Below are 72,089 nucleotides of genomic sequence, written 5' to 3' on the forward strand. Positions count from 1 at the left end.
GAATGCTTAATTTATATAAGGGTTTGATTTTCTTTAAACTAACTAAAAAGAGTTCTTTTCCAAATTAATTTTGGCAATACCATTCAGAAGTAGAAAATATCACACATCTACAATCTACAACACACACACATATACTATACATATATATGTATATGTATATATGTATATGTACATATGTGTATATATGTATACGTACATACGTATATATATGTATGTATATATTAAACTGAGAGACAGACAAGAGAACTTACAGCTTCCATACACGCATTTCCCATTAGCCCAAATTCCAAATTACTTTTTTTTTCTTTTTTTGATAAGAATTACATCCATGCAGTTTGTATTTTAATATTTATATCTCAAAGTCTCAAGACTTTTAAGAGAAATAGAAGAAGTTTGGGGATTGGTAAGAAAGAATAGGTACATTTTGAACTTCCTCTAGAGTCGCATTTCTAGTTTTTGTAAAGATTTGTAAGATAACGACAGTTGCTCTCAATTCCTCAGGAAATGGGCTTGCAACTTAAATGGCCTGATAGGTTGATCCACCCATAAATCTTTTCACAGGGGCTTTAGAAAGTTTTTCTTTTCCTCTGAGTATATCGTTTTATTTTAACTTGGGGAGAAGGCCTAACAAAAAATTTTTTTTCTATCAGACTCTATAATTTGACCAATTTTTTGACCACAGAGCTACTTTGTAGTTTTTAGCTGGAACAAACAATAAATATTTCTGGCAGTATTGAACAACCTCTTGCACTGAGGAGGCGTTCTCAAAGATGGTGCAAAAGATATTTTATTTTCCTCTTTCTGCTAGCTACTACAGCAGAGATCCAGGAGAGCTGACTCTGATAAGGATTCTTAGTCTTAACTGGCTTCTGCCAGTTTTCCTAGGATCTCATCTGTAGCTCCAGTATATTTACCAGAATTTGGCAAGGTTTTTCATTATTTTTAGTTTTAGTTTTCCCTTGGCTATTTGAGAGAATAACAGCAATTTATCAGAAAATTCCTCCAAGTCAGGTAAACTTCGGGAGGGACCCATTTAGGGTCCCAGCTTTAAGGGTAGATTTGAAGGCATAAATTGTTGAAAATTTTGCACAGGCCTTTTGAGCACAATCTTTTTTCCAGAGTCCTCACTGATAACAACTGAGACATTAATCCCTGGGCCAGTATTTTAACGATGGACCCCAGGAGATTGTGATATGGAGGTGGAAGGAAAAGTGTTATTTTATTTTAGGTGTCTGGCCTTGGAGCTGTCATAGCTGTAAAGCTAATGGTTTGGTAAACTTTTGTTTATGTTCTTGTGTCTTTAAATTTTCATTAGTCTTGGGGTGCCTGGGTGGCTTAGTCGGTTAAGCATCCGACTTCGGCTCAGGTCACGATTTTGCGGTCCGTGAGTTCGAGCCCCGCGTCGGGCTCTGGGCTGATGGCTCGGAGCCTGCTTCCGATTCTGTGTCTCCCTCTCTCTCTGCCCCTCCCCCGTTCATGCTCTGTCTCTCTCTGTCTCAAAAATAAATAAACGTTTAAAAAAAAAATTAAAAAAAAATAAATTTTCATTAGTCCTTTACAACTAATTTTTTAATTAAGCTATTTTGGAATCTTGAAGCCTTTGGAAGCTTCCATATACCAATTAAAATAGGTATCCCAGGCGCATCTCGGTGGCTTAGTAGTGAGGGCCAACTCTTGATTTTGGTTCAGGTCACAGTCTCTCATTTCGTGGGTCTGAGCCCTGCATCAGTCTCTGTGCTGGCAGCACAGAACCTGCTTGAGAGTCTCTGTCTCCCCCTCTCTCTGCTTCTCCCCTGCTTGCTCTCTACTTCTCTTTCAAAATAAATAATAACTAAACATTTAAAAAAGTAAGTATCCCATTCTGTTTGTTTGATATGGGGACCCTTACTTTTAAGTATACTTAAGTAAACAATCTTGTCTAATAGGAATGTTCCGCATAATGAACATTATAATTCTAGGTTGTCTTTAGTAAAATTTTGTCATTTTGGTGGATATTTAAAGCTTCCAGGAACACAGTTCTCAGACCTAAAATGAACAGATATGCTAAGAAGATGGTGTGCTTGTTGAACTGTGAGATTACTATATAATTACTGTTATTGTTATTATTTTAGCTAAGCCTTTGGGTCACTCAAGCCAAACTAATACTTACGAGGGATGTGCCATAGGGTTGGGGTTGTGTGGTGTTTCACAGTGCACCTCATTCCACACAAATTATCTTGAGGTTGGTGGGTGACCTAGGGTCAATCTAATCCATTGTGTGACCAACTAATCCTCACATAAGAGTCTTTGAAATAGGTGGCAAGTGCTCTAAAACAGCCTCTAAGTTCTCAACTTGTGCCTGCCATTTTTTGTGGCCTTTTTCCTCTCAAGATTCCCATCAGCAATTAGCCTCTATCTACACAAACCCAGGCAAACAGACACATAAGCCTTAATAGATTAGCAATAACCAAGAGAATGTTACTGCTTCCTGGCCAAGAGAACAGCTTGTGTATACCACCAGCAAATCCCAGCATGGATTAAGCCAGCAGAGTTCAGTAAATGGGGATTGTGGACTAAAACTGGGGAAAGAGATTCCAAACAACTGGGGAGTTTTGGACTGAACCAAGGGCTAGGGACTCAGGTTCCAGTGGAACCATTTGACAAAGCTGATCTGCTAAGCCCTGAAAAGCCAATTAGATCAGGATCTCAATGTAAAGACAGTGGAGCTCAGAACCAATTGGACTTACCCATGGCTCTCATAAAGAGCAAGAAAGACGGTGAATTCAAAGAAGTTCACAGAGCACCATGCCTATGTTTTTCATTGTCCCTGAATGCCATCAGAAGTTTGCTTCAGATCCAGCTGCCACCACCAAATCCATTAAACAATAAAAATTCAATGCAGTAAATTTGAAGGTCTAAACAGCTTTATTCAATGATTCATGAATCATGTAATGTCCCATCTAGCAAGCAGAAAACAGCTCTGAAGACCTGTACGAGATGGAAAGCTGTTATACACAGAAGGGGAAGGGATTAATTCATCTTCCTTTGGGGAATGAAAAAGGGTTTATGTGGCAGATTACCTCATTAGTGCTGACCAGAAAATTCTGGACTGACTGCTTAAGACTACATTCCTGGAGAAGGTTGAAAGTAGAATCAGTTTAGGTATTAAGCCTTGGTTTGATGACATGGGCTGAGCAAAAGTGACTCCATTTTGAGCCTATTATTTATTTTTACACCTTGACGCATAGATAAACTGAATTGCAGGCAGCACTGCTCACAGCAATGTGTCCTTGGGCAAGAGGTTATTTGAGGTTAAGTAGAGGTTCTGAAGCAATATTAGTCCAGGTTGTTTTGAGCTATGTTGGTGGGATAAAGAGACAACATTTAAAAGTGTCAAAAGTGCAATATTAATGAATGCTAAGTCTGATGAGATGGGACTACAAGAAAATTACATAGAATTTACCAGAAGAGTAAAGAGTTAAAGATAGATTTACAGTATGGTTTGTGTTAAGCAGTTCAATGTGTTACAGACACCACCCCTTTTTTTGAAAACTTCTTTAAGGCTTTATTTCTTATTTCTATTTTTAATTGTACGGATATATATTTGGATTTTTAATTTTCTTGGAATAATTTCAAAATCATAGAATAGTTATAAGAATAGTACAAAGAGACGTGTCTGGATGGTTCAGTCGGTTGAGCACCCAACTCTTGATTTCAGCTCAGGTCATGATCTCATGGTCATGGGATCAAGCCCTACACAGGGCTCTGTGTTGAGCATGGAGCCTTCTTGAGACTCTCTCCCTCTGCCTCTGCCCCTCTCTCCTGCTCATGCTTGCTCTCTATCTCTCTCTAAAATTAAATAAAGAAATAAATAAAGAAGAAGAATAAAAAAAAAATAGTATTAAGAACTCCCACTGACTCATTACCCAGCTTACCTAAAATTAACATTACTGTAATGGCACAATATTCTGATGTAATTTGCTGCCAGAAACACAGCATTGTTTTTGTGATATCCTTGCAAAATAAATATATCATATGAATCAAATAATGAGAAAACATCAGATGAACCCTATTTAAGAAACATTCTTCAAAATAATTGCCTTGTTCTCCAAAGAAACAATTGATTGTTACGTACAATTGATAATTTTATTGTGTTTATACGTGAAATGTCCTTTTTAGAAGAAACACGCACTGAAATATTTGAGGGTAGAGAGGCATCATTTCTGTCACTGACTTCCAAGTGGGGCATAATGTTGTACACACAGGCACAAACAGATGCAGACGTATGTATACACACACATGGGGTGACAATGAGAATATGTAGTAAAATGTTAACATTCTGAGACCCTTTTTCACCTAAAGCCCTAAGCTTGCTGTGGAAGCTGCCTTGCCAGGAAAGGCACAATCACTCACTCCTGCACCATAACCACAGGAGTGCAGGGTTTGGAGTGTGCTTGAGGAAGCCTAAGGCCGTAGCTATGCCCCCTCTTGCCCATAATCTAGCCAGGGACTGAAGCTGAGTGTCAGGACAGAGAAGCAAGGCGATATGGAAAAGTAAGGCATAATAAAAAATGAAGAAAAACGAGATTAAGAAAGTGCAAGAGCAAGAAAGTGATGAGAACAAGGACACTAGTTCTCTGGTATGGGTCAGGAACTCAGTCGTTCACTTTGCAGCAATTTGCATCTTTCTTTGCATTACCTTCAGCTCTCAGCAAAGCATGCTTTTCTGGGGGATTTTGAGGGGTGTTTGGCTTTGGTCATAAAGGAGTACAATGTAGTGGGGAACTCTTCTAGGTTTGGAAGGGCAGATGGCTGGGAAAGTCTGGGGGCTAGGACTAGGTAACTGGTATTTTGAACACAATGGACTCGAGCAGTGTAATCCAAAAAATGAACTTTATTTCTTCCACTGTCCCATTAAATCTGCCCAGGGGGACAATCCTTCTATTTGTGTGAAAACTCAGTCTCTCTGACTTTTCTGGTCACTCTGCAAAAAGAGAAAGTCCTATGATCTTTTAACATGGCAAACATAAAAATAACAATGTGTCTCACATAATAATCAAAATTCTAAATTTTATTTCAACATAAAATCTTCACACTTCTCTCCAACTGAAGACTTCTTTGAGCTGGTTGCTGACTGTGGGAAGCAGGACATGGTTTTCCTTTTGTCTTTTATCCTGTCCTAATATTTCTCCTCCTTTCGAAGGTTGTTATCATGCTAGATTTTTTTGGTCCTTCCTGTGTTGATGAGAAATGGCAGAGAGAAAAGAGGGAAGGTGGATTGAGAGAGGGGGTGAGAATCACAATAATCCATCAACTTTATCCTTCAACAGTTTTTTTTTTAATGTTTATTTACATTTGAGAGAGAGAGAGAGAGAGAGAGCGCTTGAGTGAGGAGAGGGGCAGAGAGATGGAGACAGAATCTGAAGCAGGCTCCAGGCTCTGAACTGTCAGCACAGAGCCCGAAGTGGGGTTCAAACCCACGAGCTGCAAGATCATGACCTGAGCTGAAGTAGGATGCTTAACCGAATAAGCCACTCAGGCACACCTCAACTTCTCTTTCAAAACCTCTTCATAAAATCCTTTGTCCGTCCTACTTTTTTATATTTTCATTGTGAATAAGGGAAATTTAAGGTTTTCATGAATGAGCATTGGCTGTTTCCTTTGAAATTCTGCCTTCAAGGAAGTCTAGCACTTCCTCAAAGGTAGCACGACTTGTATTCTGGTGCTTTGTTCAAAAGTTCCAATTTAATATCCTGTTAGAACCATATCATGGAATATTGGTGTCTTAGTCAATTTAGGCTGCTAAAATGAAGTATTGTGGACTTGTTAGCAACAGAAACTTATTTCTCACAGTTCTGGAGGCTTGAAGTATGAGATCAAGGTGCCAGTTTGCTTGGGTTCTGATGATAGTTCCCTTCCTGATTGCAGAATGCTGACTGCTTGTTTTAATCTCACATTGCTAGAAGATCAAGGAAGTTCTCTCAGGTCTTTAATCCCACTCATGAAGGCAGAGCCCTCATGACCTAATCATCTCCAAAGGCTTCACATCCTAATACCATCACATTGGGGATTAAGTTTCAACATATGAATTCTGGGGGCATAGAAACAATTAGTCTATAGCAGCAGGTATATATGAATTCTATCTTCAGGGAAAGAGGTAATCCTATAATCATGCTTAAAAAATTTGTTTCCCTGGAGACATTCTTCAAGGACCTAATTTATATGGTCCATCTGGTTATCCTCATAGCAAAGGGCAATGGGAATGCATACTTGTCTTGAGAGAGCTTTCAACCCTGAAAGCCTGACATCAACTGGCATTCTGAGTGAGATGCATTAGGGTTTGGAGGACTTTAACAGCCATAAAAACAGGGTCAGAAGATGATCTAATGCAATCAACAGATGATCATTTTTAAGGGTCAACAATAATGTATGTGGAGTCCTCAGGGCAGTCTAAGATAAAGTCTATAGCTCCAGCTCTCAAGACCACTCAAGTATCAGAAGATCACATCCAGTATATTTTGACATATTTGAGAACAGTATGTTGAATGTAGAAATAAAAAACAATGTCTAGCCCAAGAGAAGGAAAACCAGCCCAACTTTCCCTGTCTCCTTGCTTTGCTTAAAATAGTCTCTGACAACACTGTCTTCATTCCCATCACCTATTGGGTGGTTGCTTTGCAATTTTGTTTTCATGTCATATTTAGGAGTTTTCTTTTATCTTAAGGAAATGGTGAATTACGGAAAGATTTTAAGTCAGAAAAATTATATGATCATATTTGCATTTCAGACATCTCATTCTGGCAAGAGTGTAGAGCATGGGTTAGAGACAGGTGAGACTAACTACTACATCAACAGTTAAGAGAGAATGGAGGAAAAGCCAAAAGTAAAACCAAGAAAATGAAAATAAAGCAGAAAGGGGGAAAATAGAAGAATGGTACCATAGATGCCACAGGTAGGTGGAGGGAGTGATAAACAGCTTATAATCGTTATGTGACAAATGTTACAAAATCTTATTTCCATTTAACATGCTCCTAACCATACATGTGTCTATTCATGTCTTTTTTTTAATCTAAATTTTTTAAAATATTTTTTTTCAGAGGGAGAGAGAGAGAGAGAGAGAGAATGGGGGAGGGGCAGAGAGAGAGACCAAGATAAAGAATCTGAAGCAGACTCCAGGCCCTGAGCTGTCAGCACAGAACCTGACATGGGGCTCGAATTCATGAGTTGTGAGATCATGAAGTGAGCTGAAGTTGGACGCTTAACCAACTGAGCCACTCAGGCACCCCTATTTATGTCTTTTTAAACATTGAAATAAACAGATCAATCACTGTTATATTCTATAAAAATTCCTGAATTCAAAAAATCTGAGAACTAAAAGCAGACTATATGAAATCACAATTCTATAAAAGGTCTTAAATTTCAAGTTGTTCTTTTTTTTTTTTTCTTTTCTAAATCTTTTCTTCAAATGAAATCTTACTTGAAACCCAACACTTGTAATCCATCTGGAATGCCAATCTCCGCATTATTGGCTCCTGATGCACTCTGAGGTCTATCAAGGTCTGTTCTTGTGACCATTCATCATTTAAAACTGAAATTTATACTGTGAGTTCCATGAGCTCTAGGGCCATTTCTGTTGTATTTACCACTTTATTCCCAATACCTAGCACAGCATGTGACACAAAGTGGTGTCTGATGAATATTTATTGAATGAATGAGTGACGAAAGATCAGAGAAAATGACATGACTTGAATTAAGTCACACAGCAAATTGATGAGGCTCAGACTTAGTATATAGCGACTGGGTAGGTACCGGTGGCATTACCAGAATAGGAAATAAAGGAGGAGAAATAGAGTGAAAAAGGATGCTGAGGTCAGTTTTGGATATTAGAGTTTGAAGTGCTTTGGGGGCATCCAGGTAGAGGCATCAACAGACAACAAACTGTTAAGTCTATTTAGTTTAGACTCAGTGGTCTACCTCTTCAACTCCTCTTGCAAATGGCTTTTATTTGTTTCACTTTTAAGCACTGTGTTTGTCCAGGCATGTTTCCCACCGTCACATAGCCACCAGAGCAGAGTTGCCTCAACTTTATTGTACATGCAAATCAACATGAGGAATCTTCTTAAAAAACAGATTCTGACTCAGAAGGTAGAGCCTGAGCTTTGGCAGTCTTAACAGGCAGTCTTAGTAAGTTTCCGTGTGATGCCGAGGCTGCTCATCTACATTTTGAGAAGCAAGACCCTGCAAATCAGTGAAAAATGGCACGAAGAGTTGGTTGGCAGTTTGTTTTTTTCGTTCTGTAAAATTTCACAATCTTTATAATAAATAGAGATGGGGAACTTGCAAAGTTTTATTTGCTTTTCAAATGAATTTCTTCTCATAAACTTTTCTTTTGCACTTCAAACAATATGTTTAGGTGTTTTACATGTTTGCTTTATAATATAATGTGACTGTTAATTCATAAATTAATTCAAGACAAATTTTCTTAATTTAGTTTTATTTTTTTGTTATTTTATGTATGTATGTATGTATTTACTTATTTATATTTTATTCTTAGGAGAGAGTATGAGCAGGGAAGGGGCAGAGAGAGAGAGAGAGAGAGAGAGAGAGAGAATCTCAAGCAGGCTCCACACTACCAGCTCAGAGCCCAACGCGGGGCTCGATCCCACCAACTGTGAGATCATGACCTGAGCTGAAATCAAGAGTCCAATGCCCAAACCAACTGAGCCACCCAGATGCCCCAATTTTTATTTATTTTGAGAGAAAGATAGAGAGCAAGGGGGGGGGGGGGGAGGGCAGAGAGAGAGGAAGACAGAATCCCAGGCAGGCTCTGCACCATCAGCCCAGAGTCCGATGCAGGGCTTGAACATACCAAAGCGAGATCGTGACCTGAAGTCAAGAGTGAGAGGCTTAACTGACTGAGCCACCCAGGCGCCCCAGAATTTTCTTAATTTTAATAGTGATCCCATAAACTGCTTATTCTTTCTAGGAGTTTTTTTTAGCTGTTAGCCTCAGGCTAAAGATTTCAGGCTAAGTTTAGCAGCTGTTGGAAGTAAAGCTGTTACAGAGGCAGGCTCTGGAAGTAGGTAAATTCAAGACATTTTGAAACATTCAAGTACTTATAAAAAGTACCAATTGCAAAATAGTAACATAGTTTAAATCTATGCAGAGGTCTAGTTATTCTTATCCTGAAACATGGAGACCATCCCAACTGGAAAACAAAAAGATTTTTATGAGAAACCAGTAGCCTTTCTTAGATATCATTACATTCATCTAAATTGAATGAATGACTTAGGCATCATCTGTACTTTTATCTGTAAGTCATTTTTCTTTTAACGTGATTGCTATACAAAACTTCATTGTTTTCTTTTTCATTCTTCCATTCAAAAAATCTTTTTATGATTCGTTATGTTTCTGGGCACTGAGAGACAGCTGTTGAGTCAGATAAAGATCTTGAGTTCACAGAATTAGTTTTGTAGGAAAAGAGACAATAAGTAAATAAATGTGATCGTTTCATGTGAAAATATGTACTACTAGAAAAATAAAAAAAAGAACAACCAACTAGAGTGGTTCAAGGGTGGTATTCTTAGATTGGGTGGTCTGGAAAGCCTTATCTAGGGTGTAATATATGAGTAGAGAAATGAGTAAAATGAAGACATGAACCATATTTTTTTATTTTTTTAACTTTTTTTTTGACGTTTATTTATTTTTGAGACAGAGAGAGACAGAGCATAAGAACAGGGGAGGGTCAGAGAAAGAGGGAGACACAGAATCAGAAGCAGGCTCCAGGCTCTACGCTGTCAGCACAGAGCCCGATGGCGGGGCTTGAACCCACAAACTGTGAGATCGTGACCTGAGCTGAAGTTGGACGCTCAACTGACTGGGCCACCCAGGCGCCCCAAGACATGAGCCATATTAATAAGAAAAGATAAGAGCAGAGTGGAACTGCCATATACCAAGAGTAAGCTTGGTGTGTGGAAGGGAGATTAAGACCAGTGAGATGACGGGCACAAGGGAGGAAAAAGCAAAAGAAGAATGGAAATGAGAGAGATAAGCAGCAGCCAGATCAAGCAGAGCAGGGAGTATGGATTTTATTCTAAGAGTGACTGCAAATATTTAGAGTTTTTAACAGAAAATTACATGTAATTTCTCTCTTCAGCATTTCCATCTGTACATTCCACTACTATAGTACATGCTTCTATAATACATTTCTTCACTAATGTTATTTATCACTTATTTCCAACATGTCTTTTCTACTAAACTGTTAGCTCCTTAAGAGCAGGGACTGTAATGATTTATCCACCTTCTTGTATGCCCAGTTCATAGTGCAGTGCATAATATATGGAAGGGCTAAGTAAATGATTACTGAATGAACAAATGGGTATTTTATTTGTTCATAAATCTCTACTCCTGGTTGTAACCTTTCTATTGAATTCTGGTCTCATACTTGCAAATGCTACTGGCATTTTCAATTAACTGTCCAATTTTTTTTTTCCTCAAGTTCAACTACAAACTCATTATTTCATTCCAACTTCTCCATATTTATTGGTTAATATCAACTTCTTTCTAGTTTCCTCAGTTAGAAATGTTAGAGTACTGGGGCACCTGGGTGGCTCAGTCTGTTTAGGGTCCAACTTCGGCTCAGGTCATGATCTCTCAGCTCATGGGTTCGACCTTGTTTTGGGCTCTGTGCTGACAGCTCAGAGCCTGGAGTCTGCTTCAGATTCTGTGTCTCTGTCTCTCTCTGCCCCTCCCCTGCTCATGCTCTGTCTCCCTCTCTCTCTGAAAAACAAATAAACACTGAAAAAAAATTAGAAATTTTAGAATACTTTGATTCTTCTGATATTGGGAATTTTCTTTACTTCATTGACTCTAGCACTGGTTCATACTTTCATTATTTAACCTGGAACCATCCAACAGACTTTTATCTGGCTAGGACATTCTGACTTAAATTTCTTCTCTTTTCACATTGACACCACATATCTCTGCAAGATCATTGTCGCTGAAGTGTCATTTTATTCATAAGTTTGTTCATTGTTCTATTTATCAACCATTTTTCACACTAATGTGTGTTTGATATGTGGCATTTTCTTGTATAAATCCTTAATTAGTGCTCACATGAACTATATGAGATAGTATTTTTATCTCCATTTTATAGGTAAGGAAAATGAGATTTGTAGCCTGCTTAAGGTTACTTTATTTATTTATTTATTTATTTATTTATTTATTTTGAATGAGAGAGAAGGAGAGAGCACAAGTGTGAAGGGGCAGAAAGAGAGCAAGAGAGAGAGAGAGAATCCCAAGCAGGCCCATGCTGACAGTGATGTGGAGCTCAAACTCACAAACTGTGAGATCATAACCTGAGCCAAAATCAACTGAGCCATCCAGGAGCCTCCAGGTTACTATTACACCAATAAGGAAATGGTAGGGCTGAGATTTGAACACAGGTCTATTTAGCTGGGAGAACTAAACTTTAGTTATTGCATTCATGAGTGGTATCTCAAGCTTAAATTCCTGCTTGTCTTTGGAGGTTACCCATGATACAGCCTACCAGTCTTACTGAACTTCTTATGACTGCTGAATTTGCATCCTGCATTTCACATCTCAAATGTTTTTCTAGTTATCTTCTGGGCATTGACCTTTTTACTTCAATTACATTGTAAGCTCCTTAAGATCAGATACGATGTATTACTCTTCCGTTTCTGTGAAGGTCTGCTAATGTGGCGTGCACAGGATATATTCTCAGTAAAAAACTGACAAATCTTTAGCACAGTCCTTGGCACATATGCATGCTTACTAAATGGTAACAATGATTATTATTTATTATTCCTGAAGAGCTGATACATTAAACTGAAGTTCTAAAAAGATAACTATAGAGAAGCCTGGGTGGCTCAGTCAGTTAAGTGTGATAACTATAGAGAAGCCTGGGTGGCTCAGTCAGTTAAGTGTGCGACTCTTGATTTTGGCTCAGGTCATGATCTCACTGTTTGTGGCTTGGAGCCCCATATCGGGCTCTGAGCAGAGCCTGCTAGAGATTCTCTCTGCCCCTCCTCCACTCACACTCTCAAATAAACATTAAAATTTTTTTTTGAAAAAGATACCATCGAATTCCGATCTCTGCCTCAATCCTAAGAAATTTTTGCTTACCTTCCTTATGATCTAAACAGTTTTCCATGCTAAGTTTGTTCATTTTAGTCCCATCCTACCCTTTCTATTAAGTGGCATCAACTACAATATAGATCTCACCATAACATCAACAAGCAGCAACATTCCGTCAACTATTACTGCTCTTTTTGAGAGTGCTTTGAAGAAAAACAAGGAATAGTTGGAGTAATTTTTTTCAGATGATTGTTAACGCGCTTGCTATCTATCTATCGATTTAACTTTAATGAAGTTTACTAGAAGTGTCTGTTCCAGACTTCTGGCTCAAGTTTCTTACTTACAGTGACTCGTGCAATCAGGTAACTCCCTTGCCCTACAAGCCCTCCTTCGCATCTCAGCTTGAAGTTGAATTGTCCCAGATGCAATAATTGGAACGTCCAGCCCCCTCACCCCACGGTGCCCGGGGACGCTATGAAACGGAGGGTTTAGGGCCCCGCGGGTCCGCCCCGCCCCCGGTGAGCGCAATCGCTTCCGGTCACGTCGTACGCTCCCCCGGAAGTGCCGCTGAGTAAACGGCGGGGGCGTGTCTCCAGGCAGCTAGGCGTGCAGTTAGCCAGAAACGCGGGAAGTCGGGCCTGGCGCGGTTACAGACGGGAGCCCTGTTGTTCTGTCCTTTTCCCGAGGGACCCGCGAGCCTCTCTGAGGGCCCTGAGGGTGAATCCGACTGGGTCTCCGGCGCGACGCCATGGAAGTGGTGGAGGCCGCTGCCGCTCAGTTGGAAACTCTGAAATTTAATGGCACCAGTTTGGGAGATAGCCAGGGTCAGGCGGTGCTGTCTCCGAGCTGTGTACCTGTCCCAGACCCTCGGCCGCCACCACAGTCGAATGAGCGGTCCCCGGACACCGGCCAGGCCGCGGAGGCTCAGCCTGCAGAGGAACAGCCGCCAGAACTCGCGCCGCAATCAAGGCCAGAACCTCCACAGGGAGGAAACTGCGTCACTGGCTCAGGCTCCGCAGAGCAGGCGCGGACCCCAGACTCTCTAGAGACCTCGGACTCGGATTCAGACTCGGACAGGTCCGGTGCCTAGGGGTCCCGGATCTCCGGAGGGTGGGGGGAGGCGCGAGGCCAGGGACTGAGAGGGTTCTCGCGTGGGCCCGGGAGGGAGGGAGGGAGGAGAGGTAGTTAAGCTTACTGAGCACGTGTTGACAAGTAGCTCGGACCGCCCATTCCTCTCTCCTGCAAATCGCGTGGTGAATCCGAGATTAATAATCAGATCCCTCTTTCTTAAATGTGGTAGTCTGAAGGGTCCTATGTATAGATCGTAAAAAAAAACCTGAGGATGATGGATTCGATAACCAGTTTGGCGTGTGTCCCTTTACGTTTACGATTTTGAGTTTTGTCGGATCTTCAAACAAACAAACAGGTTTAGAGTGTGTTTTTTTGAGCCAGATGAGTTAAGGAAGGACCAGTTACAGGATTTCAGACATTTCCCGTTTGGCTCCTGACAATTTTGTTAATTCGTAGAATTCTTGCAGGGAGCACGTGTTCGTGAAATTAGGGAAACGTTGTTATTTAGCATTATTATATGATCTGGATAGATTTTATAAACAGGTTTTTTTTTTTTTTATAAATATGACACATGTGGTGAGAGAGGACTTAAGGTTGTAGGATGTTACTAGACCACACTGAACGTTATCTACACGTATTTGAGTGTCATGTGGGATACTGAATAGGTGAATAAAATAGAGGGACCAAAACTAAAACTAAACACATCAATACATAAATTAGAGGTGGTGAGAATTGAAGTGAAGGGACAAGTGAGACATTGAGAAAGTAATAGGAGAGGCCAACCCTGTAGGACCCTGTAGCCATGTTAAAGTTTTCATTCAAAGTGTTAGAGAAGCTTTTGAGTTTTAAGCAGAGAAATGGCATTCTCAGGTGTATATTCTAATAAGTTTTGCTCTGTAGAGAAGGAATTGAACTGGATTCAAGAGTGAAAGAAGAGGGGTGCCTGGGTGGCTCAATCAGTTAAGTCTCCAACTCTTGGTTTCAGCTCAGGTCATCATCTCAGGGTTTGTGGGTTCAAGCCCCACATCGGGTTATGTGCTGATAGTTTTGAGTGTGCTTGGGATTCTCACTCTCTGCCCTTCCTGCACTCGCTCTCTCGCTTTCTCTCTCTCAAATAAAGAGTGAGAGCAGAGAAGCAAGAGTGGAACAGTGGTTGGTGTGGAAGTAGTTGGAAAGATGTTGCACGAGTCCATGATGTGACCATTGTTGTCTGGGTTAAATATTTTGAAGTTGCCCTAATAGATGAGGCAGTGAGCTAGACAAAGAGACATTGGTGGTGCTGTTTAGTGAAGTGGGGAGTAACCTGTCTGGGATGGGGGCTGGAGACAAACAAGAGTGTTTAATTTGAACAGTTAATTTGAGATTTCTTTGACAGCTAATTGTAGATGTCAGGGAAGCATGGGATAATAAGTTTAGAGTTCGGGGGACAATTCTTGACTGGAGATGTAAAGTTGAACATCAGATTACAAATAGGATTTAGTTTAACTTTTTATTACAGACATTTCAAATTTGTTGAAAGTAGAGAGTAATGTAATGAATGCCCATGTACTCGACACCACACTTAAAACAGTTTCCATTATTTCGCTAATCTTGTTTTATCTTTTTTTTTAACCTGAGAGTTTTAAAGGAAATCTAAAACAGCATGTCACCTTACCTATATGTTCTTTACGTTTCTGACTGATAAAGTACTTGTTAAGCAACCACCATGTCATTATCAGATGTAGTAAAATTAACCCTAATTCCTTAATACCACCTAAATAGCCAGTCTATATTCATATTTTGCTAGTTGTCTTTTAATAGTTGGTTTTTTTGAATTAAAATTCAAACAAGATTCTCAAACAATGCATTTGGATGTTATGTCTGTTTAGTCTCTTTTAAGTGAACGACATTTTTTATTTAATGTTTATTTTTGAGAGAGAGAGAGAGAGAGAGAGAACACGAACAAGTGGGGGAGGGGCAGAGAGAGATGGAGACACAGACTCTGAAGCAGGCTGCAGGCTCTGAGTTTTAGCACAGAGCCCAACACGGGGCTTGAACTCACTGGGATCATGACCTGAGCTGAAGTTGGACGCTTTACTGACTGAGCCACCCAGGTGCCCCAAGTGAAGGTCATATGTAAAGCCGTGAAGACAGAAGAAGCCACATGAGGGTGGAATACCCCCTTAACATAGTGGATGCCAAAATATGGAAGTTTTTTGAGGAAGCCAGTGGGAACCATGTCAAATGTTGCTGAGAAGTTAATTAAGATGACAGAAACACGTCCATTGGACTTGACAACATGGGGAATGTTGGTGATCTTGTCAAGGAGTGGTGGTGATGGAAGCCATTTTGGGGTAAAGACTGAATGGGAAGTAAAGGAGCAGAGACAGCATGCGTTAACAACAACCGTGTCAAGAAACTTTAAGGGGAGAAATGAGGCCATAGCTGGAGGAATTCAACAGAGGTAGTGTAGAGTTTTGATATGCTGATGGGAATGATCAGGGATAGAGGGGAAGATTCCTAATAATAGTAATAGTGGGAAGGAGTTCACTGGTAACAGAAGGAAAGACCATACTTGCCAGAACTAATGTCTTAATTTCAAGCACTTAATAGTCCATTGTTTTTCTTTTTTGTTGTTGTTGTTAAAAATTTTTTTTTTTTTTAACGTTTATTTATTTTTGAGACAGAGAGAGACAGAGCATGAGCAGGGGAGGGGCAGAAAGAGAGGGAGACACAGAATCTGAAACAGGCTCCAGGCTCTGAGCTGTCAGCCCAGAGCCTGACGCGGGGCTCGAACTCAGGGACCGTGAGATCATGACCTGAGCCGAAGTCGGATGCTCAACCGACCGAGCCACCCAGGCACCCCAGTCCATTGTTTTTCAATGAATTATGGAATAGTATGGACTGGCTGTACTAGGCAGTTTGAAAAGAAAACGCTGTGCTAGACAAAGAAAGAAATAAGTGTACCTTTGGTGGGTAGGGGGTGGCTTCAGAGGAGGTAATATTTGAGTTGAGCCTATAAAGAAGAATGGAATTTTTCTGCCCTGGGGCATTCCAGTCAAATAGCACAAATAATGGCATGAGGTGTGAAAATAAGGGAATTTGGGAAGTTTTGTATGCTTCTGGGCTAGAGAAGTGGCAGGAGATGGGATTGTAAAGGTTATCAGGAACCTGATTGCAGAGGGCTCTGAAATACACTAGGAGCATGGCCTGTGTCTTGTACCCAGCATAGATTTATGGAGAAAGTTTTAAAGGTTTTCTCTGTTTAGTGTTTTCTTAATAAAGAAATGGAAAGAATGGTACAAACACACAGCTGTCATCTTGATTTAATACTTATTAACATTTCAGAAGTTAGTTTCAGAGCCATTTTATTTTTTTAAATCTTTATTTATTTTGAGAGAGAGAGAGGAGGAGAGCATCCCGAACAGGCTCTGCACTGTCAGGGCAGAGCCTAACACAGGGCTCCATTTCACCAACCATGAGATCACGACCTGAGCTGAAATCAAGAGATGCTTAACCGACTGAGTCACCCAAGTGCCCCATTAATGAGCCATTTAAAAGTCATTTATAGGTATTATGACACTTTCTCCCTGAATGTTTCAGCATGCATTCTCTAAGGGGACATTTTCTTACATAATTACAATTACCACACGTAACAAAATTAATAATTCCCCAAGATCTAATGTCCAATCATGGATGGTTTTTTTGTTTTTTATTTTAAGCAAGTGTGAACTGATTAGGAGGGAAGGTCATGAAAGGGTGAGGGTTAACAGCAGTAGAAGGAAGGGTTGACTGTAGTGGAAAGAGACTACTAGTGTTAACGCCAGTTATACAGTTATTACAGAAAGATAGGTGAGAAATGAGGACCTCCCCCAAATATGGTCATAGTGACAGTGGAAATGGGAGTGAGAAGTGGAGTAGGAATGAAGTTTGCCATCTGAAGATAGTATTTTATCACTGTGAGATTGCATTAGCTCAAAATGATTCCAACTTTTCTACCTATGGTGACTGGATTGAAGACTAAGCAATGAAATAAAATAGTAGCTCAAGGAGAGAAGCAGGTTTAGTAGGGAGAATTTTTTTTTTTTAAACTTGTTGCTAGTATGAGGTGAGTGTAGGTTATTCATACAGAAGTGGCCAGTGTACAGCCAGAGATAAGGGGTGGAGCCTAGAATTTTCAGTATCATAGCTGATGATTTAGGAGTTATCTATACAGGAGTGATGATTGAAATCATTGGAATGGATGAGGTTATCCATGGGAAGAGGACAAAGAAGAAGAAATGAGGATGGACATTTAAAAACATAAAATGTGCTGAGGGACATAATCAGCAATTTAAGAAGAGGGTTACTGGTCATTGCTGTGGAAATCAAGGGCTAAGGGAGTTTTTAGAGAGTAGAGTGGTCAGCATGATTGGTAATTTTCAGGAGTTTCCCAAGTTGCATGAAACTGTGAACATTTTATTGGCAATTAAGTGATCTTCTGGTCATTGAGTAGTAAGAAAGGTCTCTTGTTCAGAGATTTCTTTTGTGAGTGATTTGTCACATGCATAATTACATTAAGACAAATGTGTGATGTGTGAGACTATTTTAATAAAAAGGTTTTGGGTTATAGCAGAGGTTTTGTAAATGTTACCAATGGATTAAAGTCTACTTTCCAAAAATCATAGTCAATTTTGAGATGCTAGCTTTTGAATTATATCAGCAACAGTAAATACATAGTAAAGTAGATATTTCCTAGTTGAACACTTGTAATTTAGTACTGTTTTACTACTGCTTTACTAAGTTTTCAACTTTTTCTCCCCTACAGTGACACAGATTCAGATAGTTCAAGCTCCTCCTCGTCCTCATCATCTTCCTCATCATCGTCCTCTCGTCTGTCACTTCCTCCACTGCTGTCAGATGGAGAAGATGATTTACAAGTTGAGAAGGAAAATAAGAATTTCCCTCTTAAAACAAAAGATGAGTTACTCCTTAACGTAAGTACTTCTGTTTGTTCTTAAACTTAATTTGCATGCTATAAAAGATGTTACGGTACTAATTCTGGTCTCATTTGGCCTGTATCTGCCTCTGTAAATTTGAAGACTTCTCAACTTGTTATTGGGCAGACTTTTGCTATGCCTTGTTTTTTGTTTTGTTTTTGTTTTTGTTTTTTAACATAAAAGCAAGGATTGATCTGGTTGCTAAGGTTTCTAAGGTTGTTTCTAACTCTAAAGTTTGAAAATTGTTCATACTGGGCATCAACTTTAGTTTGCTACTTTTTAAAAATTTTCTTAGAAAAGATTTCATATGTGGATTTACAACCTTGGTGATGTGTGTGTGTGTGTATGTCCACATGTCAGAAAATTTTGTCCAATAGTAATTGAAATCTTTTTTTTTTTTTTTTTAAGTTTATTTATTTATTCCGAGAGAGAGAGTGAGGGGAGAGGCAGAGAGAGGGAGATGGGAAATCCCAGGCAAGCTCTGCAATGTCAACTTTAAGCTAGCCGGATGTGGGGCTCAAACTCCTGAACCATGCGATCATGACCTGATCTTCAGTCTGAGTTGAAGTCAGGCATTTAACCAACTGAGCCACCCAGGTGCCCCATAATTGAAATCTTTTTATTAATTTATTTATTTTTAAATGTTTATTTACTTTTGAGAGAGCAAGAGTGTGCATGCCCAAGTGAGCAAACACAGGTAGGGGGAGGGGCAGAGAGAGCAGGAGAGAGAATCCCAGACAGGCTCCACACTCAGTGCAGAGCCCAATGTGGGGCTCATTCTCACAAACCATGATATCATAACCTAAGTTGAAATCAAGAATTGGACACTTAACTGACTGAGCCACCAAGGCACCCTTGAAATCTTTTTAATTGATTGCATTTAGAGGACTAGAAAGTGAATTAGATGGGTAGAGTTTCTTAGGACCCCTATTTACTTGAGGTTTGGGAACATTTTATTGTTGCAGATGGAGAAAACTTGTTCATTACAGGATGGTATTTATTGGCACCTGATAGGTTTGGCTTGTAAAGTAGTCTCGTGTGGTTATTTCCTCTTAAACTGTAAACCGTTCCTAGAAGGATGGTGATAGTTTGGTTGAAACCTCATGATCCAATAGAAATATCTCCTCAGAATTTCAGAATATAGGCTATATTGCCCCATGTTTATTCTCTCTATACCCATATGTACTTTACTTATTGTTAATGTTTTTTAAAAATTTAATGATCACTAATTATAGTTATTATGTAATAATTTAAATCAATGAAACATTTTAGTGCAAGGTTTGAAAGCATTTGATTTTTTAATTTTTAATTTTGAAAACATTTTAAAAGCCTGGAGGTAATTGGGCACCTTTTTATGACCTACCAATATTATTTCTTTTTCTCTACTTGTAGTGAGAAATATCCTATCATGCTTTATGTATTCAAAACCGCTTGGATTTTTATGCAGCTTCATCAAACTACAGACATCAATATCCCTTCCTGGCCTTTTTATACACAGGCTCTCCCAACTTATGACTATTTTCTGAAAATATTGGGAGACTTCTTTGGTCTTTCTCTTGTATTTTGGTCACCTTTCTAAGTTTTCTCAGATCAACAAATAAAGGACTGCAGTACTCCTGTATATATATCATTAAAAAAATTTTTTTTTTTATTTACTCATTTTTGAGAGACAGAGACAGAACATGAGTGGGGGAGAGGCAGGCTCACCCTGAAGCAGGCTCCAGGCTCTGAGCTGTCAGCACAGAGCCCAATGTGGGACTCAAACTCACAGACTGCAAGATCATGACCTGAGCTGAAGTTGTACACTTGACCAACTGAGCCACCCAGGTGCCCCGTATATCATTTTTTAAATTTATCTTACTAGACCTGGAATTTTACCTTGTGAATCTCTTGAAATTTAATGCAAAATTTTAGTCTATATGTTTAAGTATTTTTCTTGGTATATTGTGCTCATATTTTCATCAGAAAACCAAAAGGGTCCATGTTTACACAGAGGCCAGGAACTACCTTCTGGAAGGCTGAGTTCATATCTCATCTTTGTAGCTTCCATAGTATCAGGTAGGGTGCTTAATAGATAATGAGTTGTCAGTCAAGAGTAATATATGATTGAGAATAAGAATGAGTAAGGGAACTGGCATTTTACATTCATTCATTCTTAAACTATTCTAGCACACCTGTCATATACTAAGTGCTATAAACAAAACCCTCCAGTTTCTGCTCTCATAGTGCTTGGTGGAGAGAGACAGACAGTAAATAAATCAGAGACAAATATAATTTTGGAAGTGCTATTGAATTGTGAAAGTATGTTTGGTTAGTATCAGAAAATTACATGTTTGCTGGGAAGGTATGTTAGCTTTTGAAACTTGAACAGTGGGCCAGTCTGTTCCCTTTTGTGCCAGTTCTGAGGGATCTTTGGGAAGGATGGAAGAAGCAATTATAGTCTTTACTTTTCAACTTTGGATTCTTGAGTAGCTTTTCACTTTATTTTATATTTACATGATTAGGAAGTCAATTTATTGGAAATTCCTAATCCTTTAGACTACTGCCACTAGAGTTGAGTGGAGGAATGAGTTCCGTGGTCTGCCATAAATCTTTGACTTAGGGCTGTGAAAGAGTATATATTAGGACTCCTTCAGGACTTCAGCTCTCAAGTTCAAGGGAGAAGAATGACTTGGCCCTGATGAGCAAGGATGGTATGGTTACACATACTGCGTATCTTTAGGACTCTGCCTTTTTCTCTGTTGATCAGTAGGTTTTTCTCCATAGACCTGGCAGTTTGGCCACTGATATTCCTATATGCAAGTCTTGTGAAGGACTTAATACTGGTTTACCTGGGGCCTGGTACACAGCCCTGAACACATCATTGAGGCTAATGGAATGTGTCTTCAGATTGCTTGAGCATTAGTCACAGTCACTCCTGTTTATGTGGGAAAGTATGTAGGAGAGTAAGTGCTTTAGAGAAAGTACATGGGCATGTGTGAAGGTGGGAACATGTACGAGCCAGTTTACAGAAAGGGAGTGTGAATGTGTGTGTATTTTGAGGAGGGTGAGGGTTGTGTGGTTAACACCAAGCCATGCAAACCACAAGGAATGGGTTCTCTGTCATAGGAAAGGGAGGCTTCTATCCATTTTGGAAAAGGATGCTATTTAGTCAGTAATAACAGTTATCATATTAGAGAATAAAAGGGAAATACTTGGAAGAGGTTATCACACGTGACTTATGTTGACTCTTGGGGTTGTGAGTAGCAGAGGCTCTCCAATTACCTCGAGAAGGGAGATGTATTGTAAACTTACTTGGGGAGGAAAGCCATTGGGAACTAGGCAGCTATTGAGGATGGCCGTGCTGTTTCTTTTATAGGCCTCTTGGATATTCTCCTAGTTCTCTGAGTGTCATTTTATTCTTTCTTTACTTACTGACTTCTTCTGTTTACCTGTAGATTCATCTTTTTAATTCTAGCTCCCACATAGATTGTGACCCTGGCTCTCTATCTAGTATCTTCTGTCATCTTCCCCTTGACAAACCAGACAGTTAGTACTATATTTCTTTGCTGACTTTGGGACAGTCCTATTATTTAGCTTATTAGATTTGTTTTTTTGTGTGTGTGATTTTGTTTAAGTAAAAACAAAATAAGTAAAAGTAATTAAGTTTATTTATTTATTTTTTTTGAAAATGACAGTCTACTTTTCTGGGAACTGTCCCCTCTTGACAACTAGCTCTAGCCAGTATCAAATGTACCATCTTTTTCAGATCATACTGATATATCCTTTTAGCAGGGATTGTGCATAGAACTGTTTCATCTATGTAGTCTATTTAATTTAATTTCATAATGAAATGCTGAAGAAAATTAATGAGACCTACTATTCATGTTGTCTTTGCTAAAAGGTACACATAAGTTAAAATCGACCAAGCAGTTCTATCCATTAGAGAGTTTCTGCTGGATGTTAGAGATTTCTAGAACATAGACATGCCCAGTTTATCCCAGTTTTCCCTGTCTTACCTCTTTATAACATGTCTCATATTCTAGGCTGTTTCTACTGCCATTGAGGCATGCTGAACATCATTTTTACCTTCAGTTAGTCTGTCAAGCAGGAATGTTGCCTCCCTGGATCTAGCTTTTTAAATCTTTTCTATTGTTGAAAAGTTAGGTCCTGGTGATCTAACTACTAACTATTGCAGGTCTTTATTTGTAAGTATATGGGAGATAGTGAAGCAACCTCAAGATTGTTCTTTTAGAATTAACCTTAGAGTGTTGCAGTAATCCCTTTGGATGACAAGATATGGTTATAACTTGGTTTAAAAAAAGGAGGGGTGAAGAGAAGAGGAAAAAAAGAGGGAATGGTTAGCCATACCATAGAGGCATTGAAAAGGAGGGTAATCTTAGATGGCTCTATTTATAATGTCACAATTATGTAATATATGCTGTTAAATTTAGCCAAGTGGAATTATTCTTTTATCATATACTCCTCTTTAATGCTGAGAAGGTGTATATTTAACCTCCACAGTAAATGTAAAGCAGCATAGATATTACAGCTTTGAAACTACATTAGACCACATTGAGTTTATTCAGTGTTTCAGTGAATTGGAAAATTAGGTCCTTTTTGAAAAACTTTCTCAGCAGTTTATGCCCTGAACTGTTTATTCAAATAAATCAGATGTAATTAAAAATTTAGAGTCGTAACAACGTTTAAGGGATTGTGATATTTCAAAATCTTAATCAGAAATTAATTTTATACATTAATGCCTATTATTTTCTCTTCTGAAAACCTGAAGGGTTTTACTTAACATTCAAAAGTTATGGTTACAGTGCTTATGGGGATAAAAAATAGATAATGCTGTAGTAGGCATAATAGTATGTATTTATACACATAATATAATATGACCAAGAAAAAACTTTAATGCTTTAGGCAATTCTTGGTACCTTCATAATTTAGAGACTGCCTATGTTATATGGTAAAACAAATGCATTTTGTGGTTAGGTTGAGTACACTATATTTTCTTTCTGATTTTGGCAGTGCAGATGCATATCCTAAAACATCCTAACATAAGGGTATGGAAACTATCTGGACCGCCTCAAGTGGTCGGAAGTTACTTACAGCTGATTATTTCATGCCTGTTGATCTCACACCATCTATGAAACTGTATTGCACCTTGGTCTTCACTTAAAAATCATAGAATATGTTGTTTTCGAGGCCTACCTTGCTTTATAAGTTTTGCCTTAAATGAAGGCTTCTTTCAACTTTAGCTTTTTATGACTCTAGGTACATTTGAAATTACTGCATTGTATCATAGAATACTGATGACACTTCTAACATTCTTTTTGGAATGTTTGATATTTAAGAAATGGCTTATGTACTTAAGAGGAGCTATTTTTAAATTAATATGTGGTACTCTTTAAAAATAGTGCTCAGATTTTTTAAAAAAATTAAAATTTCATGCTTCGTTATACAAAATTATTTTAGTAAAGCTTATAGCAAGTAGAAATGATCCCTTAAACTTCAAATAAATAGTGTTTTATCCATTAGAGTAACCATATATGTTCTGTGAATATACCATGTGGTTATTATTACACAGAAACATTCCATTTGTTACATTCTCCAATTCCTCAGTAGATTTTAATAAGTAAGTTCTGAATGCTTTAGAGGATAAAGACAAATGTCTGTTAAAGGGGAATCTAGTTAGAGAGTGACACCAGAAAGTTAATGATTGGATGCCTGATGAATGCTACTAGCCTTAAAAAGCTGTGAGATTTTGTGTAAGAGCAGATAACTTGCACTGCAGGGGTCAAGGAAGTCATCCTGACTTGATCTTAAATTACAAGGTAAGATAGGTATGGAAAGGTGACAGGTGAAGAGAATATGAACTTTCCCACTGAATAGATCCAGGGTGTTGCTTGGCAGTTGTATTCCCAGTGTTGGTTACTAGTAGGGGCTCAGAGAGTGTTTCTTCATTCATTCATTCATTCATTCATCATCCATACAGCTAATGTCGTCAGTTCTAAAATGGGCACTTTTTTCATTTGTTAACATTTTAAAATTTGGGACTAATAATTGATGACATTTAAAAATTTTTTTGGACAGTGCTTTATCTTTGTGATATATAAAGTCAGTGTCTTATTTGATGAAATACGGACTCAGTTAACAAAAGAATGCTTAGAGTTATATTTATTGCTAAAGATTTTTTCGTATTGAGATCTTACTTTAATGTTTATGTGAGTGAACTTTTGGAGATATTAGGAACTTTGTTTCTGACAGTAATTTTAGAGAAAAACAGGATAAGAACATTGTATTTATTTAAAAAGAAAAATATAAAGACACTGCAAAGAAGTGTCGACTCATTTTTTAGGTGAACATATTTAATGGGCTAGTCTCAATCTTAAATTTAGTGTCATATACAATAGAGTAATTCATGATGGCAATTAATGTGTACTGGTGAGAGATAGCTAAAGAAAAAGCTGAGTCCCATGGAACATTGTAAAAGTACTTTTTGTAAAGTTGATGAATTAGACTACTACTAAATGTTATATGTGGTCATAGTTACCACACAGTGTACAGACCTAATCCATTCTTTTTTCCAATATGTTTTACCAGCTATAGGGAAAAAAAAATTCCATTCATGGCTCTCAGTACTCCAGGGATTGGATCCTACTTTCCAACCATATCTGAAAAGTGAAGGCTCACCTAATAGCATCAGGTAATTGGCTGCCACATGCATGTCCTGTATTCTTGAGTAATCTGAGGAAAGTGGCCAGATAATTTTATTCCACTTTCCTCACTTTTAAAAATTCTCCCCAGTCTGCACCAGAAAGGATTAGTTGCATTTGGAATGTTTGATTCCTTTTCTATTACCCTCCGCTGCCCTTTTTGTAGATTCGTGAATGAAAATCCAAATCAGGGTTCTTTAGATAATTTTGCCTCAGAAAATCATAAATTACTGATCTCTCTCTCTTTTTTTTCTTTTACTGATTTTTTTTCTTGCCCCATAAGTCTTAAAGAAATAGAGAATTCAAGATCATTGTAATGCACAAATGTCATCTTCTCAGAGGCCATATTTGACCCATTAGCTCCTTCCAATTTTGCGATGGAAGTCTTTGACACCCATTTTTTGACTAGTGTATCTACAGTTTAATAGGATGGATTTTTAATGTTCTGTGGTACTCATTTGAATATTGTGCTTAATTGAACAACCTTGTAGGCCATTCAGATGTTCAAGAATCAGAATATAATAAGCTTGTAACACGAACAATAATTGTTCTTTCACGGATATTTCAGAAGTGTAGTTAGGGCCATGCATTTCTTTAATGCCATGGTTATGGGTATCTATTATCCAGAATTACAGTAATTGTGTTTGAGGCTGGTATATAATTTCTATCTTACTGTGCTGTCTTTTTGATTACATGCAGTTAAACATTTTTTAAATTGCATTATTAGCCATTTACGTGAAATATTCAGAAGTTTTGCTCACTTTTCTCACTATTTAGAATAAGAAAACCAGGACGCCTGGGTGGCTCAGTTGGTTAAGAGTTTGACTCTTGATTTTGGCTCAGGTCATGATCTCGCAGTTCATGAATTTGAGCCACCATGTCAAGCTCCATACTGACAGCGTGGAGCCTGCCTTAGGGTTCTCTCTTCCTCTCTCAGCCCCTCTCTGTCTCTCTCTCTCTTTCTCTCTCTCTATCTCACAAATAAATAAATACAATAAATAAAACTTAAAAAAAAAAATCATCTTTAGAATTAGAAAACTGGTTCCCAGAAAGTGATTTGCCTGAGGGTAGTATTTAAGTAGGGGGAAGCAGATTCAGAACTAGTAACAGATGTGATTCCAGTCTGCTGTATTTTTAGTGTTTGTGTAGAAATGCATATATAGCAATATTAGAATTTGATCATTTGAACTTTGGTTATTTGGTTTCTGAATAATGTAGCATATTTTGTCTTGGTGATAGATGATTGTATCCTAATGTAATAAGCTTTCTTAAATTGTATTTGCTTGGACCATCATATTGTCTTTTAATAAAGACTTTGACTTGGAACTGTAGATTGTGTAGGAAATAAGTGATTGAATTTCTTAGTATGTTGAATTCCCGTCGTTCATTTGCCAAATGCTGGTATGTGACTAGGGATTTTTATTTCCATGTGGCCTTTTCTTCTGCTGATGATGTGAATGAAGTACTTTTCTTCCTTTTCTTGCCTATTCTTTGTTACTACAAATACAGGTTTTGAATAAGTATGTCCAGAACTATTTTTACTCTTCTTTGATTTTGAGTCAGTAAACCTAACACTCACTGTATTTAAACAGTAGGATAGATATTTATCTCTGGTTGCAGATACTGTACATCCAAGACAGGTTTTAGTTTCTTTTTAATTTTGGGAAGTAAAAGTCATAAAAATAGAGATTGATCACAAATCTTCATTTCCCAGGTAGAGTATTCAGATTATCATTAAGGCTTAATAGTAATATGGTGTATGCTCTTGTAATGTGGCCTTAAAATTGTATCTGTATTGATGGCCGAAAACAGATGGGTACTATTATTACCTGGGTGTATGTTTTGTAGTGGAGGGCTTTTTGGATGTCTGAGAACATAAAGCAGTGCTGTTCAGTAGACCTGTCTGCAATGGTGGAAATGTTCTATATCTGTGCTGTGTTAATACTGTAGCTGTTGAGCATTTGAAATGTGGCTAGTCCAACTAAAGACTGCATTTTAAATTGTATTCAGTTTTAGTTAAATTTAAATAGCCAAATGTAGTTAGTGTCTGGTGTTCTATAAGCAGAATAAAAGAAGCCTTTTTACCTACTTATCCATCTTTCCATGAGGGTTGTAGGTTAATCCAGGCTCATACTTTAATCTTCCTTACCTGCAGTATATAGCCTTTTTGTCTTTTATTTTCAGTACACTTGATTTTTGCTTATGTGATGGAGAAGGTCTTTCTATCTCAGATTTCCCTCATCACCTCTGCCTTCAGCTTTTTAGTTTATCAGTATGACTTTTACTTTTAATTCTTTATATCCTATGTGTACTGTCAAGAGCAGTAGTGTCCTTCAGTATGTGTTCTGGCTATTTTTTCCCCCTTATTGGAGTGTGTCTGTGTTTTTCCTCTTTTTTTGTGACAAGTGTATCCTTTCCCCACTCATGGAAAACAAAATTATTGATTTTTATTTCTTTAAAGGAGATTATGTGACTGAGCAGATTTATTCGTTACCTTACCAGGAACAGCTGCTGAACAGCGACTGTGTTATCGGGCAGCCAGGTGTTAATCTAATAATTGTAATGATGTTTGCTGCTGCAAACCTGAGGTATCTATGCATCAGTCCTGGGCAACGAAGCTCCCTTAGAAGCCTGTGTTTCTTACTTTCATTCCTTGAGGATTCTCTTTTGATTCCTGGGAATTACATTTTCATTATTTGATTTTGCCGATTGAAAAAGACTGTGACCTCTTCTGAGAGTTTTGTTTAACTTAGACTGATGAGGTAAGTCATTTCATTTAAGAAATATGTAGTAAGCACCTACTATGTGCTAGCCACTGTTCGGGGTGCCACAGCAATCAGCAAGGCTGACCAAGTCCTGCTTGTTGTTGTATTTATTGTCTAGTTAAGGGAGTGGACTTCAAGCAAGTAATAAACACATGGGATGTTAGACAGTAAAGTGTTTTACAAAAAAGAAAATTAGCAGGGTGATTTAATAAAGAGTAACTAGGCTTGGTGTGGTGGTACTTCAGATTTCATAGTTAGGGAAGAGAAAGTAAATTTGACATCCAAACATCAAGACAAGATCTCCTACTGCCCAGTCTGACATAGCAATCCAAGGAACTTTCCTCTTGAAACTTCTGAAGTTCTGTCTCTTTGAACCTGACAAAAATCTTTATGGAAAGCATATGTGTTTAAAAAGGACAAATATAATATCTCTTCTTCTCTGATCCAGTCCCCAAGATGTTGTCATTTTCAAAGCAAATATACTGCTTTACTTCACTGGACTTTCAAAGGTAAACGCCAAAACACATAAAGCTTTTAATCTGGAATTGTACTAGGCTGATTTCACTTATTTCTTATAAATTTTATGCACAATATTTAGTTTGTTATATACTTCTTGTGTTCTGCAGAGTATTTGTGAGAGAGATTTCATATATCACTTAAATAGGTCTTTTACTATTAAAAGGCAATTTAATGCCTTCATTGACCTTGTTTAGGAATGCTTAGAAAACATTCCTATGTTACAAGATACTGGGATAACTGAACTAGAACTAGAGGAATGGTGGTGATCGTAGATAACAGTATTTCTGGGTTTTTTTCCCCTGAGTTTGGTTCTGTATGGGACTAGAGATCCTCCTCATTTGTAGGCAGTTTTGTCCTGTTAATACATAGCTCGGAAACAGGATAACAGGAATTAAGGAAGCCTCTCAGACTCTGGTTTTGACCACAGTTGTGAGTTCCTGCCCCACTACAAATATTCTGGCTTTGTATATCTTCCCCTGTCATCCTCATTGCTAGATGTGTCTCATAAACATCCTTAGAGAACATCAGGATTTCATCAGATGTTGAAGCTGACCTGCTGAACTTACAGTAAATTATGTTATAATGATCTCAAATGATGATAAAAAGGCATTAGATAAAGTTCAACAGTCTGATCTAAAAAAAAAAAAAAAAAAATCCACACACAAATAGAAACACAAACAGGAATAGATGGTCACTTTCTTAACCTTTTTAAAAAGAAATTTCAGTCAAGACACATCATTATGCTTAACATTAAAACATTCCTAATAAAAACTCATTCATCATGCCCTCTATCATTACAGTTGCTTGACACTTGATATTCTGGAAATAGGAACCAATATTATTTGAAAAGTTAAAAACATGATGTAATGATGTTGAAAAGGAGAGGGATTAATATGGTAATATAGTGAATACACAAGAAAGTAATTGGACATAAATTTCAGCATGATGCTTTTTTGTGTTCAAATAATACCCTATAAAGATACATTTATAATAGCAAAGATACTAAATAACTAGGAATTTATAATATCAAATAAGGTAGAAGATGGCTTTAAATAAACCTAAGGACTATTTATGACTTATAAAAAGACAACTCTAAACGTGATTTTAATCACTACTAACAAGACGCATATATGACAAAATGGTTTTAAAGTTTGTGTAGTGAAATAAACCTGAGAATAGTTAGGAAAATTTCCAAGGGGAAAAATATGGATGAAGTGAATAGAAGAACTTGCCTTATTCCCAAATATTAAAACATGTAATGAAAGGCACAGTTGTTAAAATAGTTTAGGACTGACACTGAAATAAATCAGTGGAACTGAGTGGAGATTTCAGTAAAAAACCCAAATATATAAGTACATTTAGTACATGTTAAAATTTATTCTTCAAATCTAGAGGAAAGGATGGATTGTTCTATAACACATGGGAATAATTGGCCAGTAATATGGATAAAGATAAAGCCAATCTTTGCTTTGCTTTTATACAAAAGTAAAATTATAAATGGACCAAATTGAAATATTAAAAATGAGATTAGAAGCAATGAAAATATCAGTGAATTTAAAAAGCGATTTTGGTATAGGGAAGGTCTTTCTTTTTAGTGACACAAGTGTCAAAAGCCAAAGAAAGAAAAGCTTGATATATTTACATAAAAATTAAAATGCTGAAGTTCGTTAAGCAACTTAAATGCATTCTGGGAGGTAAGGAAGTGGGTATTTTCTTCATATTTGATAAAGGGCAAATGTTCTTTAATACATAGTTCTTATAAATTTATAAAAAGATAAATTTTAAAGAAAAATGTATAAGATACACAAACAATTCATAAACAGAGAGCCAGGAAACACGTAAAGATACACAGTCTTCCTGATTAATGAAGAAATTTAAATTAAAGCAAGATGTATTTTATATTGTAGACCTCTCAGACTGGCCAAGGTTTCAGGGTTGCTTCTCAGTGATTACAAGAATCTGGGAAAAATCTCATCATTTGTGGAATTGTTAATTGATGAACCTTTTTGACTTTTTTTTTCCCCAAGAGACAGAAACGTAGTGCAAATGGGGGGAGGGGCAGAGAGACAGGGAGACACAGAATCTGAAGCAGGCTCCAGGCTCTGAGCTCTCAGCCCAGAGCTGGAGCCCATTGCAGGGCTCGAACCCGCGAACTGTGAGATCGTGACTTGAGCCAAAGTTGGACACTTAACTGACTGAGCCACCCAGCTGCCTCTGACAAAACCTTTTTGGAAAGAAATTTAACAGTATCAGTAAAACATGAAAAGTGTTTATACCTTTGGATCTAGCAGTTCTACTTACAGGAGTTTATAACAGGAGTTATGCAAAGATATATGTGAAAGTTCATTGTATCATACGTATGATAAATATTAAAAAGTGGCAAATATATCAGGTGACTGGTGTTAAATTATAGTCCATCTATACAGTGATATACTGTAAGAATGTTTAAAAAATTAGGTGTTTGTTTTGTTGTAGAAAGATGTACAAAATGATAGGTAAAGAGGATAGCTTGCATAATTGGATATTTTAAGTAAAATATTTTAAAGTTAGAAATGTAGAGTTTAAATTTTTTTTTTTTTTTTTAACGTTTATTTTTGAGACAGAGAGAGACAGAGCATGAATGGGGGAGGGGCAGAGAGAGAGGGAGACACAGAATCGGAAACAGGCTCCAGGCTCTGAGCCATCTGCCCAGAGCCCGACGCGGGGCTCGAACTCACGGACCGCGAGATCGTGACCTGAGCCGAAGTCGGACGCTTAACCGACTGAGCCACCCAGGCGCCCCAGAAATGTAGAGTTTATATCTGCATAGTAAGTGTATTTAAAAGACTGTTAACAGCCATCTTTGGAGAGGAATTGGGAGGTTGAAGGTAATAAGATTGGGGAATGTTTGCTTTTTGCTTTGAATCCTTCTGTACTGTTTTTTTCCTTTTTTTAAAAAAGGGAACATATATTTTATATTTTAAAGTTAAAGGAAAACAAAACAGTATCAGAATATAGATCGATACCAAAATATAATGACTGTATATTGCATAGATTTTTATTCCTCTTCATAGAAAATGAAAAACAAGGAGCTTTTCATTTTGTGGCCAAATAGCATTTATTTATTTGAGAATAACATTGATTTTTGTGTCCTAAGTGTTAATGGCATGTGGTCTACCTCAGTTCAGAAGTTTTCCCAAAAGCTCTAACAGCGCTTTCTCTTTTGGAGACTTCTTATTCTTTGTTCTGCCTCCATGATCCTGAGTTTATTTAAGCAGTGGGCTTTATCACAATCTAAAAGTGATGAAAATTTTTGTATTAGATTTAACTATAATTTGGTTAGTCAGTGGGGCGGATTTCAGATTTCATCACTATACTTCTGTATTAGTGTGGTGCCTGGGTGACCTAGTCAGTTAAGTGTCTGACTCTTGATTTTGGCTCAGGTCATGATCTCACGGTTTGTGAGTTCGAGCCCTGTGTTGGGCTCTGCACTGACAACATGGAGCCTGCTTGGGATTCTCTCTCCTTCTTTCTGCCCCCCCCCCCCAATATAAGTAAGTAAACTTAAAAAAAATAAATTTACACTTTTGCATTAGAAAATGCCATTTGCTATTTTTAAGAGGTGCCACTCCTAGAAGCAGAAATCAGTGTGATTTGTCCTCTTAAATATCAGTAAAGATTCCTGTCTGCAGTCTCCCAGTGTTATAATTCTCCATTCTTGTATTTAACTGGGTGTGGGATTTCTTTAGCTAAGAATTTCTTAAATAGGTCTGTTCCTTGTCACGTGTTCTGTATCATTTCTACCAACTGTACTCCCTTCTCTATTCTAATGTACACATGGACCACTTTCAAACCATGGTCTTGACAAGAAAAGACTTTCCATGTTTAATATGCAAAAATGAACAGTGGCTGTCCTCTCCCTAAAAGAACTCAGAAAAATTCTAACATAAGACAGTCATTTCCTCTACCACCATCTAGACTAACCTTGCAGAGATTAAGTCTTAAGCATTGAGTTGGTTGAGACTTTTAGTGTGGTTTTTCGTAAGTAATTCTTGATCAGAAAATAAAAGCAAGTTATACACTTCAACTCTGGTTATATGATTTGTTAAAAACCTTGTTTGATCCCTGAAGAGGAAAATGATTACCCAAGATACATCCATCTGCAGTATATTGTATTGTTTAGGTTTTCCCATCTTTTCCGACATTTCTTCAGAAGTTATCTTTTTCCTCCCATACTAACTCCTGATATGCCATCCATAGGATCTTTACACTTTCAAGCCTTCTTAAGGAAAAAACTTCCTTGTAAAAGTTAATTATGATCTTTTGGAAAAGGTCAAAAATAGAAAGCTCTGTTTACTTTAAAACCTAAGGTCAGTTTTATTCTTAAATTTCTCTTCAACTTCATCTCTACTTCAGCGTCTAGTTTCTATAGCAACTGAGATAGGGTCAAAAAAGAGGAATTGTAAAGAAATTTAGTTTTTAACATAAAGAAAGAAGATTCCAGGAACACAGTCACCGCTTTTGCAGGTTGGAGCCTACATTCTGTATCCTAGAAATTCTGTATTTTTTCCTGAAGAGGCCAGACATTTACTCTCTTTCACAAAGCCCCAGAAAAGATTGCTGCTTGTCTTCAACTGCTTAGTCCCAATCAAATCGATTAACCAAATTAAGACGGCTAAGTGAGAGAACACTTCTGTTGGAGAAGTCGTAGTGACCAATAGAATGATTTTTCTGGGACTCACTGTGTGAATTGTCTATTTTTTAAATCATGCATTCCTTAACAGTGATAGCTTTTTTTTTTTTTTTTTTTCTCTTTTCTTTGTCTCATTCAAGTGTGATTGGTGGGAAAATCTAGGTACTTTTGTCTGTGTTCTTTGTCTAGCTGGATTAAGCTATAGATGTTATTGTATTACTCATGTGGGGAGATATTGGAGGTGGGAGAAATACTGCCAGACACTAACAAGGGTAACATCAAAGTGATGTTTTGAGTGCCTAACGTTACATCGTCAGACATGTTTATAAAACTTTAAATAGAAATGATGTCCCATTTTTTTTTTAAGTTGGTGAAGCTGGAGGAAGATCAGTGCTTTTTTATATTATAGGAACTACCTTCTGTTGAAGAACTCACTATTATCCTGCCTGAAGATATTGAATTAAAGCCTCTTGGGATGGTTTCAAGTATTATTGAGCAATTAGGTATGTAAATGATTTATTAATCAAATTTTTTGTATCCAGGTATGTATTAATCAAAGAATTTATGACTAGTGAATTTTCTGTGAAATATGTAATAATACTTCATTTTATAGTCACTAAGTTTGAATAGATAAATTCAGTTTTTACTTGTATAGGTTACTAATAAATACATTGTCTTTTTAAAAATTTAAAGTCTACTTTTACTGACATTTCTCCAGAATTTGATTTGGTATCTTCGTTTTTTACTACTATTAAATTACTACAAATTTAGTAACTTTACACAACACAAATTTATTATTCTACAGTTCTCTAGGCCAGAAGTTTGATATGTGTCTCACTATGCTAAAATTAAAGGATTCGTCAAGGCTGAGTTTCTGTCAGGGCTCTAGGGAGGATCCATTTTCTTGTCTTTTTTAGCTTCTAGAGGCTGCCTGCATTCTTTGGCCCATGGCACCCTTCATCTTCAAAGGCAATAATATGCCTTATCTGTGACCCTTCTCCCTTCATCATATCTCTCCCTGACTACAGCCTTAGAAGATTATCTGCTTTTAGGGACTCCTTAGGTTGGGCCTACACGTATAATCCAGGATAATCTCCCCATCTCAAGGCTCTTAACCTTAATCACATCTGCGATTTTTTTTTTTTTTTTTTAAATGTAAACATATTTACAGGTTCAGGGATTAGGATGTGGGTATCTTTTGGGTGGGGAGTGAACATTTTTCTGCCTACTGCCTTTGATTTTTATTTTAGAAACATGTAAATTAGCTCTGTGATTTAATGGCATGAAATTTAAAGCTGTTGGTTAAGAGAACTATATATTACAGATTTCTTTCAGCCCTAGGATGTGAGGTAGGAACATGAAAGTCCTTGAAGTTAATGTAGCTACCATTAAGTCTTATAGTAAGATACACCTGAAAATAGAACTCAGAGTTGACAAAGTCAAAGATACTTAAAATGGGTGGTAGACCTAGATTGTCCACCAGCCTCCTTAGTTTACAGGACTTAAGGGACACAGGAAAACCCAATTTACCTGCCCTTATGATCAGTTGTATAATGAGTCAGTGATAGAAATTGGACTTTTGACCTTTTTCTAACAGTGTCCACACCAATATTTTTAAAACTTCATACATTTATAATTTTGTACTTTTACAATTTATTAATCAAAATTTTGATTAAAGTGAAACATCTTTTTTATAAAAATCATGATTATTAAAACTCTTTATTTACCTGATTCTAAAATCCTTACATTTACTGGTTTTTGAGTTACTTTTGGCATTTAAGAATGTACATAAATAAGTCAAATAAATAATTATTTGCTTACATGGTATGAGTTGAGCATCTATTAGGCTTGATGTTTATAGAAAAAATTTAGGTCATAATGTTTATCAAGAAAAAATGTGAACTATTTGATAAGCACAGAATAATGCTCTTTAAAGATACTGTTTTGACTAGCACGCCCTAATAGACTAACAGAATTCTCAAGCTGCTGGGGAAAAAAGATTGTATCAAAATTATCACATACTCCTCTCTTTTGAGAGCCTAAAATATCTAACATTATTTGGACCAGATTATAAAAGAGAAAATGAAGTATTAGTACATTAAGCAAAAAATAACATGAGTTCAAATGAGAACCCAAAGAGAAAAAGAGAGGATTTGGCTTTGTACTCTGCAGTTCTTCTACAGGTTCTGCTGGTTTGTTCCCCTCTCTCTCTCTGTTTTAATTTGGAAAATACAGGAGGCTAATTAGATATTATTCACCTTGGTAGAAGTAGAGAGATGTCATAAAATTAAGGATCTTGTGCTAGTACCTATTTGACTGTTGAAAGCCTTTGAAAATCTTTATCAGTGTATGGTATAAACTTTAAGTTGGTCTGTACCCAACTACCTGCAACTGCCACCTAGAATCATAATAAAAAAAGAATAGTTCTGTAGGCAGTGGAAACAGGGTCAGTAGTTGTGATGTTGCAGGAAGATTTTAGGTTCTGGTGATAACTTGGTCTGGAATTAGCCAGATTATGATTATAAGATATTAACATTATGATAATGTTAATCTCTTGAGTCCTGTTTTCTCATCCTTTTATGAAATGAAGGTATTAGATTAGGTGATCTTTTATTTTCATGTAATTTGATTCTTGGGAAGGGGATTAGGGAAGAGAGATGATTGAAAATGAATTCTCTTAGTGCTCACTATCATTATCAATCCTTACTCATCATCTTTATTCCAGAAACAGATCTAACTCAAAAAATGTTGATCTATATATAATCTGTGACTTATACGTATGTTCAGAACTTAGAAGCAGTAACTGATGGGGACGCCTGGGTAGCTCAGTTGGTTAGGTGTCCCTAACTACTGCTCAGCTCATGATCTCATAGTCCGTGGGTTCAGGCCCTGCATGGGGCTCTGTCCTGACAGCTCAGAGCCTAGAGCCTGCTTCGGATACTGTGTTTCCCCCACTCTCTCTGCCCCTCCCCCGCTCATGCTCGCTCTCTCTCTCTCTCTCTCTCTCTCTCTCAATAAACATTAAAAAATATTTTTAAAAGAGGTAGTAACTGATACAATTGAAGTTTTTGAAGTGAATTTTAATAATCTGAATTACTATATTTCGTTTCTCAAGTAGACGTGACATCTGTAATGTGGCAAAGTATTCTTGCTTTTTACTCTAATTTTCTAAGAGCCTACTGCCTGTTTTTTCTCTTTGCTATGTATGGTAGACTGGTTGTTTAACATTTGTGTCATATACAGGAATTGATTATGATAGACTAGTGGGATAATGCTATTGCTTTTTGAGAAAGAGAGTGATAAAAATTGCTGTTGAGTCCTATCATTCTTTATCTGTTCTGAGGAAGATGCTTTTATGAAGTCTTTAGCGTTTTCATAAAACAGTAAATATTCAGTTCTTTGTAGAAAAGAATTTCTACAATGAGAAAGAAGACTGATTTTTCCTAAAATAAGAGTTTTGTGAGTAAATGCGATTATACTTTTTTGGATAAAAGTTGCTTGAGAAAATGTACATGACTTAAATTTATTGACTTTTTAATGGGCGATACAACTTTTCTGTGAGATTTTATACTTTAGTTTTTTTTTTTCTTAGAATTGTAGCTTTTTGGGTTTTTTTTTTTTTTTTTTTTGGTGTGTGTTTAAGTTTATTTATTTTGAGAGAGAGAGCATGCACATGTGTGAGTGGAAGAGGGGCAGAGAGAGAGAGATGGGTAGACAGAATCTCAAGCAGGTTCCATGCTGACTCAGGGCTTAATCTCATGACCACGATGTTACAACCTGAGCCGATAGATAGCAAGAGTTGAATGCTTAATGGACTGAGCCACCCAGGTGCCCCACACAGGTACCCTAGAACTGTAGCTTTCTGTAATAAATAAAAATATGTAGACTCTATTTCCCTGTATCACTTGATAATAAATAGCTTGTTGATTTAAGAGAAATAGTTACCAGATACATTATCTCATCTTAAATTTCATTTTAAATTATGTTGGAATTAAAAGCTAAATAAAATTATTACTTAAATTTTACATTATTGTCTAATTAAATCTTGAAATATCTGCTCTGTTTCATTTTTCAGTAATAATTGAATCCATGACTAACCTACCTCCGGTTAATGAAGAGACTGTAATTTTTAAAAGTGATCGACAAGCAGCAGGAAAGGTTTGTTAAAAAAAAAAAAAAAAAAAAATCAGATCTTAAAAATTATGCTGTTTCTTTGTTGATTGTTTTTTCTGACTTTCCCTATCTGTCCTAAAAAGAAAGAATTTATTAATTTTAGTAGGTGAGCAATCTAGAGCTCTGAAGTTTTAGTTTTTTCTTGATTTTCGTCAGTGCTTCTTATCTGTTGATATATTGGTTTAATACTGCTTATCACTCTTTGCTGCTTGCATCATTAAATATAAAATACATTTTTTTCCGTTTGTCAGGTACTTTGTGAGGCAGTGGTTCTACATATTGAATATCTCCAAGTACTCAAAGTTGAGTGCAGGGAACTTTCTACAGTGTAATAGTTAACCTTTTTTTGGTTTGTGAGTCCCTTTGAGTGGTGGCTCTCAAAACTTTAGACTTTGGTTTCCTCTGGTAGAATCTGAGGATGGAAAAAAGAAAAAGTAGAAAAAGATTTCAGCAGTAGCTGTAAAGTGTCACTGTAAGCACATTCTGGGAAATTATGAGTATGTGTACTTTAGTACTTAACATAAAGTTGAGTCCCTTCTAACACCCTTCGAATGGAACAACTCTGCATGTCCATCTTTAATATGGAAGACTTCACATTTTACCAAATCTGTGCAATTTTGAGCAGTCAGCAAAGGATGTAAAGTCAAGAATATAAATACCAACCAAGTGTTCCTTTTTCGGCTGTAGGGGTAGCTTTATTCACCTCAGCATTTCTGCACCATACAGAGTACAGTTCTTTGTGTATTGTGTTGAAGACAGATAAGAAGTAGCTTTTTGGGGTTTAGTTTTTCCCAGGTAAGCAACAGTCGGCTTCTTTTTTTGTTCTAGGACAATTAATTTATATCTAATCAGAAAAAAAGCATATCTTTTTAATTATATTATTGGATCATTCATGTAATTTTCCCTTTTTTCTGCCACTTCCCTACTATCCCATTCTAACACAAGTTGGAAAGAGCTCAGGTTTTTATCAGGATCCTACCACCTTATACTACCTACTTATATTTATATTTAATGCAAGTATATTTAAGTTTATAATATATAAAATCATATATATATATTAGGTTGACAGGCCAATTTACCAAAGAGAAATGAGTGACTTAGGATTGCAAAGCAATCAGTGGTAGAATTAATTGGAGTCTAGAGCTAATCTATTTTAGCAATGCTGGAGAAAGTCAGTGAGGGGAAGAAAGATGATTTAATGCTTAAAGGATGGTGCTGTACTTTTTTGTCTTTCAAATACCTAAGCTCAGTCCTTTTCTTTCAAGTATGGGTTCTGCTGGTGCCTTTGTGAGGTGTTAGAGATATGCTAGGGGGCTGTACTGCAGAGAAGGTTGAGAGAGAAAAGGGATGGGAAATGAGTAGATGACTGTGTCATGAGCCGCTCTCCGTGCCCTTGGGCATATATACTTCTTTAGGAGAAACCAGTATTCTGCCCCGGTGCAAAAGCAAAGCATTTCTCGCTGTCCTCAAGAAAGATGTAGAAGAAGGGAGAGGAGAAGAGGGAACAGAAACATATTTCTTCATTTTCTGCCTAGGAGTTGAAAATGATCATTTCCATGATTCCTTTTATTTATGATTTTTGTGACAGTTACCTTTTTCTCTAAATAGCTAGCTTAGACAATTTTAATTTCACAATACCCAACACTAAGCCAGTTAAAAGCCTCTAAATTCACATTTCTTAATATCTCTCATTACATTTGAATTTTTAATTCTATAATCGTGACTAATGTTAATATTCAGCTCTTTTGTCATTTGAATTTGAAAGGTATCAGATAAAAATGTAACATTTACGCCTCTAACTTTAGTTATGTGACATAAGTCTAGAGGGAAAAATTAAATCTATTTCTAAATTTTACATAGAGAGCTTTGTAAATTCAAGAAGTGACAAGCCTTTAAAAAATATTTGATCATAAATGGAAGCACTTTGAAATGATTCCCCAGTATAGTGGCAGGGGAGAGGAGAGTTGGGAATATCAAACCATTAATCAGAAAATGAAATTGAATCTGTTTTAGATCTTATTTGGACACTAAATTAGTTTTACCTTCAATGTCAAACCTTTGTATATCTTTTCTTTTTCCTCTGCCCTTCAACAATAATGAGCCACAGTGATATTTTGTATATTTTTTTATTTTTATTTTTATTTCTTTTAAGTTTATTTATTTTGAGAGAGAGAAAGCATGAGTAGGGGAGGGACAGAGAGAGAGAGGAGAGACAAAGAATCCCAAGCAGGCTCCACACTGTCAGTGCAGAGCCTGGCGCAGAGCTCAAACTCACGAACTGTGAGGTCATGACCTGAGTCAGAGTTGGTTGTTCAGCCCACTGAGCCACCCCAGCACCCCTGTATATCTTTTAAAATTCACTGAAATTCTGTAAGCAACTGAAATTATCCCCACTTACTTAAAGATCACAAAGTTAAAAAGGAATAAAATTGAGTTTCCAACCCATTTGGTCTGTCTGATGCATTTCCCTTAAACCTCCTCCCCCTTCCCTACTGATGTAAGGAAGGTGACCTTGGATTTGTGTTTCTACCTTTTGCCCTTTAATCCTGATGGTGAATAGTTCCTTTTGATAAATGAATAAAATTTTATTTTTAATGTTTAGCTCTTTAATATCAGGGGATTTAAAAACTGACCAACCTGTGCAATATATTATCCCTATATAACATGAATTACTTGTTTGTTTTGCCTTTAGTCTTCAGTATTTGTTAGAACAGGTTTTGTTTTTTAATTATTATGTACTTTACTTTCTAATGAAACAATGAAATGTTTTCCCTGTCAAATATTGAGCAGAAATTTTTACTGATCTTTTTTTTTTTTTTTTAAAGATTCTTTATTTAAAGAATACTTTGTTACAGTCTGGTTGGTAGTATGTGTTGATTTTCTGGAAGTATAGTTTGATACGGTGTTTTTTTTTTTTCCTCCCCCAGAAACTTGTGAAGTAATAATACACAGGGTGATTGAAATAATCATTTAATCTAACCAGTGAACTAGAATACTCTTATTTTCTTCATTTTTATTAATAGGAAGTCAAAATAGTAATTGATAGGAGAATTCTTTATGGCTGTGGAGTGTTCTCGATGCATCTTTAGCCAGCTGTCTCATGCTGGCCCCCAGCCACTAGAACTTTTGCCAGGCTGCATGTAGAACATCTAAGCATGGACTGTGCTGTAGAATGAGAATTTGGGGGAATGAATGTACTTCTCTTCTTGTCAGTTGTTTTCCTAACAGACCCTATGCTAGATCTGTGTAATGTGGTGTAGTGGTGTGTGTTTGTGACCTCTGTGTGTGACAGGAATCCTTTGAGGTCTTTTAGCAGAAAGATACTGCTTTTAAGTAAGAGATGGTAAGTATATTCTAGAGCCAAGTGGAAGGACACTGAAGACTACCTCTCAAATGACAGGGCAAGTATAAAACATTAGTTGGATTAGATTTTTGTGAGTATTTCTATGGAATATGTACTATTTAGAGTATAAAGAAAGCTTTTTGCCTTCCTTAAAGTAAATATCTTAGACATCATTATCCTAAGTTTTGTTTCTCACACTGTTGTCTCAGCCATTCTTTCCTTGCATCTGTAGTCAGGATTTCTTGCAGAATCCCCAAGGGCAGGTCTGAAGACTGAGTAGGGGTAAAACTGTGAGGTGAAGTGGGGCTGGCCTGAGCCCTACTTTGTCTGAAGTCGTTCTTCACAGTTTAGCTCTCAGGTATTAGCCAGTCTAAAATCTATACTTTGAAGCTGATAGTAGTTTAAAATATTGTCAAATCCCCCCCCCCTTTTTTTTTTCTATAACTCTGGGTTAGCTAAATTGCTTATGTGAACTCAGTTAAGTGTTCCTGTGGCTATTCAAGTTAGTAGCATAAATACTTCTCAGTTTTGGTGTAAGCCATATATGGATTCACTAATGGAGCTTCCTGTCATCTGTTGTATGTTTGTGGTGTTATTTTACTTAAAACTTTATAATGATTTTCTCATAGATACAGCTGATCAACACTTAAGATCTTAACAATAGTGAACTAAGCATGCTTTGATTTTTATCCAAGAATTTTGAATGTTAGTTCAAACTAGTCTGTATATAAACCTGAGGCTATTAAGGCATTGCTCTAGTGAAATCATTTCTCAGGATATGGAATTATTTATCCAGGGAACCATTCCTTGGGAAACAGTTTTATGTACCAGGTTGCAAACAATGATTATTATACTTTTATAGGAAATTTTTCAAAAACTTATTTTATCCCTGTCCAAACTTTGAAGAATGAGATTTGTCTATATTTATCAAAGTTAAAAAAGAATTAAGACTTAAAATTTTTTTTTTAAATATTTACTTATTTTGGGGAGAGCACAAACGGGAGAGGGGCAGAGAGAGGGGAACAGAGGATCTGAAGCAGGCTCTGCAGGCTGACAGCAGAGACCCCGATGTGGGGCTTGGACTCACGAACCGTGAGATCAAGACCTGAGCTGAAGTCAGATGCTCGACTGACTGAGCCACCCAGCTGCCCCAATAATTGTTAAGGCTTTTAAAAAAGTGACAAGACAATCTGTTACTTTATGTAATGTAAACCAGTAAGAGTCATGCTCTAGGATATCCCTTCTGTCCTTTGTGGTTCTGGTTGGAAGAGGTCTGCTCTTTGTATCTAGATCCTTTCAAAGCAAATTTGCTATTTTCTTTTAAAATTAAAAAAAGATAAATTTTTTTATGCTATTAGTGTTATTGCAGAATATGTTGCGACTTGTATTGAATGCTACTAGTTGTTTTTAGGGTAATCATGTCTTCAGAATATTGGTACCCTGACTGTTTTATGCCTAACTGAAAGTTTAATAAAACCTGAATGGTATACTGAAGAGAATAAAATGAGAATATTTACTATCAAAAATCAAGAACTGAGAAGGTACTAAAACATACTTTCAGTGCAGTTGGTTTAAAATGATCAAAGCTATTTGGAAAGTTATTTGGTAATTTTTTTTAAGTTTATTTATTTATTTTGAGAGAGTGCAAGAGCACGGTGGAGAAGGGGTAGAGAGAGAGAGGAGAAAGAGAATCCCACGCAGGCTCTGCATGGTTAGCGCTGATTCGGAGCTTGATCTCAAGGTTCCTGAGATCATGACTCAAAATCTAGAGTCAGATGCTTAACTGACTCAGCCACCCAGGGGTGCCCCAAAGTTGTAATTTACATCCAGAGTTTTAATAGTAATCATACTCTTGGCTCCAATAATTCTGCCCCCTACCAATGAATTTTCAGGAAACCTGAACTATGTAAATTTACATAAAAAGATACTCATCATGGCATCATTCATCATATTGAGCAAATTGAAAGCTTCCTAAATGTCCTGGGAGACAAGTTAAATATATTGTGCCAGATCTATAAAGGAGTGTGCTACAGCTACCAAGATATACTTACGAAGAACATGGAAAAACTTAATGCAACCTTTGGTTTTAAAAGGGAGTAGTATACAAAACTACAGTGTGGTCTCAACGTTTTTTTTTTTTTGTTTTTTTTTTTTTTTATTTATTTTTGGGACAGAGAGAGACACAGCATGAACGGGGGAGGGGCAGAGAGAGAGGGAGACACAGAATCGGAAACAGGCTCCAGGCTCCGAGCCATCAGCCCAGAGCCTGACGCGGGGCTCGAACTCACGGACCGCGAGATCGTGACCTGGCTGAAGTCGGACACTTAACCGACTGCGCCACCCAGGCGCCCCTACAGTGTGGTCTCAAAAGGAAAAATTTATTAATAGAAAAAAAGACTATAGAGGTCTACACTGATATTGGTCATGTCCAGTTTCTATAACATACGTACATTTATTACCAGAAACATTATTTTTAAAAATTTACGTATTTTGAGAAGAGCTTGAAAACAAGAGGCTTTGTTTTATCATTCTTAAAACATTTTCGGAAATAAAATATGTCTGTACTGAAAGTACTTGCTTTGCATAAAAGTTAAAGGCTGTATAGCTTCTTTGGTTTTTGAAAAATAAGCAACTTCAAGTTCAAATCTACTTTTCTAAGTTTTAAATTAGAAACAGTTGTGGTTTAATTTTATGAAAATGTTAACTACCATATGGGAACAGCAGAAATGATTGAATACCCATTAAAGCAGAAGCTAGCTTTTAAGTTTTGTGTCTTAAGAGTCCAAGTGACACAGCATTTTATTTCTCAGAAGTTATCCATTGTAATTCTTTTCTTCATACTTTACAACTTAAATGAGGAATAATAAAAAAAAATGATAATTTATATCTAATTGGTATACCACCAAAATGATTTCAATTTAATAAGGTACAAACTTGTTACACTTGTTTTAAATTCATAAAAAGGAAATCTGGATTGAGTTGATGCATTTATAATCAAAATATGAAGACTGATTATGCAAAAATGACTTAAATAGAAATACAGTTTTATTGTTTTGACATGAGAGAATTACCTTATTATAACAATTACCAGTTTTTAAGAAATATTACTGTTTGAATTACTTTTTTACATATTAAAGGAGGTCTTTATGTTTTTTCTATTTTATAGATATTTGAGATATTTGGACCTGTTGCACATCCATTTTATGTGTTACGTTTTAATTCTTCAGAGCACATTGAGAGTAAAGGTATTAAAATAAAGGATACTATGTATTTTGCTCCATCAATGAAAGACTTCACCCAATACATATTCACAGAAAAACTTAAACAGTAAGTATGTTATTGACATGTTAGTTGTCTGCCTATCTGGTGTTTATATTTCAGGAATAATTTTCAGTGACGGTCATTCATTATTGTTAAATATCTGTCTTCCAAACAGTTCATTTATTTTCCTAATAACATCTTTGAAAGGTACAATTTGTTATCAGACTTTACAGGTAGAGATGATTTATATCTTTAACTGAAAAAGACATAGCTACCAGGAATACATTTGGACCATATAAAGTTTCTGAATTGTAATTCATATTTTTTCCATTATATACTTTTCTAACATACATGCTATTTCAGTATTAGTATTACCACCCAAAAATAATTCTTTTCCATTTTAAATAAAATTATTTAGTTTGGATTACATTATAGGCTTAACTAATAAAACTTTGTAATTCTCAAGAAAAAAAACAAAATGAGTACATTTCAAGTTGCTTATAAATTGTAAGTGTCTAGAAGAGAACTAAAATATGTCCCTGAAAAGTTATGTATCAAGTTGATAAACGGTTGATTTAACCAACAAACTACTGCTCTCCCTTTTATAAGATGCTAAATGATGCCTATGGCATATGGAAGTAATATTTCTGCATGTTTATGGTACTCATTAATTTTGCATTTCCATGTGTTAATTGTGTTGTCAGGTGTTATCTGTAGAGCTGTTTTTGGTTGACCTTGTTATTATAATTATATAATTTAATTTTTACTTTGCATTCAGTTTGACACACAAGTCCCTTTTAGGTCTAGCTCTCTTTTGATGGGAAACTTGAAGTATAGTTGAAGCATTAGGAGTGTGGTTTTTGCAGAACATACAGGAACTTTAGTCAGTGAGTAGCCTTGGAGCTACATCAAAAGTACTAGCTAGTCCTGATGGCATGGCGAAAAATCTCTTAAGTATTTACATAGTAAATGAAGTCTCTGAATTCACTTACCATTTTAGAGATGAAAATTTTGTTCCTGATAATTCATTAAGCTCGTGTTTAGGAATCTACACAATTATCTGAGGGAAACATTTTGCCTAAGTTGGTGAGGTTGATTTTTCTAAATAACTCCTAAAAAGAAAGGTGAATTAAATAGACAGTAAAGTCATGTTTTAAAATCATTCCTTAAGGGGCGCTTGGGTGGCTTAATAGGTTGAGCATTCTGACTCTTGGATTTTGGGATCTTGGGTTGTGATCCCAAAGTGGTGTGATCCAGCCTCCTGTGTCACTTTGCGAGCTGAGTGTGGAGCCTGCTTGAGATTCTCCCTCACTTCCTCTGTCTCCCCAACTCATGCTCTCTCTCTAAAGTAAAATAAAAAATTAAAACATTAAAAATAAAATCATGTCTTAAAATAGTATTTCATTCTGCTTTAAATATTAGGATGTTGCTGTAGTTATGGCATTATTTTAACTTAAAAAAATTTCTTTTAATGCTTTTTTTTTTTTAATTTATTTTTGAGAGAAAGCATGAGCAGTGGGAGGAGCAGAGAGAGAGACACCACACAGAATCTGAAGCAGGCTCTAGGCTTCAGACTGTCAGCACAGAACCTGACACAGGGCTCCACCCTGTGAGCTGTGAGATCATGACCTGAGCCGAAGTCGGACGCTTGACCGACTGAGCTACCCAGGTGCTTCAGCCATAATTTTAACTTTTAACAAATAAAATATTTTAGCTTAAAACAGATACACTTAAAAAGATTTCCTGAAGACATTTACTGAGTAGATTTTAAATAGTAGAAGTTTTTGGTCTCGATTTGCAAGAATAAGAATTTTGTCCTGGAAAGAAAAAATAAACTAAAGAATTGGGAAATTAGGCCCACCCTGCAGAAGCCCCAGCTGACAAAGATTATTCTGTTTTAGAGTGTATTTTGATGTCTGCATGGGAACTCTGTTGAGTACTTGCCTTTGAGGTAGAGAAGTTCAGCTCCTCTCTAGTTTATCCACCTCTAGTAAGGCTATTTTAATTTTGGCTTCCCATGAGCTTACTTTCTTGTTAAAAGTGCTTTTTGAAATGTTGCTTGATCTCTTCTTCAGTAGATTTTGATTTTCTGTGGTAAATATACTAATGGGGAACTTTCTCCATTTATGTCTTTAAGCTTCTTGCTAAGGGCACCCCAGGCCATGAGATGGCATATATGTTACAAGGGGACTGGAGCTGTGTTAACTGCATAGGTGTAAGCTAATAATTATTGAGTAATAGCTTTTTTGTAAATAGAAAAATCATTGATAGTGCCCTCATATACAGGGTCAAAGTTTTGAACCAAAAGAGCAGACTTCATGATTTTCATATTCTGCTAGCCCGTTGACATCTGTACATTTATTTTTATGGATTGTAGATTAATATATTAATGATTTTAATGAATTAATAACAGAACCTCATTTATTTTTGAGATTTAATTTAAAGCAGTGAGGACATCTCCTAAAGTTTTGTAACACTTTAAGGTAATTGAGTAACAAGATATTGTCAAACTTAAGAAATCAAAAAGATTAAAAAGATAAAGATGAGCTTTCAGAAATCCTAGTCCTACTTACTAATATATGTACTTCTGTTGGTTGTAGAGTATAAAACTGTCCACTAAAAATAGTTCATGCTTGTGATTATACTGTCCTTCAGACTCTTCAAAATTCTCCTTACCAAATGAGAGCTTGTTTCTGCCTTCTCTTTTGAGAAACACTGTTGGAGTAAGGTTTGGTTACTCATGAAGTATTATTGATAGCCCTCAGGTAAATACAGGAAGATATCATGTTGTTATCTCTACCGTTATACCTGTAAAATCTTAAATAAGAGAATGCCTCCTGGTCATTTTTGTATCCTTGACACTGGAACTGTGTCTGACCTATAGTTGGTGTAGAATAAGCATTTGTTGAAGTGAACTTTATGAACTGAGCTCAGGTATCATCAAAGTCATTGCCTCTGGAGATGCTTATGAACTGCAAAACCACTTTCCTCTGCACACCACACACAGCCTTGGCTTCTTATTCTGGTTCCCTGGTTCTAATATTTATGTGTGTCCAGTTCTTGTGTTTTCCTTATTAGCTTTCCGCATCTTCTGAAACAAGGGAAGAATATACACTTGGTCCTTTTATTTTTTGCTCTTATTTTCACATATATTGCAGAATTAAGGTTTGAGCTCATGTCTTCTACTTCATTATTTTCTATACTATTAACTAATAAACACTTAGCAGAATCTTAAGTACTTCTTGTTTTCTTTTGACTTTTTATTTTCTCTTTCTAGGGATAGGGGATCAGATGCGTCATGGAAGAATGATCAGGAACCACCACCAGAAGTAACTATAAGTCTCTTTACACAATATTTTAGGGATTATATAGGACTTGATTTTATAAAGTGTAATACCTGACCTTAACGAGGTCCTTTAATGCTGCTTGGCAGTCACACTGCCGTCCTTGGGCCTACCTATGTAATGTTTCCATCTCCCAGGTGACTGTTTTATACCCCTCAATGAGAGTTTTTGATCGATCATTTTAGGAAAAAAAATATTAAAAAACAATTGGGGGGAAAATATTTTTTTAAAAAATTTCTGGGAAAAAAATATTTTCAGCCATATTTTAATATTTATCAGTTTATCAGTTTCCTCCTAATTTACTATGTTTTTAATCAGTTTTGTGGAGAGCTGGTAAAGGAAGAATTGTCATCATTGAAAACAATTTTATTCTTTAATTTAGTAAATTAACCATGGGGGCATGAAGACATTTATTAATGGTACATTTTATTTTATTTTATTTTATTTTTTTTAATTTTTTTTTTTTAACGTTTATTTATTCTTGAGACAGAGAGAGACAGAGCATGAACAGGGGAGGGGCAGAGAGAGAGGGAGACACAGAATCGGAAGCAGGCTCCAGGCTCCGAGCCATCAGCCCAGAGCCCGACGCGGGGCTTGAACTCACAGACCGCGAGATCGTGACCTGAGCTGAAGTCAGACGCTTAACCGACTGAGCCACCCAGGCGCCCCTAATGGTGCATTTTAATAAGCTGCCTTACTTTTGGAGGTACAAAATGATTAGAATCAGTCGGTTAAGCATCCGACTCTTGGTTTTGGCTCAGGTCATGATCTCATGGTTCATGGGTTTGAACCCTGTCCAATGAGAAGCCTGCTTGGGATTCTTTCCCCCTCTCTGTGCCTCCCCTACTCATGGTCAGTCTCTCTCTCTCCGTCTCTCTCTCAAAATAAATAAATAAACTTAAAAAAAATTGCTTAGAATCTGCCTCCCTCTTCATTTTTTTAGAATTACCTCCCTAAAAAGAGAACTCTTGATTTTCTTTCTTGAATTCATGTCAGCCAAATTAGTTTTATGTCTCAAAGTAGCTTGACAGTTTTTCTAGAGATGTGGAATAGTCAGGAGTAATGATTATTTAACTTTCCATGGAGATCGTTAGGCAAATTTTCTTTTTTTTAAGTTATTAAAATACAAAAATTGCAGCAATGAGTATATATCTTCTTGAAAATAGCATGAATTTATACAAAGTAAAGAATATTATAAATGAGAATTTTTAAATGTACTAATTCTGATGAAGTTTCTCAGTATTATAAATCCTTGGTATTTGTAGATTTAACTTTGTTCATTTTAGATGTTTTTAAGCAGTGGTGAAGAATCATGCTAGTTTCTAATTTTGCTGAGGCATGAATCAGGTAATACTGCCTTAGAGAGTCACTTAACCAGTGAGTGATCCTAATTTAATTCCACATTACCATGGGATTATGTTTTCTAATTTATGTTAGGTATAAATGTGATTTCTGTTAAGGCTCTGAGGTTCACTTAGTGTTCTTAGTTATTTTTAGGGTATCTTCATACTGAAATTGTATGTTTTTAAAGTATTTAAGGGGTGCCTGGGTGGCTCAGTCGGTTAAGCGTCCGACTTCAACTCAGGTCACGATCTCGCGGTCCGTGAGTTCGAGCCCCGTGTCAGGCTATGGACTGATAGCTCAGAGCCTGGAGCCTGCTTCAGATTCTGTGTCTCCCTCTCTCTCTGCCCCTCCCCCTTTCATGCTCTGTCTCTCTCTGTGTCAAAAATAAATAAACGTTAAAAAAAAAAAAAGTATTAGAAAATTCACAAAGGTCTTAAACATATTTCTTGTGAAATGCAAATATTCTAATACATCCCTGTTGTTTTAGACCTAAGCTTTGAATTTACTAATTATGGTAATGTTAACTGTTTATAAAATTGGCATGATTAGGTTAATTTTAAAATGAAAACCCAGCAGCGTACTTCATGGGGTTTTTTGGGGGTTTTTTATGTTGTTGTTGTTTGAAGTAGTTGACCGTCCCTTATTTCTGTAATAAGAGAAAACTTCTTGAGATTTAAAGTTTACTATGATGAAATTTTGTAGTATAGAATTATTGCCTGACATTAATCATAGATTATGTATAAGGAATGTACTTCATTTCCATATTCATTTCTGATACGTGAATATGTGGTTTGTCTTTGAAGTAAGGTATTTGAGTATAAATTTCAATTAATGTGTATACAAGAAACAGTGAATTTTTTTCTGACCTTAGGAGATGATAGCAAAATTATTACCTAAAGCACTCTCTGAAATAAACCAATGCCAATTAAAATCCTTTAATACTGGCCTCCTGCTCTTAGGACATGCCCAATGACTGGCTCATAAGGTTCTTTATTCTCCAGTTTCATCATCTGATTTCTCTATATAAGGAGCTTTCACTTTGCCTTACAGAACCAATTTCATGTCTCAAATATACCATGCCTTTGCACATATTCTCACATATTCTCCTTGAAATTTCTCTTTCCTTTATTTTCACTGCTGATTCATTAGAGATTTATCTTGAGTTTCATAACAAACATCTCCCTTGCCCTTTTTTTTTTCCTTTCTTCAGTCCTATACTCCCATAGCACTGAGTCATAGCACTTGTTCATTGGCTTTTTAATCTCATTTGAACAGCTTCAGGGAAAACAGTGTTTTCCATCTGATCTCAATACTTTCCTAGCGTTTGGCAGATAGCAGATTTAACAGGAGCTTAAAAATCTTAGCACTTTGAGATCAGCAATAAAATGTCATGTATTTGAAGGTACTAACGTTGATATTTTCGAATTTGATTATAGATTCTGAGGTATATGGACTCTTGGTTCTTGGAAAATTTGATCTAGAATATATTTCAGCAAGGCTATACTGAAAGTCTCATAAAAAACTTTCATATACATTTTATTTCTCTTAATGTATATACATGCATACACAGTGAACCTGTGTAAGTAAAACATATCTGTTTTTTGATATTAATAGAATAATAAAATTATTCTAAGAAGTCATAATATATATAGCTTTTAAGCTTTGGTATTTGGGCTAGAACAGTGAATCTCAATTCTTACTTACTCTTGTAAGTAAGACTGACTCTTCCCATTTGTAATTTAAAATGATTTCCTCTTGGAAGTCGGATCATCATGTATCTGCTTATCTAATAAGCCTTTCCCTGCAGTCCAATCTAAATAACATCCGCAGTGATTTTTCTGCCCATACTGTGCCTTATTATTTATTTACAACCCTTAATATACCTGACATTATATTATTAAAAGATAATTATTAACTAAGATTATTGATACCTGTAAAGTGTTTAGAACAGTACCTGGCATATAATGGGTATATATAAGTTTTTGAATATTTTTTATATTAGATCTGATAATTTATGTAATTTGCTTATTCCTAACTATTCCTTCCCTTTAGCATTGTTTGGTACCTGGCATTATGATGAATATTGACTCTTAAACTTGAGGTCAGTCTTCTAGCTAAGGAATATCTGTATCTGAAGGTTGTTAAAGATTGGCATTTTAAAGTTACCAATCTGGGAGAAAAGAAGTTACCTATCTGAAACTTTCTAGAAATTAAAAGATAAAAAGCCTTGAGTACTCTGGCCTGTGTTAATTAAGAGTTAATTCAGATATTGCTAGAAAATATTATCAAAAAGAGTAACATTCTTTTATTATTTGGGGTCAGTGTTAAATAATAGGCTTTTTCTCACTTCCAAGTATGTACCAATGAATTGGTAAATCCATGTGACATAATCTATATATTTTCCTCTGCAAGGCCTTAGATTTCAGTGATGATGAAAAGGAAAAAGAAGCCAAGCAGAGGAAAAAATCTCAGATTCAAGGCCGGAAAAAATTCAAGTCTGAGTCTAATGAATCAAGTGAGTAAATGCAATATACAGTGATTTTTTTAATCTTCATTTACGTTTATGTTAAGTTCATTACTAATAAAACTGAAAGAAACCTCTGAATTCTCTTTTTACCTCCTGGCATCCATCTAACATTGGAGGCATTACATGGCGTGAAATGTGATGGAAGAGAGCCATGAGGAGTATTCAACCTTAGTTTTTTAAGCATAAGGACGTAAAAATGGCTTCTAGGGATAGATAAAAGCTTGTGAGTCAGTTGTGCGTATAGGCATTTTTTTCTTAAGTAACCTCTGCTTTCATGTTTAGAATTAAATGATATAGTACTTAATATCTAAATCAAGGTATTTTATTTTTTAACATGCATTTCCTTTCATTATACCTTTCCTGTTTCCTTTTCCCTTTTTTAAAACTAAACTTTTTATAGGTTTACATGCAGTGGGAAGAAATAATAGAGATTTCCTGCATGCCTGTTACCCAGTTTCCTGACATGGTAACATCTTGTAAAACTATACAGTACAATATCACAACCTCCAGGATATTGACATTGGTTTAATCAAGATTCAGAATATTTCCACCACCCCTCATGTTGCCTTTTTTATAGTCACTCCCACTTCCCTCCCTCCCACCTTCTTAACTCTTGGCAATCACTTATCTTTTCTGCATTTCTGTAATATATTTTGTCATGTCAAGAATGGTTATATAAACGGAGCCATACAATATGTTACCTTTAGGGATTGGTTTTTGTCACTTAGCATAATTTCCCAGAGATTCATCCAGATTGTTTTATTTGTCAAATTTGTTTCTTTTCATTTCAAAGTGGTATTCCATGGTATGAATATACTACAGGTTGTTTAACAGTCATGCAAGGCATCTGGGTTGTTAATAATTTTGGGTTATAGGAATAAAGTTGTTTTATATATTTGTGTACAGGTATTTGTGTGAACACAACTTTTCATTTCTCTGGGATAAATGTCTAGGAGTACAATTGCTGGATTATATGATAGTTGGATTCCCATCACCAGTGTATGAGTGACTCAGTTTGTCTGCATTCTCACCAGCATTTAGTTTTGCCACCATTTTTTATTTTAGCCATTCTCATAAGTGTGTAGTGATAATCTAATTGTGTTTTTAACTTGCATTTTCCTAATGGGTAAGTATTTTGAACATCTTTCCATGTCCTTATTTGCTATCTGTAAATCTTCTTCAGTGATGTATTTGTTCATGTCTTTTGCCCATTTTGTAACTGTATTTCTGCTTTTTTTACTCTTGAGTTATGGGAGCTTGTACATAATTTGTTCCATCCTGTAGCTTGTATTTTTATCCTCTCAAGAGAGCCATTTGCAGAACAAAAATTTTTAATTTCGATGAATCCCTAATATATAATTGATTTTCTTTTGTGGAGTCTGAGGATTTCTTGTCCAGACATATATTCCAAAAGATTTTTCTCTATTTTTTCTTCTAACAGTTTTCCAAGTTATTTTAGCTATTCTAGTTGCTTTGCTTTTCCATATGCGTTTTTAATAATCTCTGTATTGACAAAAAGTCTTGCCGGGATTTTGATGGGAATTGTTTTAAACCTGTTTATTGGTTTGGAGATAATTAATATGTTAACTGTATGTATTGAGTCATCCATTGCACTAACATGTATATATCTTTATTAATTTAGATCTTCTTTGTTTTTTTCTAGCAGAATTTTGTGGTGTTTAGAATATAAATCCTGTACTTTTTTTTGTTAGTATACACTTAAGTATTTCATTTTCAGTTCATTGTAAATGGTTTTGCATCGTTAATGCCAGTGTCTATGTGTTTGTTGCTAGAATGTAGAAATAAAATTAACATTTGTATGTTTAGCTTCTGTCTTGTGACCTTGCAAAACTCAGTAGTTCTAGGAGTTTTTTGTTTGAGATTTTCTACTTAGCCAATTACATCAGTTGCAAATAGGGACAGTATTCCTTTTTTGTTTTTCAAACTGTATTTGTTTTTGTTTTTGTTTTTGGTCTCCCTTAGTAGCTCTCTGGCACTGTTGAATAAATGTGGCTTGTTCTTGATCATAAGAGAAAACATTGTCTTTCATCATTAAGTATAATGTTAGGTATAGGGTTTTCGAGAACAGCATCTGTTTTTATCAAGTTAAGGAGAAGTTTCCATTTGTTCCTATTTTTTGTAGCTTTAAAAAAATTATGACTGAAGAGTATTAAATTTTGACAGTACTTTTTCTGCATTGATAACATGATACAATTTTTTGTCATTAGTCTGTTAATGAGGTAGATTACACTGGTTTTAGAATATTGAACCAGCCTTTGCATCCCTGGAGTAAACCAGACGTGGTCATGGTGTATAATTCTTTACATATGTTGTTGAATTCACTTGTCTCCCGCTTTCTCTGGTGATTTTCTTTATTCTGCAACCTACTTTTTATGATATTAATGTAGTTACTCCTTTCTTTCGATGTATCTTTATCCTTTTACTTTCAACCTAACTATATCCTTTGAAGTGAGTTTCTTGTAGACTTGTGTTCATGTTCTTTAATCCACTCTGCCAAGCATTTCCATCTGTTTTAATTGATGTATGTAGTCCATTCGTGTTTAATGTAATTTTTGATATGTTGGGGCTCAAGTCTGCCCTTTCCTGTTTATCCTCTCTGGATTTCATTTCTCTGTTTTATTTTTTCTGCCTGCCCGTGGGTACTGTAACTTTTTTTTGAATTCCATTTTGATTTGTCTGTAGTGTTTTTGAATGTGTCTCTTTGTATAACTTTTTCAGTGGTTGCTGTAGGTATTAAATTGTACATACATTACTTATCACAACCTACTGATGTCATTGTTTTACCAGTTTGTGTGCAGTTTAGAAACACTACCTCTTTATGTCCCTTTATTATTCTCTAGTTTATAATATAATTTGCATTAAATACTTCATATATATACAATTAGAATCACAAAAACTCTTACAATATTTGCTTCAACCTCAAACATAATTTAGAAAACTCAGAGAAGGACACTTTATTGTATTTACTCATATTTTTGTTGTGTTCTTTCCTCCTTTCTCATGTTTCAAGTTTTTTATTGTTTCTGTTTACAAAACTTGCTTTAGTCATTCTGTCAGGCAGGGTAGGTCTGCTGGAGATAAATTAGTTTTTCTTCATTGTAGAATGTCTTTGGTTTCCGTTTTCCTCAGGATATTTTCATTTAGTATAGAATCCTACATTGAGTTTTCTTTCAGCCTTGGAGGTGTTGTGCCACTTCCATGTGTCCTCCATGGTTTCTTATGAAACATCTATTGCCCTTCCTCATCCTCTGGCCTTGTTGATTCATTTAAAGTTTATAACCTTAAGCCTTATGCTTTCTTAGCTACCATAAGATATCCTGGAAGTTAAAGAAAAGGCATTACTGAAATTTTATACTGTGTTTTTTGATGTATTAAAATTCATTTTAATTTTGTTTTTAATGTGTTCTTCCTCACTCATAGGTGAAAACTTTTCAGAAGTACATCAGAATTGGAATGCTCATAGCTCTGCTTCAGAGCACTCAAAAGGATATCGCAACAGAGAATTCACACGAGGATTTTCCCGGGGTAGATATCCTCGACCTTGCCATGGCAGGCCTCCATCGCCACAGTTTTATAACTCAGAACAGATGGTGTTTCAGGAGACTTCAGGATTTCCACCTCAGAGACCAGATAATACTATCATGCCACAGTATCCTTTTCCTCCGCCGGTGTTTGACATGCATAATTTTTCACTCCCTCCTCCTCTGCCACCACTCCCACCACCTCCACCGCCTGCATCTGTAAACCTGGGTTGGGCTACACCAAACATGGCACCTCATCCATTAATTCCCTTACCATACTCCATCCCCCCACCCCCTCCCCCGCTGCCTCCACCTCCTTCTTCTGGAGACAGTAATTCTTCTCACTTTGGATCCTACTACTAGGAGAATGTATACATTTCTGGAGAAATGTAGACTTTTTATATGGGAAGGATTTTTTTTTTTAAAGAAAGCAATTATGGAGCTAGATTTTTAACACTGTAAAATACTAAATGATTCCTTCAGTCGTGACTTGATATATATTTGTAACCTTTGTGAAATTGTATCATTATGAAAATTTCACTTTTGTGGAGGGGGATATCCAATTATGTAATATTTAATTAAAACTTTGAATCCATGCTTTCCCTATTTCTGCTCAATTAAATAGTGTATATAGGTCTAATAGATCTGGAGCAACTTTCATCATGGGTTAAAGTATATTGAACACATTGTCTTCTTGATATATCTGAAAATAAGATGCTGAAATCCTATTGAGAGTCTTTAAAATAAACTATTTTTACAAATGTATGCTTTGCAAATTGATTTTGATTGTAAATGCAATTTACCAGTAATTTTTAATGTTCTCTAATTTTTTTTTTCAAGTAAGTGAAGGTACAGAGAAATAAAGCCTTCAATATTGGTAGAAGTTCTGACTATAATTAAAGTTAACATTCATTAATTATGCATAGTCAAACTTTTCATTATCTATGCAGATTTCCATTACTGAGGCATTATGCAGTAGATTTTACTATTTAATTAAAGGAACAGAAGGACTATTCATGATAAAGTATGTTACTTATTCACAATAAAATATATGTAACCCCATATTAGGACACTATGTCTTCTGTATCTGTTTCTCAGATTCTCACATGCCTGCTGCAGATTAGTGCTTCATAAGTATTTATGGAATGACTGACTGAATTTAGAGCTTTTAATTAAATTACTCCTGAGTATTCTTTTACATGATGAAATGTAAATGCAAGGAAAATTACAGAATTTCAGAAGTAGAAGAGGCCTTAGAAGTAGTTTAAACTAGTCCTTATTTAACAAACAATGAGGAACCTAAGGATTCCAAGTTTTAATTAAGATTACCCAGCGGGCCTAGTTTTACTGATTCTCACATCAGCAGTTTCTACTAAATTGTTGTTTCCCGACCTTTTATTTCTTGAAACCCTTAGAAAATAGTATTTGTATGCACATTGGGGTAATTTGGAGACCATTCATCACAACCCCATGGACTGTGGTTGCACCCAGGCCCCTCTTCACATCCCTGAAGGCTGAGGAAACTCTTTGCAGAGTTCCGGGGGCCCAACTGAGAAGCCCTGGCTTTGGCGTACATTGACTTTATCATGTGTTGTACTTCATTTTTCTTTCTTGAAATGTGTTTGTAGCTTCTCTTTAGGAGTTAACTGTCATAGATTAGTTCATAGGACATTGTTAGAATTAATTGAGATTATATCTGGAAGCACTGAAAAAAAATTTCTCTAAGAACGGAAAGAGTAAGATGTTACCATTCATTACAGTAAATCAACAAGTCATTAGAATCACCAAGGCATAAAAAGCATTCTTTGAACCTCTGTACCTAAAGTACTAGTATCTGACTTTAGGTATTTATTTTCTGAAGAAACATAGAACTGAATGATACCATTTGGTATCTGCCTTCGATTAAGTTGCTAACTGAAATACTTAATATCCAACTTGCTTCTTCATACATGAGGGATTTTGAAACTTCAGGGTGTCTAGAAATCACATGTAATAATCACCTAAGGTTGGGATAGCTTATTAAAAGTGCACATTCTTGGATTTTATCCCCAGATTCCAATTCAGTAGATCTAAGATGAGACCTAGGAAATCATGTGTGTGTGTGTGTGTGTCTTCTGCTTTCCCAGTGTTCTATTTATTGCTTTAATATTTTATTAAGTTTTTAATTTTAATTCCAAGATAGTTAACAGTACGGTGTTTGATTAGTTTCAGGTGTGCAATAGAGTGATTCAGCAATTCTGTACATTACTCAGTGCTCATAATTAAGTGTACTCTTTAATCCCCATCCCCTATTTCCCCCATACTCCCACCCACCTTCCCTCTGGCAACCCATCAGTTTATTCTCTGTATTTGAGTCCGTTTCTTGGTTTGTCTTTCTCTCCTTCCCCCCACTTTGTTTTCTTAAATTCCACATATGAGTGAATCATATGGTATTTGTCTTTATCTGAATTATTTCACTTAGCATTATACTCTCTATAACTCCACGTTTTGACAAATGACAAGATTTCATTCTTTTTTGTGGCTGATTAATAGTCCATTGTGTATATGTGAAATATGTATATCACATCTTTATCCATTCATCTATGGATGGACACTTAGGCTGCTTCCATAATTTGGCTATTGTAAGTAATACTGCTGTAGATGTGGGGGTGCGGGTGTCCTTTCAAATTCATGTTTTTGTATTCTTTGAACAAATACCCAATAGTGCAATTACTGGATTATAGGGTAGTTCTATTTTTGATTTTTTGAGGAACCTCCATGCTGTTTCCTACAGTGACTGCACCAGTTTGCGTTCCTACCTGCAATTGTTTTGTTGCCTCGTGTGATCTATTCTGGAGAATTTTCCATGTGTATTTGAAAAGAATGTGTATTAAGGATGGAATGTTCTGAATATATCTGTTAAGTCCATCTGGCCCAATGTGTCATTCACAATCACATTGATTTTCTGTTTGGATGCTTTATCCATTGATGTAAGTGAGGTGTTAAAGTCCCCTACTATTATTTTATTACTACCAATTACTTTATTACTAATTGCTTTAAGTATTTGGGTGCATAAATATTTACAATTGATACCTCTTTTGGATGTTACCCTGGCTTGCTTTTTTACTTCTATTTGCATGATTAATGCTGCTCCATCCCTTCATTCTCAGTTTACGTGTGTCTTTACATGTGAAATGCAGCTCTTTTAGGCAGCGTATGTATGGGTCTTGTTTTTTTTAACCATTCCATCACCCTGTGTCTTTTGATTGGTGTGTGTAGTCCATTTACAATCAAAGTAATTATTGATAGGTATGTTTTGATTGCCATTTGTTACTTGTTTTATGGTTATTTTTGTAGTTTTTTTCGGTTCTTGCTCTCTTCTTTCAAGATTAGTTGGCTTTCTTTAATGATACACTTGCATTCCTTTGTCTTTATATTATGTATATTTTCCTGTTTTTTGATTTTTGGTTACTGTTTGGTTTGTATATAACATCTTCTGTATGTAGCAGTCTATATTAAATTGATGATCACTTAAGTTTGAACCCATATTTTACTTCTCTTCTCCCCATATTTTAGGTATACGGACTGTACATCCTTTTATTTGTGAGTCCCTTGACTGATTTTTACAGATCTACCTATTTTTACTGCCTTTGTGCTTCCTATTTTACTTATTCTTGCTTATGGTCTTTCCTTTCCACTCAGAGAGTTCGCTTTAACGTTTCTTGTAGGGCTGGTTTACTGGTCATGAATTCCTTGAACTTTTGTGTGGGAAGCTCTCTTTCTTTTTTTTTTTAAAAAATGTTTAATATTTATTTTTGAGAGAGAGAGCTCGAACAGGGGACAGGCACAGAGAGAGAGAGCGGAGACACAGAATCTGAAGCAGGCTCTGGGCTCTGAGTTGTTAGCACAAGAGCCTGACATGAGGCTGTAACTCGTGAATTGGGAGATGGTGACTTGAGCCGAAGTTGGACAGACGCTCAACTGACTGAGCCACACGGTGCACCTCTATCTTTCCTTCTATTCTGATTGATAGCCTTGCTGAGTAGAATATTCTTAGCTGCAGATTTTTCCCTTTCAGCACTTTGCATGTATTATGCCACTCCTTTGCTGCCTGCAAAGTTTCTGCTGAAAATCAGCGTAAAGCCTTATCAGGTTTCCCTTGTATGTAACTGCTTTCTTTTCTTTTGCTATATTTGTTTGTTTGTTTCTTTGTTTGTTTAAAAATAGGCTCCAGGGGTTCGTGGGTGGCTCAGTCTGTTACGAGTCTGACTCTTGGTTTCAGCTTGGGTCATGAGCTCAAGGTTTCATGGGTTTGAGCTCCACTGTCTCCCTCCTTGCCCCTCCTGCACTTACACTGTCTCTGTCTCTCTCAAAAATAACATAAATTTCATAAAAAAACAAAGGCTCTGTGCCAAGTGTGGAACCCAACACGGCGCTTAAACTCCTCAACAGCCTTGAGATCAAGACCTGAGCTGAGATCAACAGTCGGACACTTAACTGACTGAGCCACCTAGGTGCCCCATCTATTGCTGCTTTTAAAATTCCCTGTCTCTTACTTTTGCCATGTGTCTTGGAATAGACCTCTTTGGTTGTTTATTTTGGGGCCCTCTGTCCCTCTTGGATCTGGATTTCTGTTTCCATCCTCAGATTTGGGAAGTTTTCAGTTATTATGTCTTCAAATAATATTATGTCTTCAAATTTCTCTTCTTTTGGAATTCCTATAATGTGCATATTATTAAAATTTGATGGTGTCATTGAGTTCCCTGAGTCTGTTCTCATTTTGAATATATTTTTTTCCTCTCATCTACTCAACTTGATTTCTTTACATTACCATGTGCTTCAGGCCACTAATTTGTTCTTCTGCTTCATCTCCTCTACCATATATTAATTTCTAGTGTGTTTTTAATTTCATTTATTGTGTTCACTCTGTTTCTTTTTTGTCTCATTTTTAAGGGTCTCACTGATATCCTCCAAAGTTCAGTCAGTATCTTTATGATCATCATTTTGAATTGTCTATACCTCTGTTTTGCTTAGGTCTCTTGCTCTGATTTTGTCCTGTTCTTTCATTTGGGGCATATTCTTCCGTCTCCTTATCTATCCTACTCTCTGTGTCTGTTTCTGTGTGTTAGGAAAGACAGCTGTATCTCCTGCACTTAAAAGTAATGGCCTTATGAAGAAGAGGTCTTGCAGTGCCCTGTCGTACAGTGTTTCTTGTTCACCAGAAGCTGGTGCTTCAACGGGTGTCTTCTATATCTGATGTGTGTGCCTTGCTGTTGTGGCTGAGCTGCTCCTTCCTTCAGTCCAATTGTCTAAAATGGGTTTCTTTGCTGTTGTGGGTCGGGTTAGGTCCCTGTGGTGTTAGTGGGCCAGTCTGGGGCTGTCTTGGCTTGAATTGAGTCAGACCAGGTGTTTGCCAGAATGCAGTAACACCAAATTACAGGGGGCTTTTCCCTTTGTTTTCCTTTGAGAAGCTTTTGCTGGTGGGTGGGGTCTGCAGTCAGATGAGTTGTCTGCCTCCAGCCCTCTGTGGGGCCTCCTGACTGGTATGTGTGGTTATCTCCCCCTCTGCCTCCAGGGTTCCACTCCTGACCCCCCCCCCCCCCCCCCCCCCCCCGCCAAAGTGGTGCTGACCAGTGTAGGGGCTACTTGCATACTGTCAGGCCTGTGGCACCACCATGGGCTCTGGCCAAGAGCGCGTTGGAGGTGGCAGTTCCGTCAAAGCACAGCATGTGGGGTGAGGGCAGCAGGGCAGTAGTCTTAGTAATCTTGGCCCACCCCTAGTCCTTTGCAGGAGGGGCCCTGCAGCACCCTTACTCAGGTGGGCTGTCTGGAGGGGTGGATTGGCAGAAGCACAGTGTAAGGGGGCAGGGCATCCGTGCTAGAAAACTTAGGCAGCGAGTCCCTTAGATGGCAGGATGTTAATGCTAGAGGACATGCTGGGGTAGGGATTGGGGCAGGGAATGGCGCCTGCCAGTTCCCTTGTTCCTGGAAGAGTTGCCCAGCAATTACTGTCCTCTGAGGCGTGTTCTGAGATTAGTAAGTAACTTTCCTTCCCTTGTACCCCAGGTGCCTTTGAAACTGCTTCCGTGCTGTATCTCTATGAGCTGCTTGCTGTGCTGTGTCTTTAAGGCAGGGGACTCAGTTTCCTCTCATCCACCAGTTCTGCAGCTGAACCCATTGATTTTTTAAAAACTCCCAAGTTTAAGTTCCACTAGTGGTAAGCACTCATGAAATTCAGCCCCTCTGGTTTTGGAAACCAAATTTTACAGGAATTTGGCTTCTCAAAGGGGGCTCCCCTGTGTGGGAGTCTGTCCCCTCTCCATGCTCACTGCATCCCTCATTCCTGCAGACAGTCCTGTGAGTCCATTTAGTTCTCCCAACAGCATCTCTGCCCTTCCTACCCTCCTCCACATTTAGTTGTGGAGTTTGTTCTGCCAGTTTTGGGGTCATTTTCTGGTTTATTTACACCGATGTGAGTGTTAATCTAGTTGCGTATGTGGGTTGAGGCAATACCACGACTCTGTCATCTTCCCCAGAATTCCCCCAGGAAACTAATTTTAACAGCTACTACTGGGTGATTAATTTCAGAGTTTATTCTTAGTATTTATAGATTTCTGAGTAAATATATAAAGTCCCAACTCCTTGACCATTTGGAACTTCAAGGAGCACTTTTGGGAGGAGAGGTGAAGATGTGAGGGTTGATAGGAAAGAAGAGAGAAATAAAGTCAATTATGTTATATAAAATCATATAACAAGTTATATTTGTAGTATTTCACTCAGTTCTCAGAGTTTTTGTTTGTTTGTTTTTGTTTTTGTTTTTAGTTTTTATTTTATTTTGAGAGAGAATCCCAAGCAGGGATTAGCACTGTTAGCTCAGAGCCAGACATGAGGCTCACACTCATGGACCATGAGATCATGACCTCAGCTGAAATCAAGAATCAGATACTTAACCAACTAAGCTGCCCAGGTTCCCCCTCAGAGCTGTTATTTTTGCCAATTACATCTGTCTTTGGAATTTAAGAGCAGAAACCCATCATCATGTCTTTTTTAATTTTTTTTTTTAATTTTCCTTTTTTAATGTTTATGTACTCCTGAAGGAGAGAGAGAGAACGTGAGTGGGGAAGGGGCAGAGAGAGAGAGGGAGACACAGAATCTGAACAGGCTCCAGGCTCTGAGCTGTCAGCACAGAGCCTGATGTGGGGCTCGAACTCATGATCTTCGAGATCATGACCTGAGGAGTGAAGTTGGTTGCCCAACTGACTGAACCACCCAGGCACCCCCCCGCCCATCGTGTCTTTTATGTAGAAGAAAAATACTAGCATTTTCATCATCTCCACCTTGATCTTATAGTGCTTTTAAAATTCTGTAGTCCAGGGGCGCCTGGGTGGCGCAGTCGGTTAAGCGTCCGACTTCAGCCAGGTCACGATCTCGCGGTCCGTGAGTTCGAGCCCCGCGTCAGGCTCTGGGCTGATGGCTCGGAGCCTGGAGCCTGTTTCCGATTCTGTGTCTCCCTCTCTCTCTGCCCCTCCCCCGTTCATGCTCTGTCTCTCTCTGTCCCAAAAATAAAATAAAAAACGTTGAAAAAAAAAATTTTTTAATTCTGTAGTCCACACTTTAAACTACTAGCTGGTATAAAGGTGAATACATAAAGAGCTATACTCACAGTTTCTCACCTCAATAGAGAATTCTTTATATTAGCCTTTTCCTATAAGAGGTGGGCATTCACATGATTGAATGTGTATGATGCCTTTGCATGTCTGCAGTTATAAATACAGTAAAATTAAAATGATTGCCTAAGCTAATCTATTTGTTTTACTAAGATGAATAACTGTCTCTTCTCTTCCTTTTTTTTTTTTTTTTTGTCACAGAAAAGATAGTGAAGTTCACGGTGGTAACTGGATGACCTGTCTATGTAATAGAAATAGGTGTTGAAAGAACTGGGTTGAGACTGTCTGTCTAATGAAGACCTGGAATAAAACGTGTAGTTTTAGGACCTACCAAAAAACATTCTTAAAAGCCATGTAGTTAAGTTGTAATGTTAAATACCAAAATGTAGCCATCTCTTTTGTGTAGCTAAATGACTAGTAGATTTAATTATCAATACCAGTTGGTTGTAGGGGAGATGAAAGGAATAAGCAATGGCAGGGGGCCTGTGTGCCCAGCTCTCCTTGTTTTGGGGGTAATGAATATAGAAGGCTTTCTCTTCTTTTTCCCTCTTCCCACTCACATTCTGATTTATTCTTCACTGCCTTCCACCCCCACTACTTTTTGTGCTACATTTTCTTTTACTTGCTTAGAGTTGGTAAACAGTAAGTACATTAAAAAATCTAGAACATTTGATGAATAAGAAATGAGTAGAATCTGAGTTCTAGTCTACTGTAATTTTAAACTAATAAATAGAAGTGGCATTTTAAGTGCTAAAAATCTTAGTGTGTCCTTTTTAAGGACAATGTTTCTTAAGATAACAATCATAATTTGGGAAGAGACAGTCTCACACATAATACATCATTTTTATATGTTCTATTTGAACAATAATGTTAGTGTTTGCATTCAGTTTTATAAAAATTACATCAAAAATTATAAGTGCTTTAAATGCTTTCTACTAGTTCTTTTATACAGTGTCTTGTCATTAAAATATTTTTGTTGCAGAAAAAGATGATCCTCTCTTCCTTCTGCATGACACAAGTCAGGACATTCAGTCAGGGGAAGAGCAATAATTACTTACGTGTCTACTCACCCATTCCCAGTCTGTTTGGCTAGGGTACTTGAGGTAGGCTTGAGAAAATTTTTCACTTAGGGTACTGTCTTCCTATGTTCAGGGTATTTAGAATTTTTGAAAATAAATAGTCATGTACCTACAATTAAGTACTAGGGAAAATAAATTAGTATATTATTAAATACTAGCTCCTTTTTAAAAAAGAAAATTTACAAATTTAAACGATTTTTGTAAAATCAATTAATTTGCGTGTTCACGTTGTAGTACATTCACAAGACCTTTGTTTTGACATTGCATATTTGATACCAATGACAATAAGCTCCCAGGTATCGCTATAAAAAGAAGATATTTTTAATAGAATGCAAACCAGATAAAAATATAATTATTTATGAGAACTCATTGTCAGGTAATGTTGCAGCCACACTATGATTTAATACATTCTACACTATTTATGATTTAACTCATTTAGGTTTAACACACACACACACACACACACACACACACACACACACGTATCTCTTACTGCAGATAAATTGCCAGAATTCCAAAAGCTTTTTTTCTGCTTCTCACTCTGAGGCTTCATCTGATCCTAAATTTATGTAGCAATTATGTTCTGGAAAACCAAGGAAACAATTACTATAGTGTACCTGAAATTAAAGTTGAGAAATATCTTCTTCATATCTTCTGTCAGACAAAAGTACTTGTTTTGAGCTACTTGCAACAATGAAACTGCATCTCATTTTTGACTCTGTGTGCATTCTCTACCTAAATTGTTATCATTGATGGATTAGACATGTACATTCACTTAGTGTCCTAGAAACAAGGGACAAATTTGTGTATCAAATGGTAAAATACTGAAAATAGCCAATGAAGAAAAATATAAAAAATTCTTATGCACATTATATATATGTATATATACATATATATATACACTTTTTAATATATACTTCTGTGTGTATATATACATATATTTGAAGGCTAGTACATAAAAGCCTGATCATTATGCATATTTTAGTTTAGTTCCTTTTGTTTCTACTTACAGGTTCGCTAAAATGGGAATAAATAGTCCATTAGTTTATTTTGTAGTTAGTTGCATTACACCATCCCTCAAACAGAACACACTGACCTTGGGGTGCTTGGGTGGCTCACTTTGGCTCAGGTCATGATCTTGTAGTTCATGAGTTTGAGCCCCACATTGGGCTCTCTGCTGTCAGCACAGAGCCTTCTTCAGATCCTCTGTCCCCGTCTCTCTTGCCCTTCCCTGCTTGTGCGTGCGCATGGTCTCTTTCTCTCTCTCAAAAATAAACATTAAAAAAAGAAGAAGAAACTGACCTTATGTGGTAAAAGCTTTTTATGTATATTGAGGATATATGGTCTATAAACATTGTTTCTAATGAGAGATATGACCCAAATAGTAACAAAATGTAACAAATACAAAAGAATAGAATCTATTAGCATATAATCCCTCCTATAAGGTGATAAACAGATGATGGTGGTCTGTGATGTTTAGATGATAGAGATGAACTTCTCAAATGTTCTCAGTATCAATAGTCACTATACTGCAGAACCTGTTATTGCAGCTTTTTAAACTGTTGATCATGTGCTTCCATGACATACAGGAGTGCTGGAAAGCATTTGCTCTTTCCTGCATCTCACTGCTCTTGCAAATGTCTGTCTGACTAGGCGTCATGCAGTGTTTCATCTTAAATAGGATTTGGAACTGTCAAGCTGGGTTATGCAAGCTGTGGGAGTAGCTGGTTCATTGAAAGCAAGTAATTAATTTTCTTTAGTGTCGGTTTGGTTTTTGACCAAGTGTAATTGGTAGTATATTTATTGGCAACAACATGAGCTCGAAAGAATTCTGTTTAGCAAGATTATGAACAGACAAATATTTAAGGACAGAAGGGAGTAACTAGGCATTAACTTTATTAACACATTCAAATACCGTTAGTTAGAACCATATGAAATTCCCTACACAAGAGAAATTTCAAATGGTTCAATGTAATATGTGGACTATAAGGTGTATTATTTCTCATATTTATTTTTCTTCGTAGAACATATCTCTGTACCATTACTTTCCAGAACACATTTTTGGAAATACTGTCATAAATGACAGCTGGCAGAAATTCATGGTAGTGCACATTTCTCAGAGATATTTCTAGTCTTGCTAAGAAGACTATCAGAAGATCATGGGGCACAAAAGAACTATTAAAATATTGTATATTAGGTTAGGAAAAAACTGTTCTTTAGTGTACATTTTGTGGTTCTTGACTTGAGATTTGTTCCCCAGTGTTCTAGGATCCACTAAAAACCTGTGAGATGGACATTTTTCTCGGAGAGAAAGTCCTTGCCTTTCATCTTGTTTTTTAAAGTAATATCTGAAGAAAGAAGGGACGGAGAGAATCTTTCAAAGGTTTTCTCCTTTTGTAGCAGGTACAATAATTTAAGTGTTTCTCACATTTGATAATGCACAAATCCTTTAGTAAAAAAAAATATGGGGGCGCCTAGGTGACTCAGCAGTTAAGCATCTGACTCTTGATTTTGGCTCAGGTCATGATCTCAACAGTTTGTGAGTTCGAGCCCCATGTCAGGCTCTGTGCTATGTCAACATGGAGCCTGCTTGGAATTCTCTCTCCCTCTCTGCCCCTACCCCACTCATTCATATTCTCTCTCTCTCTCTCTCTCTCTCTCTCTCTCTCTCTCAAAATAAAGAAATAAACTTAAAAATTAAAAAAAAAAGTGTTATGTACCCTGAGAACACATTCATGGATCACAGTTTTGGAAACTGAGTTACTAAATTTCATTCTATGAAAATCTCTTTTCAGATTCTTATAGAATCTTTATACCTGCAAGAATATATCTGTGGACTTCAACTTAGACAATTGTCTTAAACAATATTGGGTTTCAAATGGCTGTACAGGAAAAACTTCCAAATGATTACAGCCAGGAGTAGAGGAAATATTTAATGGTCTTAGACATCTAGAAAATGTCTAGCATGTATGTTTCTGCCCCATGGGGAATTTCTTTATAAATTCAACTATAGATAGGAAATCACTCATACACTAATAGAAAGGGCACTATATTCTGTTTAACAAATTTAGTTGTCCATCTCCATTTACAGAGCTCAGGCATATTGTGACAAAGGGTGAACTTTGACCAAATTAACGAAGTCTAAGAGCATTCTATAAATACTGGAAATGCCCAAACACAAGAACAACAGGAAAGGGAAGGACCTGGATGGAACACAAAATAATCCAGAAAAAATCCTGCAATGAGATACGGTGACTAGGCCAGGATGAGGCCCTTCTTTCAGGCACAAACAGCTAAGGCATCTCTCCATCTCCTAAGGACAGCAGATGTGGAAGATTGTATATAATGATCTATTATAACTGTATAATTTATTTTTGTTACAGAAATGGAAAATATAGATTGCTCACGACAATGAATTCAGTCATGCTGGTTGATACACTTTTTTAGTTTGCATAAATTTTTAGTCATAATATATCCAGATACTTTTACATATAGTTCTCTGCCCACTCGGTGGGCACTTAAAGGCTGTTCCCAGTGTGGTCAAGAAGCATTATCCCTTTCAAAATGCTCATTTAGAAAGTTTCCTTTTTGTGACTGCAATATGAAATGTAAGAGTAGACTCAGTTTTCACAGTGTATGCTACTTACAATCTCATAACATCAGGACATTTTATTGTGACTAATTGTATCAATCTCCCTGATTGGAGTATAATTCCTCGAGGACCAGCACTATTTGATCACGTCTGTACTCTTAGCACACAAAAGGTATTCAAGAGATGCTAATTGCAACATTGACGAATGCTTCCTGCAGTTTCATAACCTGTAGGACTCTCCTTTGTGTTTCTAGAATACAGTGGTTTATATGTGTTGATTACAGATGAATGCTACAAGCATTAGTGATAATTCTTTTTATTTAATAACTTGAAAGTATTTCTCAGGATATCAAAAATCTATTTTGGCAAAGATTTTCAGGACAGATGAGACTCAAAAATGGCTCAGAGAGGGGGCGCCTGCACGACTCAGTAGGTTAAGCATCTGACTTCGGCTCAGGTCATGATCTCACAGCTCGTGGGTTTGAGCCCCGTGTCGTGCTCTGTGCTGACAGCTCAGGGCCTGGAGCCTGCTTCAGATTCTGTGTCTCCCTGTCTCTCTGCCCCTCCCCTGTTCATGGTCTGTCTCTCAGTCTCTCTCTCTCTCTCTCTCTCTCTCTCTCTCTCTCTCTCTCTCTCAAAAAAAAAAAAAAAAAAAAAATTTAAAAATAGCTCAGAATGATTAGTAGAAAATGAATTCACTTGTTTTTGGAGCTGGTTTTGATAATACCCTATCAATACAAATATGGAAATTACAGCATTTTGACAGCAAAATTAATGATCCTTTTTCTCAGGATAATAAAATATACTTAAAATTCAGACTTTAGATGATACTGAAATATGACTCTTAAATTCTTTATTAAGAAAGATAAATGTTCAGGGCTCCCAGGTAGCTCGGTCTGTCAAGCGTCCAACTCTTGATTTCAGCTCAGGTCATGATCTCACGGTTCATGAGATCAAGCCCCACTGTCAGCACAGAGTCTGCTTGGGACTCTCTCTGTCTCTCTCTGTCCTCCCTTCCCCCCACTCACGAGCTCTCTCTCTCTCAAAATAAATAAATAAATAATCATTTAAAAAAACAGAATGATAAATTTACTGTAGGGTTTTTTAGGTTGATTTCTATACTGATCATCCAATATAATTGTATATATGCTGCTGTATCCATAAAGACACCTTTCAGAAAGCTAACCTCATAGATAGTGAAGAATAATGAATGATACACATATACATAATAAGGTTTCCAGAGAATTTAAAACTAAAGATTAAGAAGAAAAGGCTTAGTATTCTAGGAGATACCTGTTTTCCTCTCCAAGTTCTCTCTACTTTGTAAAATGGCTTCAGGAGGAGAAAGCCACTTGACATCATGTACTAGATTTATTTGAAAATATGAAAAAAAAAAAAAAAAAAAAACCAGAAGCACAAATCCATAAATCTCTTGTAACAACTGATAGGAAAGTACATACGATTTGCGGTTAATGGTTTTTTGGGTTAATCACCCTAGTAAAATTGGAGTTACAAACCACTGAACGTTCATCTACTTATTTATTTAATAAACATTTCTTGGGGCGCCTGGGTGGCTCAGTCGGTTGAGTGACTGACTTGGGCTCAGGTCATGATCTCGCAGTCTGTGAGTTTGAGCCCTGCGTCGGGCTCTGTGCTGACAGCTCAGAGCCTGGAGCCTGCTTGGCATTCTGCGTCTCCCTCTGTCTCTGCCCCTCTCCTGCTCATGCTCTGTCTCTCTCTCTCTCAAGAATAAACAACAACAACAAAAATTTAAAAAATAAACATTTCTTTTGTGCTTGTTATTAGTCATCCATTTGATTCTGGGGATACAATCCCTAGAGTGCAACTGTAGGAAACACACAAACAAGGGTACTAAGTGATATCATACAAGTATATGTTTGTACAGAATATGGTGGGAACATAGAGGTGAGAGAGGTCAATTCTACCTTAGGTAGGGATGTGGAAAGGAAAAATAAAGGATAGCTTGAGAAAAGCTATGGAACTGTAAAACAGCTCAACTAGAATCTACCAGGCAGATGGGTGTGATGGATGTAGAAGGAATAGCTGAAATGGAGGAAACCAATTGCAGAAGCTGGAAAAGCCAGAGAACTTTGGGGCTTCAATAGACAGCCCTCACCCCATGGTTTCACCCAAGTTAGTGACATTTTTTCTTTCATATCTTGGAAATATCTGGGAGAACAAGTTAGAGGGACAAAATGGAAGGAGGCAGATGAGGAAATTATTGATGAAAGCAGTGTGGGAGAGTGATGATGAAGACTTATTACTGGTTGAAATGGGGATTTGATTTTGGATGATAGAAATGTCAGGAATGTGAATTGAGAGAACTTGCAATGTTAGGAAGTGGGCTTGAGAAGGGCATCTGATAACTCAGGTTATAGTTTGAGTGACTAAGGTGTTAGTCTCTGAGAAAAAGGATACTATTTTGCATGGTTTATACACTTTAATCTTCACAATTTTGTGAGATAAGAAATACTATTATAATTTTGTGAAGAAGGAAAAAGAGGTAGAGATTAAAGACTTAATCCAGTTTCTTATAGGTAGAAATGACGAAATCATATTGGACACAAGTGTCTGATTCTAGGATCTGAGCTTATAATCACCATTCTAGGCTACCTCACAAGGCAATGATAAACCACAAGATTTTTGAAAGTTAAAATTAGAGGAACAGAAAAAGAAAGATTACAACAAAATGAAGAAAATAAAACTACTACATTTATATTTAAAAAGACCTTAGTGCTGAGAAATTCTGCTAGAAATTTATCAGCATATATTTAATACCCATATATGCCCTTGATATAAGGTAAGACAGGGTGCCTAGGTGGCTCAGTTGGGTAAGCCTTCGACTCTTGATTTCAGCTCAGGTCATGATCTCAAGGTTCCTGGGATCCAGGATCCCTGTCGGACTCCATGCTGACATTGTGGAGCCTGCTTGGAATTCTCTCTCTCCCTCTCTCTCTGCCCTTCCCCCACTTGTGCTCTCTCTGTCTCTCAAAATAAATGAACATTAAAAAAAAAAAAAGGTCAGACACACACACACAAACACAGACTTGAAACAAAAATAATTCAAGGTTAGTTCAATGATATCGTTATCTGTTCATCCACTTATAATTTTACTTATTTCTCTCAAGTTTCCATAACAATATTATAGCAGTTACATAATTAAGCTACAACATTTCCAGGAATCTCATTCATGTACAACTTGTAGGTTAATACTTCATAACATTCGTTTATTAAAGTAATTAGTTGGAAATGTGGCTTGCTTTTTAAATTAGTTGTAAATCAGTTGTGCTAAAAATTGATGTAATCAGTAAGAAATTATAGATTGTTTTTAAAATTTGTGTACACTTTTCAGGTTATTAACATCTGACTATTAATATCAACTAAAAACTGATGATATCTATTGCTGTATTGTGTCAATTTTAGGAATTTATTTTTAATATTTCTAGCACCAGCTTAGAAACAAAAACAAAAACAACTCCCTCCATCAAACTATCTTCTGTAGCTGCAGGCTTACAATTTCTAAAAACCAAACCCAAGTCTGATCCTGTGATTGGCTGAACTTTCAAATGCAACAACATGAATGAATCTCAGAAACATAATGTAGAGCAAAAATGCCAGGCACAAAAAGCATATATTATATGATTACGTTTAAGAAAAGACGAAAAAAGTAAAAACTAGCTAACCTAATCTTTAGTTTTTAGAGCTATAAGGTTTAATAGCACAACTATTTTTTTAAAAAGCAAGAAGGTAATTACCATAAATATTAAGAGAGTAAATACTACTAACAGTGAAGAAAGGAATAATATTTGGGAGAGGGCGGAGTGGGCCTTTGACACTGCTGACCGTGCTCAGTTTCCTGACCTGGATAGGGTTATATGGGTGATCACCTTGTGGTAATTTCATGGGCTGTCCGTTTACATTCTATACAATTTCCTACATGTATTATTTTTCAAAATGAAAAGGATTAAAATAACCCTGAAATGGCTTTTCCTCTTACTCAGAGTAAGACAAGGTCCTGAAATTACCGGCAAGTCCCTCAATGATCTGGCCCCCTATTAACTGTTTGATTTCTCAATTTTTTCCTCTCTCGCCTCCCTCACTCTTCTATATTCACAGTTGAATGCAATTAGAGAAAACTAAACCGCCAGGATGTCTGGTATCACTTGAAATTCGTAACACCTAAGCCTAAAATAGACTCTGAAAGCTGCCTGGAAATGCACTCTATTTCCCTAATCCATTCATTGGTCACTCACCTGGGTGACTGTGTCGCACCTCTGCTCTATCTTCAAGCCCTCCATGGCCCTCACCCCTAATTTCACTGTCCTGCCTCACTCCCAAGTATCGGTTTCCTTTCCTCTTTGTTCTGAGAAAGGATTCTATGCAACGGACATAGAGATGTATTTCCCACAACCCCCTTCAAGGGGAGAGCCGTCAGCCCAGCTGCTGGGAGAGCTGTCAGCAGCTATCCTTCAAACAGCAAGCAGCTACTTCAGGGGCCACTTCACCTAGCAGGGGCCCAAGAGGGCACGCTTCCAGAGAATGTGTGCGCACTTCCTATGTCTGCTCAGGGGCAAGTGAATGGGGGTGGCATGAAGGCACCGAGGGACAAACTCAGAGCTCTCTCTCGGGTTGGTTAAAGCCTTATTTGGCACGTATTGCACTTTGAAATTTTCTTCCACCCAATCCTGTTTCCTCCCTCTCATTTCCGTCAGTCTTGATCCCTAACACATATTCACTATTCCAAACTTCATCTCAGTTTTGCCAACCAGAGGACCCGATCTGTGACACCTCACAAAGTATTCAGACTCCCATTACCCTGTTCATCTAACAACCTGCATCTGTTCCAGTACTCTATTACTGTCTTCTTGAGCTGGTGCTTGTTTTGAATGCTACCACGTCATTTGTGCACTGTATTTTTTTTTTAAGTTTATTTATTTTGAGAGAGAGAAAGCATGAGTCAGGGAGGGGCAGAGAGAGAGAGGGAGAGAGAGAATCCTAAGCAGGCTCTGCACTGTCAATGCAGAGCCCAATGCAGGGCTCAAACTCACGAACAGCGAGATCGTGACCTGAGCAGAAGTGGGAGGCTTAACCGACTGAGCCACCCAGGGGCCCCGTGTGCTATATTTTCTTACTAAAGACATCACTGTAGCAGTTCACCCTCCCACCTCTAATGTCACCAATCTTTCCTCACTGGAAGTAATATCACAATAATATTACACATAATATATAAGAAAATAAAATAATAATAATATCTCCTGCTGGAATAACAATAGATTATTTCTGTTATTTCTTCCATCCTATAATTGAAAAGAAATCATTCTTTTTTGGCCCAATTCACCAGCTACTGCCCTATTTCTCTGTTCTCTTTTGCAAAAAAAAAAAAAAAAAAATCTACTTTAAAAATGATCTATAATTCCCATCTCCAATTCCTCTCCTTTTGGTTTCTCTTTACTATA

At 36.8% G+C, this 72,089-nt stretch overlaps 1 protein-coding gene and 1 long non-coding RNA gene across 2 annotated transcripts; one reads left to right on the forward strand and one right to left on the reverse strand.

Annotated features, from left to right (window-relative positions):
• Positions 1 to 5,024: 5,024 nt before the first annotated feature.
• On the reverse strand, positions 5,025 to 12,653 carry LOC131506910 (uncharacterized). The gene is made up of 2 exons (XR_009259216.1): positions 12,420 to 12,653; positions 5,025 to 5,214 (listed from the first exon to the last, which is right to left on the reverse strand). It is a non-coding gene; the product is annotated as an uncharacterized LOC131506910 (long non-coding RNA).
• Positions 12,654 to 12,689: 36 nt separating this feature from the next.
• NAF1 (nuclear assembly factor 1 ribonucleoprotein) lies at positions 12,690 to 55,060 on the forward strand. The gene is made up of 8 exons (XM_058720996.1): positions 12,690 to 13,152; positions 17,933 to 18,101; positions 33,171 to 33,264; positions 36,837 to 36,919; positions 43,444 to 43,604; positions 46,816 to 46,867; positions 50,639 to 50,741; positions 54,195 to 55,060. The coding sequence occupies exons 1-8, from the start codon at positions 12,824 to 12,826 to the stop codon at positions 54,656 to 54,658; spliced, it is 1,455 nt and encodes a 484-aa protein (XP_058576979.1). The 5' UTR covers positions 12,690 to 12,823; the 3' UTR covers positions 54,659 to 55,060.
• The last annotated feature ends 17,029 nt before the right edge of the window (positions 55,061 to 72,089 follow it).

This window comes from Neofelis nebulosa, chromosome 3 (genome assembly GCF_028018385.1).
Source record: "Neofelis nebulosa isolate mNeoNeb1 chromosome 3, mNeoNeb1.pri, whole genome shotgun sequence".
Classification (NCBI taxonomy): Eukaryota; Metazoa; Chordata; class Mammalia; order Carnivora; family Felidae; genus Neofelis; species Neofelis nebulosa.

Coding starts and splice junctions, on each gene's coding strand:
- NAF1 (XM_058720996.1), top strand. CDS start 12,824: ATGGAAGTGGTGGAGGCCGCTGCCGCTCAGTTGGAAACTCTGAAATTT. Junction 33,265..36,836: donor AAGTATTATTGAGCAATTAG/GTATGTAAATGA, acceptor TTCATTTTTCAG/TAATAATTGAATCCATGACT. Junction 36,920..43,443: donor ATCGACAAGCAGCAGGAAAG/GTTTGTTAAAAA, acceptor TCTATTTTATAG/ATATTTGAGATATTTGGACC.